This window comes from Pelophylax lessonae, assembly GCF_965119305.1.
Source record: "Pelophylax lessonae genome assembly, chromosome: 1".
Classification (NCBI taxonomy): domain Eukaryota; kingdom Metazoa; phylum Chordata; class Amphibia; order Anura; family Ranidae; genus Pelophylax; species Pelophylax lessonae.
Genome location: NC_138768.1, coordinates 702,428,417 through 702,498,355, shown reverse-complemented (window position 1 = coordinate 702,498,355; position 69,939 = coordinate 702,428,417). Strand labels below are relative to the sequence as shown.

At 42.8% G+C, this 69,939-nt stretch overlaps 1 protein-coding gene across 1 annotated transcript; it reads left to right on the top strand.

Annotated features, from left to right (window-relative positions):
• The first annotated feature begins 10,279 nt into the window (after positions 1 to 10,279).
• On the top strand, positions 10,280 to 46,332 carry FBXO8 (F-box protein 8). Its single transcript, XM_082245433.1, has 5 exons — positions 10,280 to 10,590; positions 28,980 to 29,106; positions 30,248 to 30,366; positions 32,491 to 32,687; positions 45,745 to 46,332. Exons 1-5 carry the CDS (start codon positions 10,289 to 10,291, stop codon positions 45,930 to 45,932), a joined length of 933 nt encoding a protein of 310 aa, XP_082101559.1. The 5' UTR covers positions 10,280 to 10,288; the 3' UTR covers positions 45,933 to 46,332.
• The last annotated feature ends 23,607 nt before the right edge of the window (positions 46,333 to 69,939 follow it).

The following is a 69,939-nucleotide window of genomic DNA, read 5'->3' as shown; positions in this document are numbered from 1 at the left end:
GGGTCTAAAGTCTGTAACTTACACTTGTCATCTGTATGTATATAGAAAGCTGGCCATTGCCTATGCATATGCAGAAGGAAGTACGGTGCTGTCAGTATGTCCATCCAGGAGATGGGAAGGTGAAAGAGTAGAGGCCTACACAAATTGTGTGGAAAGCAATGGTTGTAGCGCTACATTCAAACTAAACATTGATTACAGATGCTACAAAATGCCCGTCCAAAAGAATAAAAATGTTAAAAAAAAAAAAAAAAAAGATATACATTTAATTTTTTATTTCCATTGTTGACCTTTTATATGTATCGTATTGCAAGGGGGTGGGGGTAATTACACAGTCTTAGTGCTGCTTTACATGAAAAGAAAAAGTTAAATTACAAAAAAAGCACAATTATACTGCACAGCATAAAGCGGAGTTCCGGGCACAAAATCGATTATTTTTTTTTTTTGTGCCCGTCCGCTTCTACACCTTCACCTGAAAAGGAATTGGATAGTTAGGTTTTTTTTTTTTATTTACTCACCTTGTAATTAAAAAAAATATATACCGGTAATATTGAAGTATACTTGCTGAATCCAGAAAGGCTCTCACCCTGCCTGTGTTTTTAAAGATTACCATTAATAGTGCAAAATATGTCATTGGGTCATACAGTGCCCAGCATAGATGAGTACACCCTAGTATTTTGTATGACCTCCATGATTTGTAAGGACAGCACCAAGTCTTCTTGGCATGGAATGAACAAATTGGTGACATATTGCAACATCTATCTTTTTCCATTCTTCAAAAACTCTTTTAGAGCCTAAATGCTGGATAGAGAGTGATGCTCAACTTGTCTCTTCAGGATTCCCTATAGGATTCACCTTCCCCCTGTTCTTTTTCAGAAATGCAACAGTGGCCTTATATGTGTGTTTGGGATCATTGTCCTGTTGGAAACGTGCACGGCGATCAAGGGCATGGCGTGATAGTCGTATCTTCTCTTTCAATATAGAGCATTACATTTTGTGAATTCATGATACCATCAATGAAATGCAGTTCCCCAACTCCAGCAGCACTCATGCAGCCCCACAGAAGGACACTGCCACCACCATGTTTCACTGTAGGGACCATGCATTTTTCTTTGTACTCCTTACCTTTGCGACACCATACAGTTTCAAAGCCATCAGTTCAAAAAAAATCTTGCTCTCATCACTTCAAAGTACAGAGTCCCAGTAGTTGTCTTCTTTTTCAGCATGGGCCCTGGCAAAGTCTAGGCTGGCTTTTTTGTGCATGGACTTTAGGAGAGGCTTTCTTCGTGGATAACACCCATGCATGCCATTCCTCTGCAGTGTGCACTGTATTGTGTCACGGGAATCAATCACCTCAATTTGGCTTTTTACTTCTTTAGTGAACTGCTGGGAACTTGCATGGCATTTTTTTAACCCTTCTCATCAGAGGACGCTCCTGTTGCGGTGTGAACTTTCGTGGATGGCCTGGATGTCTCTATGAGATGGTTGCAGTTCCAACTTTGTTAAATTTTTGTATCACTTTTTCTACAGTATTCTGACCAATAAGTAAAGCTTTGCTGATCTTCTTGTTGCCTTCACCTTTCTTGTGTAAAGAAATTGAATTATCTTTCTCTTGCCTTGTGACATTTCTCTTCCATGTGGTGCCATTGCTGACTGCATGAAATGGGAAGGGTTTTTCTTTAATGAATAATTAGACTGGCATGTAGTTGAATTCTTATTAATTAGGATTGTGTTGTCTAAAATTTAGCTTTGCTCCTAAGACTTTTATTGGGATGTACATTTTTGCAACATGGTCTTGAATTTGTTGTTTTTTTAGGAAAAATACTTTTTTGTGTGCGTGCAAATTAACAAATCTTGGTGCAATCAATGGCTCACATTTTGTGGGAGTATTTTGTTGTATAGTGTCCCATAGAAAATGTTGATTCTGAAAAGAAAGAAATGATTATCTGACAATCTGTTGGGGTATACTCATTTATGCTGAGCACTGTCAGTAAACTGCAACTTTTCTACCATGTCTGCTTCATATTTGTAAAACTGGCCATACACTTTACTTGTTTAAAAATTTTCATTTCTCTTTCGTTCATTGACGGGACAGCTTCAGATCTTCGTAACCATTGGGTTACACTGCCCCCTACAGGAGTAGGACACTAGGCAGAACAAAAGTCTCTCTACTCCCATGGGCAATTCCAGGGGGTATACTCCCTCTCTCTGCTATAGGCACCCAGTTTTTTTCTGCCTAGTCAAGAGTAAGGCCCTAGTTCCTTGCTGGGATCTTTGGTCCTGGCAATTTTTTCTTTTTAGATAGAATTTTTTTTTCCTGTGAGATCTACAATTAACTGCTGGACTGGGCGAAGGGCTGGATAATCTAGATCCAGTGGTCACCCCAGTCTGGCCAGCGAGCGCGTGCGCAAACCTCTGCTCTAGGTCGGCCACTGGACGGGGGCTGGCCTGCGAGTTAAACCCCTTGCGAGGTCGCATACGACCGGGTCTTGGCCTGAGTCGCAGTATTCCACCTGGCCGACAGCCCCCCATTTCTATGGAGAGGGGTTCTGTCCAGAGCGGTGACCGCCTGGTTCCTGGTATGGTGAGTAGCTGTTCCCCCCTCTCCCCCTGCAGTGTTTTGGGGGGGACGTGGGCCCCTCCTTGGGATGGCCGGACCCCTGGGGTTCCCTCCTTCTCGTCACGCACCCCATCTTGTCATCTGTCCCCCATCCTACCCCCTTCCCCCTCCAATTATGTTGGGGCTGTTTGGGTGGTCTGGTCCACCTCCTGGGGTGGGGGCAGGGCGATATGCTGGCGATAGGGGCCGGGGGGTGTGCTGCCAGCAACCGGATGATAAAATGTGCGGGGAGGGGTTGTACCTGGTTGGAGCCCCGGTCAGGGTCCCCCGTCCTTCCATGGTCTGTCCTTTTGAGGCCTGGGTTTCCTCCTGGGTCCCTGTAAGCCTTGTGGTGCCACGCGGGGCCGCCATTTTGTTGTAGCATGTGTTTTTATAAACGACAGTGATGTTTGTGTAGTCTGGCGGCCATTTTGCGGTGGTTTGCCATTGAAAATAGCGGTGGCCATGACAGTGGAGCCCTGTGGGTGGCGATTTTGGCGGTGGGAGCCCCTCCTCATCCCCTGGTGCTGACTCCTGGATGATTTTACTTCCTGATCACCGCACGTGGAGTGCAGGTTATCCTGGTGGCTGCAAGTGCCTGTTTTCTGCTGGGTAGTGAGTCTGGTGGGGTTCTCTTTTTTTGATGTGATGTGGGGTCATATTGACCCCAGATCTCTTCATAAGGAGAACCTGTTTTGCTTTAATGTCGTCACAAGAAATGTTTACATTTCTTGTGACAGCAATAAAGTAGAAGAAAAAAAATATATAAAGGGACAGTATAAAAATTACAAAATTGTAATATAAAAATGAAAACCTTCTTTTTAAGCGCCCCCGTCCCCCCATGCTCGTACGTAGCGGCAAACACACACGTTGGTCACACCCACATACGTAAACGGTGTTTGCACCACACTTGTGAGTTATCACCTCAACCTCGTTCTAGCGAGAGCAATATTTCTAGCACTTGACCTCCTCTGTAAACATTTTTAAAATGTCACCTATGGAGATTTTTAGGTACTGTCGTTTTGGTGCCATTCCACAAATGTGCACAAATTTAAAGCATGACGTTGGGTATCTATTTACTTGGGGTAAAATCATCTTTCATATTTTACAAAAAAAAGGGTCAAATATTAAGATGTTGTTTTTTTTTCTTTTTTTCAATTAATTTGTGTATTCTTTCTAACAAAACTGCATTTGAAAAAATGCTACGCAAATACAGTGTGACATAAAAAATTGCAACGACCACCAATTTATTCTCTTGGGCCTCTTCTTAAAAATAAATTGTATAATGTTTGGGGGTTCTAAGTTATTTTCTAGCAAAAAAAATACTGGTTTTTATTTGTAAACTAAAAGTGTCAAAATAGTCCTGGTCCTTTTTAAAGAGGTTGCTGAAAGGCAAAGGCATAATGAGCTAATATGCATCGCATACTAGCTCATTATGAAATACTCGCCTTAAAACGAAGCCCCCGCAGCACCGCCTGCACAACACTTATCCGGCCGACATGTTAACCTGTCTTCCTTCCTGGTTCGTGTCCTCCGGCCATCTGATTGACTGGAGCCACGATTTTGTCACTCCTGCTCATGCGCACAGGGCTCTGAAGGAATGGCATGGGCAGCCGTTCCTTCAGAGCGCATGCGCCAGTGATGTCACTGGCTGCACGCAAAGTAAATATTTCCTAAACTGTGCATGTTTAGGAGATATTTACAGTACCTTTAGGTAAGCCTTATCATAGGCTTTACATATAGGTACAAGTTACAGAGGAAGCTTTACTTCCTCTTTTTAAATGAATAGGTTAAAAAAAAAAGGAGACAAAGGAATGTTGAACACAAAACCTATTCAAATGATTTACTACAGGGATTGGCTTTGGGCCCAGTTGTTATAGACCTAGTTGTAAATTGTAGTGCTTCAAATTAAATATAATTTTTACTCTGAAATTATTTAGAATTATCAAAATTTAGTAGGACATTGATTATATCATAGAAGAATCTTGAGAAATTGACAACCGAGCCAAATTTTACCTTTTTGAATTTTTTAAAAATATAAGGTATTGCATCCTGTATATTATGTGGAATCTATCTGGGTAAAATAAGGTTAAAGAAGGACTTTGATGATTGGAAATACCAGATTAAAAAATTTAAAGTAGTACCTCCACTAAAAGGAAACGCATCTATTGCTAACATAGTAAAGACATTTGGGTTGATTTACTAAAACTGGAAAGTGCAAAATCTGAGGTTTGCCAATCAGCTTCTAACTTCAGCTCGATCAATTAAGCTTTGCCAAAAAAAAAAACCTGTAAGCGGATTGGTTTCTGTAAAGAACTGCACCAGATTTTGCTCTAACCAGTTTTAGCCCCCCGTCACACCGGTGATACTTCTACGACATGCGATATACAAATCATACCCGAAAAAGCATCTAATGTGTTTCAATGGCAGTGTCCTAATAGGTACAATTTCAAGTAGTGCGATTTGAGAAGTAGTTCATGCATTACTTTTTCAGGACTTCAGCACGATTTCACTGCCATAGACTATAATGTAAATCGTGCTGCAAATCGCATCTGTCTCTATATCCGCACTACTGAAGCCTGAAAGAAGTGAAATATTAACCCTTTGCTAGTTCAACTTTTGTTCATAACATCCTTGTTCCTCCCTTTGACATGGACAGCCCCTCTCACTGAAGTAGCACTGAAGTTCTATCGTATTTTTACAAATCTCACAGAAGTAGTGCTAAAGTAGTATTAAATTGTTGAAGTCTGGCTTTAAATCACACCATTATAAATCGTACCCGGTGTGACCGCAGGCTTAGTAAATGAACCCCATTGTATAAATCCCTTGTAACAGCCACATTTAGATTATGGGGGTCTAACACTGGATATTTGTTTGTAAAAGCAAAGAGGAGTTTTGGAGAGTTCAAAGATCATCAACTAAATTCATAAAAGAGGACATTTTTAGTTGTTGTGAATTAGAAAACATTAAAATCTCAAAGCTGGCTTAATCAGTTTAAATTTTTTTTTTTAAACCAGTATAAAGATTTTGCAAAATAACCTTTTATTTCTAGAATGGTACAAATGATGAGGACACATCAATTGCATATGCAAGAACAATAATTTATTCTCCTTAGAGGGTCGGGGGAACTTTTTATTCTTTATTTTAGTCAAATTGGAAACAGTTGACCCAGGGGTATTGGTTTGTTTTCTTCTGCTACAAAACTAGTTGTTGAGAGAGGTTGTTCCAGACCGAATTCACCCTGCTGAGGACCGATTCATATATAGTGGATTCTGATTGGTTGTTATGGATTTTTGCTTTTGAGAATTAGCACCTTTTTATTGAATAAGGCCAAATCCTTCACATTTTATGCCAGGAATACATGTACAGTATTTGTTAAGGTGTATACTATAACAATGTAAATTGGTATCTTTTTTGATGTGCTTTTTGATCTATCATAACTCTTCCACATTATTAAAACCCAACTAAACCTTTAGTTTTAAAAAGGCAAATATTTTTCAAAAGGCGTTCAGTGTCCTACAGTTCGTTTTTTTTCCAAAAGTTTTTTCATTGTCTTTCAGTTACAGTAATTTGCTTTGCAAAGCAATAACATTGTGAGTAAGACCCTTGCTGCCTCTGGGGAGACTTGTAGCTCTGCCATCAGCTCATCTCCTGTCCTCTGCTGATTGAAGTGTTCTGGCTCTACATCATCAAGAGTGGTGTGTTGGACCTTCGTGTGTTGGACCTTTGTAAAGAAATCACTGCTTCCCCACATAGAGTAAAGTTGGCCTGTAAGAATACACTGACCAGTGGCCACTGATGGAAAATTTTCCAGTATATAATCCCTGTTTAATTGATTTCTGTTGAGTAGCCCACAAACTGATCAATGTTCTTCTGGTCCTGCTGAACCTGCAGAATTCCATTAGTGCATGGTTAGATTAAAGAATAAGTACATTCTTACCTAAAAAAAAAAAAAAAAAAAAAAAAAATATTAAATGCACAAATTTTTGCAGAAAAATGTGCATTTATTTTATTTTTTTCCTGCAGGAGCCTGAATAGCATTGCACCCGTGATCAGTGGAGTCAAGCTTTTGCAGACAAGCCCTGCAGCTTTCTGCCTATACCTTCATATGGGCTGTGTGTTGAAAGCTGTAGGGCTTGTGAATTAACTACAAAGAACTACAAGCCTTTAGCTGCGGTGGATGATGGTGTGTGTTGTTCATTCACTTACAGGAAACTGTGAATGAATGATACAGCTTTGAAAGCAAAGTCCCACACGTCCACGCTCTTTTCAAAAAGGGACAGTGGGTGCGGAGAGAATATTACCTGCCCGCTGTCACACTGAGGGGGGGGGGGGGGGGTCAGGGTAACTAGCAGCAGGAGCTGGAACATGTTATATGTTCCAAAATGTGAACTTAACACTCTTACGAGAATGTGGCTATTTTTTCAAGAAAAAACTGTGTAAGACTTTTCACACCTTCTTCTGTTTTGACGCACCTGAAATGAGTTTAGCCAATTTAAATTTAAATTTCAGTTGGGCTTTAATCTAAATAGTCTTCCTCACCTTTTCTGAAAAGTTAATTTCTTGTAGCTTTTAAAAACTAGTACAGCAGAAGCTCCCTGTGTATGTCAAATTACCAGATTTATACAGTGCTTTTGAACTTCATTCACTCTACTTAAAAAAGGGAATACACGTTGCCTGAGTTGACATTTTAAGGCATTTAGGAAACTTTATCCAAGTGGGGTCTTTTAATTTAAGATTACATATGTTATTCCGTAATCCCAATGCACTGTGAAATTCAACATGTCTGTTTTAGATGATGCTTAAGATGGGTGCTCTTCTTCAAAGACTTTTTGTCTTGCACAAAGAATGCTTAGCAAAGTTTTCCTGCAGACGAAATTGGTTGTAGACACCTTAAAAGAGTTGCATAAAGAAACTTATCACCTAACGGTAGTAAAATGTAAAATGTTATGTAAGATGAAGGTCCACACTTACAGTGCAGGAACCAAAATTGTTCAACCTTTTATTAACCTAAAAACCCTCTTCAGCGTTCCATGCCCATGAACCTTAGCTTTCCCCACCCTGTGTGTATTACACACCCGTGAGAGCTGCTGTTGGCTGTTGAAAGTTCTCAGTGGACAGTGGATTAACTGCTGGGTGGAGGGCTTACTTCCAAAGCTGAAATCGTCAAGCCCTTAGTGATGAGTTTGTCCTGGGTTCCTGGGGGTAAAATCCATGAATGGGGAATCGGGGAGGAGGAAATATTATAAGCTCAGTTTTTGAAAGATTTTGAGGAAGTGGTGTGACATTCATACTGTTATGTCTCTTGGTAAATTTGTGATAAGTGAGGAGATTAAAGGGGTGAGCTGAGGAGATGAGAGATGTGTCTGGGTGTCGTTGGCATGGAGGTGATATTGGAAGCCGTGGGAGGTTATATATTTGCCCAGGTAAGAGGTGTGGAGAGAGGATAGGAGGGCCCCAAGGACGAAGCCTTTGGGTACCCCAACAGAAAGAGGAAGAGGAGTGGAGGAGTTGGTGTTGTATGTGATGCTGAAAGTGCACTGGGATAGGTAAGAGGAGAACCAGGAAAGAGCAGAGTCATGGATGCCAAGGGAGCGGAGTTTGAGGAGGGCTGGGTGGTTGACTGTGTCAAAGGCAGTGGAAAGGTCTAAGAGTTGGAGTATGGAGTATTGGCCATTGGTTTTAGCAGTGAATAGGTCATTAGTGAGTGTTTTTAGGGTAGTCTCAGTGTATTGTTGTGGGCGGAAGCCAGATTGTAAGGGATCGAGAAGGTTGATGTCAGTGAGGTGGCAACTCATATGGTTGTGGACAAGGCATTCAAGAAGCTTAGAGACAAACAGGAGCAGGGAAATGGGTCTTAAGTTATTCAAACAGGTGGGATCCAATGAGAGTTTTTTAAGTATGGGTTAACCAGTGCATGTTTTAGCTGGGAGGGAAAGGTGCCAGTGGAGAGGGAGCGGTTGAAGATGTGAGTTGGAGAGTTTAGGATAGAGCAGGAAGGGGGCCGTAGTAATTGTGAGGGGACAGGTGGTGAGGTGGGCCTTGGAAAGGAATTTGACAACTTCCTCGGTGGTAACAGGGTCGAAAGAGGAAACTATTGAGTGTGGTGTTGGACCTGGTATGTTGGTTGGAGCAGAAAGCTGGATAATGGCGATCTCATTATGAATTGTGTCAATCTTGTTCTTGCAATCTCCTGGGCAGTACGTAATTCAGTGGGTGAAGGCAGTGGGGGGGGGGGGGGGGTTAAGTAAGGAAGTAAGGGTACAAAAGTGTTGACAAGGATTGGATGCGAGGGTTTTGATCAGAGTGGTCTTGTAGGTTTGTTTAGCAGCATGGAGACAGAAGTTGTATTTGAGAAGAGCAAATTTAAAGATGGTGAAGTCTTACAGGGATTGAGTTTTACACCACACTGGCTCAAGAGCACTGCTGCATCTTTTGAGACTTTTGGTGTCATCTGTTTGCAAGGTTTAGCAGGGCAGGCCTTGCTCTGAAAGGAGAATGTATATCCAGGGAGGATGACAGTAAGTTGTTGTAGACCAAAGTGGACAGGTCTGGGCAGGACAGGGTGCAATTTTGTCATAAAGGCAATCAGTAGCAGAGGGAAGAAGAGAGAGAGTTGAGGGGGTGGAGGTTTCCACGGGTAACTGTTTGCTGGTTGAAGGCATGGAAGAGTGTGAAACTGAAACTAATAAGGTTGAGATTTTAGAGGGGAAATGGGGTGTTAGAAAAGTTGCAGGGAGTATAGAGGTGGGAAAAAACAAGGTTGAGGATGTTTTTATTGGAGTGAGTGGGGATTTATGTCAATTGTGTTAAAATATGAGGGTTAAGTTGAGTAGTTGAGAAGTGGCTGAGGTGTTTAACATTGACTGGAATGTTAAAGTCACTGAGGTTGATGGCAGGTACTTCAGAGGAGAGAAAGTAGGGTGGCCATGCATAGTCATCACAAAAGCGTGACACTGAGCCAGGAGGCCGGTAAATAACTGCAACCCTCAGACTAACAGGAGAAAAATGACAAAAACAGTGCACTTCAAAAGAGCAGAGGGACAGAGAGGGAGGTGTAGGAAGAACCTTGAAGTTGCTTTGTGGGCAAAGGAGTATTCCAACTCTGCCTCCTTCTCATCTGCTGGATCTGGGTGAGGGGAGTCCAGAGGAGGCCACCATGGGAGAGGACAGCCGGAGAGGCAGAATCAGATTCCTGGAGCCAGGCTTTGGTAATAGTAAGTAGAATAACGGTGTTGAAGAGGAAAAAGTAATTGATAGAGGCAAGTTTTTTGGACTCTGCGGACATTCAAATTCCACAAAAGTTACTGTTTCCCCTGGTTTTATATAAATTCCCCATAAACCTATACGATCAGATTGAGCTGTGCTTTTGCAGTACCTCTGTGTTGGCCCAATTTGTCTGTCTTGCTGCCCATTCTATGCTATGCGGCTTCCCTCTCTGATCTCGGCACAGAATCTCTCTACACTGTTCTAGCCCTAGAATGAAGAGTCATGGATATTTTTTTGTTGATGGTCAGAGGTGTGCTCAATTAGGCAGCAGAGAGCCTTCAATAATCAGAAGTTAGAATCTCTTTCCTGCATAATCAAAGGCCCAGACATTCCCATAAAATAGAACAGAGACCGTGGCAAGGAATTCCTGTGTGATTATTTTGTTTTAATATTGCTTATGTTTTTGTCTACTAGGGTTCACAGATGGGTCAAGGGCTTTGGAGAGTTGCAAGAAACCACCAGTTCCAGCAAGGATATCTAGATCACAGCTACCTATCCACAGATAATGACAACAATATAAGCAATCGAAGACATGCCCAGAGTGGCATAGACCTCTACCATCTGCTGAAAGCTAGAAAAGGAAAGGGCGAACAAGGATTTATTAATCTTGAAATGCTGCCACCAGAGCTAAGCCTTACTATTTTATCCTATCTTAATGCCACTGACCTGTGTTTGGCGTCATGTGTATGGCAAGACCTGGCCAATGACGAATTGCTGTGGCAAGGGTGAGTAAATCTATGCTGATTGAACAGTGGAGTTAAAAACTGTGATGGAATGGGGATGGTAAACTGTAACTTTAAGCAGCTGTAATTGTATATGTTTGATAAATAGTTTTAGGTACATTTTGACTTGAGTCAGGGCACCCGTTGTTTAAAAATGACATTCACATTTTAATGAAAGGGGTAGGGAGGTACCAAGGAAAGCAAAATAAAACTTCCACTATTACCTGTTGATCCTACCAGTGAAGTCCACCTAATATATAGCCATCTTCAATGCTGTGGCAAGAGTGTTTCCCTACTTAAAGTCGAACTCCACCCAAAATGGAAAGTTCCACTTTAAGGACTCGTCCCCCGCTCCTCTTGCACAATTGGCACTTTTGAGGGGGGGGGGGGCAGGTGCCCATTTTTGACAGGTACCCGGTTTTGACAGGTACCTGTACCCACTTCCTTTCCGAGTGACAAGGCGCTCGGGAACAGAAGTTCTCCCCCCCCCCCCCCTCTCCCCCTGCAGTCTTGTGGGACACTGACAGGTCCCAGAAGACTGCATCCACCAATCCAGGATGTGCCGCATGACTCTTGCATACGCAGTGGGCACCCGGCTGTGAAACCACAAGCTGTCACAGCCGGGTGCCCATAGTGAAGATGCCGGCGCAGCCGTGGGAGGACTGAGGATAAAGACGGCTGTGGTGAGCTCACCGCTGGACCATGGGACAGGTGAGTGTCTGTAGTCTTGCACAGGAAATTGTGACTTGAGTGATTTTGAGTAAATCCTTAAAATTGTACAAAATCTTTATTACAAAATTGTAAAAAAAAATATGCATAGCATAGTATTAAAATGGTTATTACAAAAATTCCTAGGTATTTTACAGTATACTCCGATTTCCATTTGAAATCACCAAACAAGAGATTCAAGTGGTAAACACCCAATTTAAATTCAGAGCAAAGTTGCCACTCCTATTAGGACTGTGCCCACTTGCATTACTGTGGGATCAGAATACACTAAATTGTCAAAAGTATTGGGACACCTGCCTTTACACGCACATGAACTTTAATGGCGTCCTAGTCCGTAGGGTTCAATATTGAGTTGGCCCCACACTTTGCAGCTATAGCAGCTGTAACTCTTCTGGGAAGGCTGTACACAAGGTTTAGGAGTGGGTCTATGGGAATGTTTGACCATTCTTCCAGAAGCACATTTTTGAGGTCAGGCACTGATGGACGAGAAGGCTTGGCTCACAGTCTCCACTCAAATTCATCCCAAATGTGTTCTATCCGGTTGGGGTCAGGACTCTGTACAGGCCAGTCAAGTTCCTCCACCCCAAACCTGCTCACCCATGTCTTCATGGACCTTGCTTTGTGCACTGGTCCAAATCATTTGGTGGAGGGGGGATTATGGTGTGGGGTTATTTTTCAGGGGTTGGGCTTGGCCCCTTAGTTCCAGTGAAGGGAAGTCTTAAGGTGTCAGCATACCAAGACATTTTGGACAATTTTTATGCTCTCAACTTTGTTAGAACAGTTTGGGGATGGCCCCTTCCTGTTCCAACATGACTGCGCACCATTGCATAAACAAGGTCAATGAAGACATGGATGAGTGAATTTGGGGTGGAGGAACTTGACTGGCCTGCACAGAGTTCTGACCTCATCCCGATAGAACAACTTTGGGATAAATTAGAGCGGAGACTGCAAGACAGGCCTTCCCCCGCCAACATCAGTGCCTGACCCCCCAAATGCGCTTCTGGAAGAATGGTCAAACTTTCCCATAGACACACTCCTAAACCTTGTGGTTAGCCTTCCTAGAAGAGTTGAAACTGTTCTAGCTGCAAGGCGGGGGGGGGGGGGGGGACTCAATATCGAACCCTATGGACTAAAACTGGGATACCATTAAAGTTCATGTGGGTGTAAAGGCAGGTGTCCCAATACTTTTGTCAATATAGTGTATGTTGCATGAAGTATGGCAACCAGTCACTGTCTTGTCACTCCTGATTCATAAGCCTGTACCTTGTTAATCAGTAGCTAGCCATACCAGGCCCTGCCCACTGCCTTCTAGAATGGCAGCACTGACTGTGCTTTTGAAATCCTCCACTTTGTGTTGCAGTGTCTGGCAGGGGGAGTGTATGAAATACAGATTTAAGAGGATTTGGCTCAGTTAGAGAAGTTAAAGGAGGTTTTTTGTTTTCTTTTTCTAAGCTTTTTTACATGCAGAATCTCACTCGCTAATGACATGTCTAAATGTTTCTAACATTATCCTTTTATTTATGTATCAAAAAAAAGCACAAACAACTTTTATAAACTGCACTTCATTTGTATAAATTCCATTTCTAATTATTTTATTACGTCATTAACCTTGGAGTTATCATCATTTATATATGCAAGTCTGCATTGTGATAAGGCAAACCACAACCTCTGCTCACAATGAATGATTTTGAAAGTTTACATAGGAGTGAAAAGCTAAAAAAGTGAAGGAAAAGGGATTAAAGAAGAACTTCACCCAATATAATAAAAATTACATTACAACAAAGATACCTTTTGTTTAGCAATGGCAGTCAACAAACCAATACTTAGATAAATGCAGGTGTTTTACTTTTTACACACCTTATTTTTCTTTTCCTCTCACTGTGGCAATTTTTACTAAGAAAAAATGAATTAATCTTCCTTTACTTATAGAATTCTGCCTAGAATTCTGGGTCTTTTTCCTGGAGCATGAGACATGAACCTACCAGGATACATCTGTGAGGCCCTGGGTACATCACCCGCGCCTCAAAGAAACTAGAAAATGAAAAAAACGTGATAAGTAAAAGCAAAATGTTTAACAAATGAATGTAAGATTTAATCTTCTGTGCCAAGACCCAGCATCTTCACCTGAAAGGGAAGCTTTTAGGTTCCAGGCCTGAACAGTTGACAGGTAGGCCCTCCAAAAAACACAAACATATTTGCATATTAACACATTTTCTCAAGAATTTGCACAGACAAAGCATAAAAGGATAGGTTTACCTTTTTAGGAAAATATAATAAATGCACATATTTTTGCAGAAATCAAGTGTGCCTTTTATTACTTTTCCCCCTAAGGAGCCTGGAAAGCATTGGATCCGTGATCAGTGGATCAGGAGTGCAATGCTAGACTCCTTCAGACAAGCCCTGTAGCTTTCAGCTCATGCCTCCTACAGGCTGACCATTTTACAAACTGCAGGGCTTGTGAATGAACTACGAGGCTGCTGATCAGCGACCTTGCAATCTATTTAGAACTACAAGCTGTCAGCCTCAATGACTTAAGGTAAAGGGCCGAGATATATCCCGGGTAAATATAGGCCGGTCAGCCTAACATCAGAAGTCTGCAAGATTTTGGAGGGGATGTTAAGAAGACTTTAGTAATGAAAACGGTATTATTAGTAGTAATCAGCATGGATTCATGAAAAATTGTTCTTGCCAAACCATGGATTCATGAAAAATCATTCTTGCCAAACCAATCTATTAACCTATGATGAAGTGAGCTGCCACCTAGATAAAGGTAAGCCTGTGGATGTGGTGTATCTAGACTTTGCAAAGGCCTTTGACACCATTCCCCACAAACGCTTACTGTACAAACTAAGGAAGGTAGGTATGGACCATAAGGTGAGTACCTGGATAGAGAACTGGCTCCAGGGGCGAGTCCAGAGGGTGGTGATTAATGGGGAGTACTCGGATTGGGCGGGTGTGGAAAGTGGGGTCCCCCAAGGTTCTGTCCTGGGACCAATCCTATTTCATTTCTTCATAAATGATCTAGAGGAGGTGATATCTAGTACAATCTCAGTATTTGCGGATGATACTAAACTAAGCATGCCAATATCTTCTATGCAGGATGTGGAAACCTTACAAGCGGACCTGAACAAAATAATGGGGTGGGCAACTATATGGCAGATGAGGTTTAATGTTGAGAAATGTAAAGCAATGCACTTGGGCGTCAGAAACACGAAAGCAAGCTACTCACTAGGGGGGAAACCTCTGGGTGAATCTAAGATGGAAAAGGACGAGGGGGTTCTGGTGGACAACAGGCTTGACAATGGCATGCAATGCCAAGCCGCTGCAAGCAAAGCCAACAGAATACTGGCATGTATAAAAAAGGGGATTCACTCCAGAAATAAAGAAATTATTCTACCACTCTACAAGACTCTGGTCCAGCCACATCTGGAGTATGCTGTCCAGTTCTGGGCACCGGTCCTCAGGAAGGACGTGCTGGAACTGGAGAGAGTCCAGAGAAGGGCAACAAAATAATTAGGGGAATGAAGGGCATCGGCTATGAGGAAAGACTACAAGCGCTGAACTTATTCTATCTGGAGAAGAGACGATTGAGGGGGGATATGATATCCATATACAAATACTGTACTGGCGACCCTAGCATAAGGAACAAACTTTTTACAGAAAGGGAATACAATAAGACATGTGGCCACTCACTAAAACTAGAGGAAAAACGGTTTAACCTTAAAATACGTAAGGGGTTCTTCACTGTGAGAGCAGTAAGGATGTGGAATTCTCTTCCACAAGCAGTGGTATCAGCAGGGAGCATCGATAGTTTCAAAAAACTATTAGATGGGCACCTTAAAGACCACAACATACAGGGGTATACAATGTAACAGCAAACACACACACACATATCATAGGTTGAACTGGATGGACTGATGTCTTTTTTCAACCTCACAAACTATGTAACTATATAAGTTGCAGTTTGTGTTTGGGGACCTACACAGCCGCAAGGCGGGGGAGAAGCGCCACCGCTCATCACAGGGAAGGGGGGAGAGGCTGCAGCTGTTGGAACATGTTACCTGTTCCAAAAGAATTCTTTAGTAAGAACAAGAGAGATTTTGTTATTCTGGAGCATCTTATCAGCTTTACTGCAACCTAGACTCTTGCTGTTTAATATTGGGTGACTAACTATCCAACAAACGTGTATTAATAAAATACAACCAATGTGTCATGAATCCTCAAAAAAAAATATATAAAAAAACATAAATATAATAGATCAAATACCAGGCAATATAATCAAACGTGCATAATTTGAATTATATAGACCCTAATTAATAGGTGATAATAAGTGAGATAAAGTCAGTGAATATTGTGCATATAATATATAACAGTAGGTCCTTATGTGAAAATAAAACCAGCAAGTCCTCAGGTAAAGGTAAAAATAATCTATTAAAAGTCCTTGAAAACAAGTGCATGAAAAAGCTGCAAACTCCACACAAGTGGTCGGTGTCCGAGCAACACTCCTTATTACCCCCCCCCCCGTTTGTGGTACCACTCACCAGATCGATCTCCCTCTTAGAGGGGTAACTCACGTTCTCAGTACGAATAGCTGTTTGAAAATGTCCCCGCAGATGCCTTTATGACTTAATTCCCCCGATGGAAAAGGAACTGGATCCTCCTCGCTCACTCCTGCAAGGCTGCTCCGGTTTCTGCCAGTCTCCCTCCTGAATTACAAACTGTTTCTGATGGCAGCTTCCTGACAGTAATATTGACTGTCTCTTTTCTAGCTATCTCTTTACTTGGGGAAAGCATCCACACACACACAAGTACATACTAAAAAAGTCACATTTAGGCAGTTGTAAAAAACAACGACATCAGTTCGGCATCAGCTATTGGTTCATCTGAGAGATGTAGAAAAGGCATGAAAAACATGCTTGTGACGTGGCTGTAGTTATGTATCTCTTCATTAAAAATGAAAAAAGGTGCGCGAACCAATACAAACGTGTAAAAGCAGCACTGTGAAAAATAAATGAATACACAGTTGTTGCACCATATCATGCTCCATTGGATTTTTGTTTGGTAAGAGGTTAATTCACCTATCACTTCACAAGAGTTCGTTCAGCACGTATTTGTTTGGGAACACCTTTTTTCCAGATGGAATAGACTCCTCTTCAATCAATTTAGTTATTCACGGACAATTTTGTTTGTTTGATTATTTAGTAATTAGCGCACCATTGTAATTTTCAGTTACATATTTTCACATTATGTATCTCTTCATTAACCAAGTTCGAGGTGGGCTCAGACGTGTGGCTGGATTCAAAGCCTTGCACCTGAAAAATGCCAGTTGGGAGGTGCCAGATGGGCAAGTTCGTACTTGGTTAATCAGGCTGCAGGTAGGTGTTTAATGTTTGCATTTAACAGCACTGTATGCAGAGAGTGGGTGGGACACCAAAACCATCAGCTGATTTCCCAGGACAATTTTAGCTACTTTTTTAATCATAGCAGAGGCCACCACCTATAGACAAGCAGGCAGAGCTAACACCACCCGACCTAGTTGTGAGCTATGGTAGTTGGGTCCCCCATACATTTTTAAAGATTTCTTGCATTTAACAGTGTCTTATTACTACTTGTTAGCCCTTCAGGTAAGTCCAGGTAAGCTGTTTGCCATGAAAGGTGAGGACTAAAAGATTACAAATAGGGGATCAAAAAATAAGGCATTAGCCAGATTGATTTCCTATAAAAAAAAAATTGAAATTTTGAATCCTTGATAACATTGTGGGGACCAGGCACTATTGCACAAGGGGATTTTCTCTAGCGCTCATTGACAGACGTAGTCCTCGGTGATACACCACCTTCGGGTTATGTTGCCTCCACAGGAGCAGGACTAGACAGGAAATTAAAAAGCTCTGGCCACACCCTAGGGGCAGTCCCAGAGGGTATATCCTCTCTCTCTCTGCCTCAGCAAATCAGTTATTTTCTGTCTAGTTAGGAGTAAGGACCTAGATACCTTGCTGGGATCTTAGGTCCTGGCAAGAATTTTTTCTTAAAGGATTTTTTAGACAGCTTTTTTTCTCCAGTGTTCCTGTGAGATCTTCAAGCAAGAAAGCTGAACTGGGCGACGGGCTGGATGTTGAGATCCGGTGGTCACCCCAGTTCAGCCTACGAGCGCGTGCAGGCCATAGCTCCGCGCTGGGTCGGCCGCGACAAAGTCCCATTAAAGGACTGTCCACGCGAGTTAAATGTCTCGCTGAAACGCCAAAGACCATGAGTCACGGCGTCCGTATCGGTCGACAGCCCTCCCGCCCCGGTGGAGAGGGGTACTGTCAGGAGTTGGTGCCCGCCTGGTTCCGGTATGGTGAGTAGTATGTTCCCCCTTTTCCCCTGACGGGTCTTGTGGTGAACGCGGGCCCCTCTCTGTATGGTAAGATAGAGTCCCCCTCTATCCTATAACATGACACAGATCCTCCTACTTTGAGTGTGATTTTATGTGCAAAAAGCCAGGAGGCTTGGTTTGGGAGCTAACAATCTAATTGTATACATGTTAAAAAGATGTAATCTGTGGCATTCTGGGAATCTTACGGTGTTAAGAATAAGCTACCTACCAGTCAGAAGCCACGGACATGTAGACTGCCTTCCTAATCAGATCTCCAGCTATTAGCAGGCCTCCCGAATGGCCATGCGGTCCGCCAGGGCCGCTACCGCCAACCACGCCATATCCCCATGCAGAGAGAGTGTTGTGTGCCCTGCAGCACACCGCTATTCAGTACAGGCCGCCGCCATTTTTTTTGCTGGATCGCACGAGCCGCCATTTTGGCGTAGCCTCGTGTCTCCAGCATGGGGGCGGCCATGTTTGAGGTGATCCAAACACCTCGTGGAGCTTGGGGGAGGCGCCGGAAGGCGTGCAGAGGGGCGGAGCCGCCTCCTTTCTTCCTGGGCAGCCAGCCAAAAGACTTCCTGTTTGTCAAGACAGCGCTGTAACCTGTTGCAGTTAAACTCTGAGCATCAAGTGGTGAGCCTGGGGGTCTATCTCTCTCTCTCTCTCTCTCTCTCTCTCTCTCTCGATCGATAGGGATCCCTAGCAGGTAACACTAAGGGGCTTTTGTGGCGCTGGGGGTCTGAAAAAAAAAAAAAAAAAAGTTTTTTATTTTTGAATTATATTATCCAGGAAGTGACTGGAATTATCATGGACCCTGCCACACATATTCCCCCACCTGTTTCCCTCGAGGGGGCCACGGGACCATTTACAGCAATTTTGGAGTCTATGGTGGCTCGGGTGGAGGCGGCCTGTCAGGGACGGGGGTCAAGGAAGCGACCCCCGCCTACCCCTATACTATCTGACACCTCTGACTCTGATTCAGAGATGGTCACTGCAGTTGCAGGTTCCTCTGCAAGGGCTGTTATCCCAGGTAAAGCCCCCTCAGACAGTGAGGAGGACGCTTCTTCTCCTGCTATAATTCAGGAAGAAGCATTGGTGGACGCACTAGTTGTGGCAGTCCAGGAAACCTTAAAACTTGAGGCTTTACCGGCAGAGGCAACTGAAACAGAGATTCCTTTTGGTACTAATAAGCCCATCAAAACGGTGAAGGTTTTTCCTGTACCTAAATGTTTCGGTAATCAGATTAAAGGAGAATGGGAGCATTCTAAACGTACCTTTACGATTTCCAAGCGTATTGCTAGACGCTATCCGTTTGAGGAATCCATCATTAAGAAATGGACGGTACCACCAGTGGTGGATCCACCTATTTCCAGGCTGAATAAAGCCACGGTTATTCCAGTGGAGGACACTTCGTCCTTTAAGGATCCGGTGGATCGAAAGATGGAAGCAGAGTCCCGCACCATCTTCTCTCTGATAGGGTCAGCATTTAGACCAGTAATTGTTATTGGTCTAGTTTCCCAGACACTTACGGAATGGGCGAAAATGGTACGCCAAGATCTTAGGGGAAAAGATATTCCCCAGGAGACATCTGATTTGATGGAACAGATTATACAAGGGCTACAGTTTATCGGTGACGCAGCCTTGGGCACTACTCCCTTATTAGGGCATGCATCTAAGTCAGCGGTGATCCTCAGACGTGTGCTGTGGTTAAAATGCTGGTCAGCTGACCTAGGTTCCAAAAAGACCTTGACAAATCTCCCCTTTCAGGGGAATCGTCTATTTGGGGCCAACCTAGACGAAATCATTAAGGATGCCACTGGGGGCAAGAGCACTTTTTTGCCACAGGCTGCTAAAGCTAAGGGACCTCGCAACAAGCGAGGACCTTTCTTTACCGCCCATAAAGGGCGCCCAGCTGGTACTAGCGGGAAAGGCAAGACTCCTCCAGGAGGGTTCAAGAAGGGCTGGTCGGACAAGCAAAGGACCAACCCAGCCAAACCCGAAGCAAAGGAGTACACAGCCTGAAGGTGCGCCCCCACCCGGTTTCAGGGTGGGGGGACGTTTTCACCGGTATTCAGGACATTAGATCGAGCATCAACCACTACTACCGGTGCGATTCTTCCCTTCCAACATTTAAGTACTACAGGAAGCGGTAGTTACCGTTCCCTGAATAGATCTTTTCCTTTACCTTTTCCTAAGATTAGTCCCGATACCTCACAGGAATCGGATCTGGTTGACCAGATAGGCCAAGTAGCCTCTAGTCGGGTGACTTCGGTCCCTGAGGTTCAACCAGAAAAGATCACCTTTCCTGATAACTATCAGGTATCTGATAAATGTGTGGGAACAGAAAACGACCAGACTTTCTCGGATGGTCGGGGCCAGATACCTCTAGGGACGCCTGGTTCAGATTCTATCAGCGCCAGTGGTCCTAGAAATTCTAGGCTGGCCTCCTCAAGCCGGCCTGGCCGACTTGGACATATTAGTCGTAGACGTTCCGTGGGAACTTCGTCTCAGGGAGTGTCTGTGGTCTCAAGGACCAATTTACCATCATGCTTTACAGTCGCTGGGTTTAATGGCCTGGCCATTGAGACCCAAGTACTGAAGGACAGAGGTTTGTCTACTTCAGTCATTCCTACCCTTATTAAAGCAAGGAAAGAGACTTCCAGCAAAGTCTATTATCACACATGGAAGACTTCTATTGCGTGGTGCGAATCTTTAGGATTTCCTCCACGTACCTATTCGGTGACTCGAATATTGGCCTTTTTGCAACAAGGGGTTGAGCAGAAGCTAGCCTTGAGCACCATCAAGGGTCAAGTTTCAGCATTAGCAATCTTCTTTCAGAAGCCTTTAGCTACCAAATCCTTGGTGCGGAATTTCATCCAGGGGGTGCGGCACCTGGCTCCTCCAGTCCGCGCGCCCTTACCGCCCTGGGATCTTAATTTGGTTTTGTCGGTTTTACAGAAACCTCCCTTTGAAAACATCAGGGAGATTCCCTTGCTTACTTTATCCCAGAAGGTGGCCTTCTTGGTGGCTATTACTTCTGCTCGCAGGGTGTCAGAACTGGCTGCATTATCATGCCAGTCCCCATACCTAGTGATTCATAGGGATAAGGTAGTACTTCATCGTAAGCCATCTTTTCTTCCTAAGGTGGTTTTAGATTTTCATCTGAATGAAGATATTGTACTACCTTCCTTGTGTCCTCAGCCCAAGCATCATCGGGAACATGCGTTGCATTCCTTAGATGTGGTTCGGGCAGTCAGGGTATACCTGAAAGCTACGGAATCTTTCCGTAAGACGGATTCACTTTTTGTGATCACGGATGGCCCCAGAAAGGGTTTGCCTGCATCTGCCGCGACCATTGCCAAATGGATTAGACAAACGGTGGTACAGGCTTATTCTATTAAGGGTCAGAGTCCTCCGTTCCCTGTTAGGGCGCACTCCACTCGAGCGCTCAGTACTTCCTGGGCCTTTCGCCATCAGGCGTCAGTGGTCCAGGTATGTAAGGCGGCCACCTGGTCGTCGGTACATACCTTTACAAAATTCTATAAAATTGATGTGACGGCATCGGCGGATGCCTCATTTGGCCGCAAGGTTTTGCAGGCCGCAATTTGAGGAGACCGGTGGTCTACCTCGAGGGTTTTTTTCTGTTTGAAAAAAAAAAAAAAAAAAAATTTTTCTCTTTTTTGTTGAGTCTCATCATTAAGGATGAGCATTGTAAACTTCTAGTTGGCACCGGTTGGGCCTTCTAGATTGGGATTTGATTTCATTTTCCCACCCCTCAGTTGTGATACTGCTCTGGGACGTCCCGAAGGTGGTGTATCACCGAGGACTACGTCTGTCAATGAGCGCTAGAGAAAAATGGATTTTTGTAAAATCTTACCGTAAAATCCTTTTCTCTTAGCTCATTGACAGACGTAGTCCCCGCCCCTCTGTTTTTTGAGTTGGGTTAAAATCTCTAAAGACTGCTTTTTCACATAACTGATTTGCTGAGGCAGAGAGAGAGAGGATATACCCTCTGGGACTGCCCCTAGGGTGTGGCCAGAGCTTTTTAATTTCCTGTCTAGTCCTGCTCCTGTGGAGGCAACATAACCCGAAGATGGTGTATCACCGAGGACTACGTCTGTCAATGAGCTAAGAGAAAAGGATTTTACGGTAAGATTTTACAAAAATCCATTTTTTATCACCTGATTCAGCACTCTCAAATCCTGCAAAAGTACCTGGTAAGCGTGTTTCCAAGGCTTTTATTTGCAGGATGGACATGTTCTTTTCTCACTGAAATTTTCTCAGAAACCCTTTATATTAGGGGTTTGGTTACCCCTTGTTTTTTTCTAGAGTGGGCATTGTGATGCCTTAGTTGGCTTGAGTTTAAATTTCAAATCACCTTCACATAGGGGGTTCTTTAAAAACTCAGTACTGTCTGGAGCACTAATTGCCATTACAAATAGAGGAAGCCAACTGGGAAAAGCCCATGCATTTCTGTGTGTATGTTTTTGGGGCCCCATTAACTGCATACCCCTGGGTGTTCATATGATGTGACCATTGAATTTGCAGAAGAGATTGCTTACCAACAAATTGCATGGAACTCTTCCACTTAGAACAAAAGCTAGTTGAGTGCTTAAGGGGCCCATTTGTACTGATACTGTTTCTGTATTTGGGAGTAATATTGCCTGGCCATCCAGACCTCCCTCGAAGACTTGTATTGGGAGTCTAGAGGCTGTATCTGCCTGTTGTATAGTTAGCAATGTTCACCAAAGCGGAGAAAGGCAGCTCATTTTCAAAAACAGTGTCCTGTGGGCTGTCCCCTTAATCTGGAACTTTAATAGGGCCAGACAAACTTTGAGGAACAGGGGTCTTTTTTTTTTATAACAACTCTCAAATCACTGAATATCCATGGGACCCCATTAGTTTTTGTTTACTTTGAATCCCTCCCCTTCTATAATAGAGACTCTTACTGAAGCGCTCAGGGATTTGGATTTTTAGAATCATTGGATTAAGCCCTAACGTTTAATGTCGCTAGGTTCAACTGTTTAAATCACGGTCTCTGGCTTTTGGGTACAAAACTGGGTACAGCCTAGATCAGCCTTTTTCAACCAAGGTGCCCTGGCACCCTGGGGCGCGTAGAGGTTTCTTCAGGGGTGCCTTGGCAAAATGACTAAAGATTTATCAAAAATTGTATACAAGCCAGCTGGTGGATCAAACCTACCTTTCAGTTAGACAAAGCCACAGGTTTTCATTATGCACCATTACGACTTTCTAGACACTGGCATCCTAACAACCAATGACATCATCAGTTAATAAGAAGGATGCCTGTTGCCTCCACAGCATCCTTGTTTGACCCTCCTGTACCCCTCTCCCTCAGCACTGGGGTGACATTAGCTAACTGATTGGGAGAAATTGAGGGAGAAGAGAAACATTGGAATAGTAGTCAGTACCAGTGTGCAAAAGTGTATTTGCTTTGGAAGAATAAATCGCCTCTAACGTTGTGTGTTCTACGCGTGGATGTTGCTGCATTATATAAAGCTGTTAAATCGTTTTTTTACATTTTAGAACGGGGTGTCTTGAAACTGTCCATAATTTTAAAGGGTGCTTTAACTGAAAAAAGTTGAGAAACACTGGTCTAGATATACCTCCCTCATTTTGAATGTAATATAGCTGCTGCACTCTATTAAACCCTGTCAAATGTGGGGCTAGAGGCGCACATGTATTCACTTTTCAGCGACACTCCTGCAGGAAGTCCCAGATATCCGAATGAAATTTCTCCTAGGAGTTCATTTCCATACATGCCAATGTTCACACAAGCTAATAGCATATAATTACCTGCTTGCTACCCAGGGCTGCCAAAGTGGAAAAAGCGATTTGTATCTGAAAGCATCAAGTAATTTACAGGGCAAAAATTAGGCTGGGAATACAAGTACAATGTGCAAAATTTAATCGCTGGGTGATCCTGTATGCCACACCCTTCCTCGCATTCCTCAACTGAAAATTTAAAGGAAAATAGTCTGTCATGTAAACGCAGATGTGTCTACGCTTCAGTTTTTACCCACACATGTACCTATAATGGAAAATATGCAGGCTTAGTAATGTAGGCGTTTACATACTTATGCAAATGAGATTGAAATCCCACACGCATAAGCTTTGTGCAATAGAAATTCATTGAACACAAGACTGGAGGCAAACTTTGTTACTTCCTTGAACGAGGTAAAAAATGTGACTAGAAATAATTGTTGGCATAAAATTCTTAAGACTTTTTATTGTTTATTTATAAGCATGTATTATCAGAAGACTAAGGAGAGGTCATCCGTATTGATTGTAGGCTACATGTAGCTGAACTTTTCCCCAGGACTGACCTTTTAAGCCTTGTACATTGCAATGAGGCCAATTTACTAAAAGAGTTGTGTCTCTCCCCTCAAAAGCTGTGTGAATTATTATTTTAATTATGCGATCGTGCAAATAGCAAATTCCTGTTTACTTTGATTACCCAATTATGTGCACATGATTTTTGCATGACTAGATAATTGAAGTGCATAGTTAGACAATTTTTGAGCACGTTTTCAGCTCATTTAGGCCTCTTTCACATGGGCTTCCAGAGGGGTGGTAAAAGCTGTCAACTAAACAGCGGTTTTATCGCTGCCTACCTAAAGGCCAAACACAAGGACAATATTCAAATGTCGCGGCTGTAATGCTTTGCATCGTTGCTGTGGCAAGTTTAATGTGACATGTTGAGTGGAAAAGCAGCACTGCCTGTCAAACTTGGTCATTCAAGTCAATAGGGTTGCACCGAAACCATGAGCCAAACGTTTGGCTCGAAGTTGCGGCACATTAGTCCCATTATAAATTGTCATTTGGTATTTAAAAAAAACGGGCATCCAGGAGGTGGCAGGCTGCCTCCTGACAGCAGCTGCTTAGCTCTGCTCTAAAATACCATGGACAGCTTCTCAAAGCATTGGCTAGTGTGAATCTAGCCTTCGTAAATCAGTCCTTGTGTTGAGTAGCAACATGCTCTATTGTATAGAAACCTTTTGAAGAGAACTTTTATAGGTTTAATAAACATAATTACTTAGAAGTTCAACGTAAAGTGAAGGCTGGCATTGGCATAATTCCCATATATAGCAGACTAAAAACAGGTAAGTATACACCTATTTTTAAGACAGAGTAAGCAGTATAGGTAGCAGGGGGATTTTTAAGCACAGTTGGTGTTAGGCTGTAATTCTACTTTATGTAATCCCCTGCATGATGCCTTATATAGACGACTTCTTTGTTCTTAAATTAGTCCATAGTTGTTCTATTTCTTAAGTCTACCTACAGTGATATGCTTTGCCCCAGAATATATACAGTGGGTATAGAAAATAATCACCCTCCCCCTTTAAAATCACATTCTGTTATTTTGAAGCCTAAGATGAAGACAGACAGTTTTTGTTTTATCCAGCTGTATTCACTCAGTGCAACTTATAACATCCAAGTGAAATATATAACATCAACATGTCAGAAAAGAAATTTGAATTCAAAAGCAGGATTACGGGTTTGGAAAAAGGATCCCCCCTCCTTATGCCAGTATTTTGTTGTTCCACCTTTTGCTTTAATCAGCCTTTTAAGCCTTTAGTCTGTTTAGATCTGTCTCTACTAACTTTGCACATCTAGACTTTGCAATATTTGCCCACTTTTCATTGCAGAACTGCTCAAGTTCAGTTAAACTTGATGGTGACTGTTTGTGGACAGCAATCTTCAAGTCATTCCATAGATTTTTCAATAGGGTTTAAGTCTGGGCTCTGACTAGGCAATGTAAGGACATTCACATTTTTTCTCCTTCAACCACTGGTCATTTTGCTGTGTGCTTTGGGTCATTGTCATGTTGGAAGGTAAACCTTCTTCCCCTTAACAACTTTCTGGCAGAGGGCAGCAAATTTTCCTCAAGAATTTGACGGTATTTTGCCCCATCCATTTTTTCCCTCCATCCTGACAAGTGCTCCAGTCCCTTCTGCAGAGAAACATCCCAATAACAGGATATTACCACCTCCATGCTTTACTGTAGGAATAATGTTATTTGAATGGTGAGCTGTATTGGATTTCAGCCAGACATCGTTTGGTGTTGGGGCCAAATCATAAAATTTTAGTCTCATCTAACCATAAGACCATAACATCTTTTTCCATGTGGCCTCAGAATGTTCAAGGTGTGTTTTGGCAAAGCTCAGTCGTGACTACATGTGGTCTTTCTTTTTTTTTTTTCGAAAATATTTTTTATTGAGATTTTGCATAGAAAAACATACAAACAAGAACAGTAAGTATCTGTTACCCCGAATACAACAAAGTAGCAGTCAAGTTTCACATGGATAATGAAAGCGACAAAGGAAAAAAACTTCATACAACATAGTATTACAATTGCTCTTCACATTTTTATATTTTATAGGTAGGTAACAACAATATCTGTGGTCATGGTCAAATGGCTAGGAACACTCCCCCATGTGAACCTCTCCAATGGGAACATAAGATGGTTCACTTGGAGGAGCTCCAATTGTACAATATCAATGTTGCTGCCCTGCGCAGTCAGAAAAAGGGGTGGGATAGGATCGAAGTTCCATCCATTTACGTTTTAGCATGTGGTCTTTCTTGAGGAGTGGCTTTTTTCTTGCAACCTTCCCATACAAGCCACATTTGTGGAGAATCTGTGATTGTGTTGTCACATGCACACAATGACCACTATTTGTCATTCCTGCAACTGCTTCAGAGTTGATGTGGACCTCTTGGTAGCCTCTCTGACCAGTTTCCTCTTGGCTGTTATATCCAATTTGGAGATACGTCCTGATCCAGGGAGGGCTGTGTTGTACCAAATACCTTTCACTTTCCTATTAATAGACTTCACTGTGCTTCTACTCCTTGATAAAGCATTTTAATTTTTGTGGTATCCATCTCCTGACTTATGCCTGTCCACAACTTTTTCCCGAAGAACTTTTGACAGTGCCTTGCCACCCATAGTTGATTTAATTCAGTTGCACTACCAGGAACTGAAATGCTCCAGAAAAGCTCTTTTCGTCCTGAGCTAATCAAATGATCACAGGTGAAAGTCAAATGGCTTTGTGTGACATTGAGAAGGTGATTTAGCTATACCTGATTGAGTTATTTTTAGGAGGGGAGGTTCTGTTTTTAATTTTTTTGACATAGTGTTATATCTTTCACTTGGATGATATAAGTTGCACTAAGTAAATACAGCAGGATAGAATAAAAATGGGTCTGTCATAATTTCAGGCTGTATATATAGGCGACATGCATGACCACTGTCTTTTAACATTCTAAATGTCTCTCTCGCTATAATTGTGGGGGTACTGATTTAAAGGAAACTGAGATGAGAAGGTTCTCATGAGAGGTCTGTGGTTTGCAGCTATTCCGGATCAGAGCTATGATCATAGGTAAGAACAGTGGGAAACTGTATTCTAAAAATACACAGAAAAGCCCTATATAATATCTGAGAGGTCTACGTCAAAGGTCAATTATGTCAGGCTAAAAAGCACTAATACTGAAGTGCTCACTAGGATTTTATCCCAATGCTCAGATTACCAAAGTGATTGATGTGAAACCTGAATGATTGGATTCAGATGTGGCTTAAATACTACAATATATGCTAGATTTATTCATAAGAATTTAAGAAATGTCTCTGGGAAGAAGGCTACTACATTTTGGGTAGAAGCTGGAAGCATTTATTGAAAGGGACGCAATCATTGGAATTGTTTCATGTTTAAACTTAGTGTTCCCTTTTTTTTTTTTTTGTGACTATATATTTTCATAAATGTTTTTTTTTTTCTTTGATGATACTTCAATTCTGTAGTTTTCTTCAAGTTTCTGTGGTTGTCGTTGCTTCACTATGGGACTGTTATCTTTGATCAGAGGAAAAAATAAAGAGCAGTTACTGTATCGGCTTAATAGGGCTTACTTTAAATTCACCCGGCCACAGTAATCTGATTGAGTAAGATGGACTAATGTGGCTATAGGCTTAAGGCCGATATAACATGCTTTTCTCTGTTGACCCTGCCATATATACTTCCATACTTATTTGGGTGATCTCCCTGATGGAGGCACCATTTGATATCTGTCAGATAGACAAGATGTAAGGGGAATCCCCAATGGGTCACAGGAAAGATTACATAGTTTCCTATTTTCCCTGCTGCTGTACTTAACATTTGATGTTTTTTTTTTTTAGCCTTTTAGTGCATCCAGTACCTATTGTTAAGTTTGTTTTGTGACTATAAGAATGCCTATTGTAGATGTGAACCCAAAACACTGTTGGTTTTAGCATCTTACATTTATTATATCTCATCTGGAACTTCTCCTGTTATGTTAGATCGGATTGTCCACTAAAATACTAATTCTCTCGCTGTTTGCGTTATTAGTGTACATTGTGTTTTTTATTTTGTACTATTTGTTATTGGCAAAAATCTAACTTCATTTCCTTTGCAGTATCTAGGCACATTTTCCATCATCTGATAGACTTTGATCTTTTGGGGTTTGAGAATAATTGCCAGCAATTCTGGAACATTTCCACCTATTTTGAAATTGAATTCACAAGCTTTTGGTTTTAGGTTTTTTTTTTTTTTTGGCTTCGTAAATTTAGTATATTGACAGGGTAGCTTTAAAAAACAAAACCGAACTGAGAACATGTCTTACCATAAAAATAAATGCTGTACTCTAGAAATAAATGAGTCTGGAAGGGTACGTTGAATATCAGCAGTAGGTATAGCAGAAAGAGGAGAGCACCACCAGGTGTTTATAAGTCCAAAATCTTTATTGATCACAGCAAATGTAGCATGAATAGCCCATGCATTTTATCCATCAGTCCCTCTTCACCAGAGCTTATAATGGTGAACTTGTGTATAAAACTGGGTAAAAAGTAGATTTCTTAGAGAATCGATAAAAAGTAGGACAGGTAATGAGGTATCAAGTAGCTGAAAAAAATGCAATGCAAAAATTGGCAAAAAGAGGACTTTAGGGGTTTGTGTACATGGAGTTTATAGGCACCTTCATGCCTAGCGTAAATTTCTTCTTCTGGACGCACAGATTTACATTTTTTTCGAAATGCAGCAAACCAAAATGCACCTAAACACAGGTGAACGTACAGTGGTAATTGTACAATTTAAAATCATTACATACATTTGTGTCTAGAAATTTCCTATCAACTGAAATAATGCAGGTGTGTCCTTGCCAGTGTGAATAAAGCCTTAGGGTTTACATACACTTTAAAGCTAGTAGTGGTGTTGCTAGTTTTTAATGAATAAAGTTAATAAATTATAGAAATGATTTTCACTGTCTTTTTTCTATTTAGATTATGCAAGTCCACTTGGGGACATTGTTCTATATATAATAAAAGGCATCCGCCAGGATTTTCTTACCGAAATCTTTACATGCGACTGGATGAAGGAAGCCTAACCTTTAACGCTAATCCACATGAGGTCAGCTACCCTTTTATAACAACTAGCATTTATAGCTTTTGTTGGTTAGAACATAAGATTGATTGATTTATTTGCTCCATATATATCCCGTGCAACACGTCCTGTCAGAGCTATCCAGCCTAGTGAAATGACCTGGCATTTTGATGCATCAGGACTGTCGTATATAATGCTTAGGGCAGCCTTGGCATTTTCAAACATGCGTGAATTTAGAAACACAACCGAAAAAGAGTGATCTTTCTCTGGGCTTGGGTCAGAACGTTAATTGAACTAGGAGAGAATAAAATCAGGATGGGGCCTCTTACTTAATGTAGATTGCCAAGCGATATAAAAAGTTAGGGGAGCATTTTGAGGATATGACTGACTTTATGCTACCTGTGTTCTGTCTCACAATGATATGGTATTTGGCCACAATTGCAGAGCTTAGAGGCTGCTGCATGTGTGAACAGCCCCGTGAGTCCCTGAACTTTTTACCAGACAGCATATTTTTTTCTTCTTGTTACAAATTTGTTTCAAAAACCCAGTGAGTAAGACAGGACTTCCATGTATCACTAGCATTGGAAGTTTGGAAGTCATTAATCTATACATTGTAATATGAAAGGATTGGCAACTTACCTATTCATTAGAACTCTGGTTCAGCTTATTTGAATGGAGGTTTTCCATTTTTTGGGCAAACGTTTTAGGCAGATGTGGAAAAAATGCTGCAAATTTAAAATTGCTTTCAGAAATACAGTAAAAGTGTTAATAGTTTATTTTTATCAATTCACAACATGGAAAAAATAAATAAAAAGAAGGTTTTGGAGGTGGGGAGGAACGTTAAGCCATCACTTCCAGGACTCCTTGTTCTTTACTCTGAAGAATCTTAATGAAATTGGCTGTATGTTTAGGGTTGTTGTCCTGCTGCAGAATAAACTTGGGGCCAGTCCCACACCTTCCTGATGGTAGGGCATGATGGATAGGTATCTCTATTGATTTAATTTAGGTTTTTCTTCTATTGGCTCACTTTGCAAATTTATAAAAATAAACAATTTAAAATATATTAGCATTCTTAATTTACAGCATTTATTCTTACCTGCCTAAAACTTTTGCACAGTACTGTATATGCCTTCAGACCTATTCTTAGATCTTTTTTGTTGTTTTTCAGGGCATTGAATATTTTTTATCAAGAGGTATCCTAGATGATTCGCCAAAAGAAATAGCAAAATATATATTTTATACCAGAACACTCAACTGGAAGAAACTGAGGGTATATCTTGACGAAAGGTAAAGAACAAAATACCATGATATAGTATATATATTCTGTGGACGAAAACCAAGTTGCAATTTAACATTGTTGGTTCCACTTGAAGATTGCTTTTGCTGTATCATAATAAATAGAGAATTTTTTTTTTTATGTTTTATAATGTTTTCTTTCTAGTATTAAATCCATGATAGGCCAAGTCCACGCACAACTGATATTTCAGTTTTTGGTAGATGCTAGAGAGTTCTTAACATGCTGCTTATATTTTTCAAGGGTGATTAACCACTTTAAAACGCCATTTCTTTGTAAAAATTTCGAAAAATCACATTTCACTGCATTTAAAAAATACTAAACAGTAAAGTTAGCCCATTTTTTTCTATATTGTGAAAGATGATGTCACGCCGAGTAAATAGATACCCAACATGTTATGGTTTAAATTTGCGCCCCCCCCCCCCCCTGTGTGATGGCGACAAACTTCGGTCAATAGAGATCTCAATAGGCGACGCTTTAAATTTTTTTAACGGTTACCAGTTTAGAGTTAGAGTGTAGCTCTTTTTTTTAAATTATTGCCCACGCTCTGGCGAGAGCGGCGATACCTCACATGTGTGGTTTGAACAGCTATTTCATTCGTGGCTCGACTTCCGTATACGTTTTTTTTGTACGCGAGCTAACGGTGACGGGGGCGGCTAAAAATTATTTTTTTTTTCTTCCTATTTATTTTATTTTATTTTTTAACTTTATTACAGTTTTAAAAAAAAAAAAATCTGATCACTTTTATTGCTGTCACAAGCAATGTAAACATCCCTTGTGACACCAATATGCAGTGACAGGTACTCTTTATGGAGGGATCGAGGGTCTAAAAGACCCTAGACCCCTCCACTACACTTCCATGTATGCAAAACGCCAAAAACGGCGTTTTTGCATACAGCCGTTTTTTAAATTTGCTGCCTTTTGCAGCACAGTAACCCAGAAGTGACGTCTTGGACGCCGCCTCCGGGTTACGTCATCGGAGACCCGATCGAAGCCGTTTCCGGCATTAATCGGGACTCCATCCAGCCGGCGGACGTGCCGGCTGGGTGCTCGGGGTTCCCGGTGGGACGGGAGCCCCGAGCAAAGTCACGAAAGGCAGCGGGAGTGGGGCGACGTCCCCTCCCGCTCACCCGGGTAATGATCAAGCGGCTCCCGAGCCGCATTGGTCATTACCGACGGAAAGCCGACCATTGGCTCTAAACTACGGTACCGGGATGGTGTCTGTAGTTAGAGGCATCATCCCGGTATACTACCGCAAAGTTTGCCGACGTAGTCCTACGTCACTTTGCGGTAAGTGGTTAAGATACCTTTGAATCACAGAAGACAGAAATATCTTAAGGGATAGGCGATTTTGTGCACTGACCACGTATATGTTTTAGTGATCAACCAATATCGTTTTTTTATTGCCGATACTGATATTTTGGTCATCGCATATCGGTATCGGCAGGAATTTTCAGACATTTATAAAAACATTTTTTTTTCTTTTTTTTTTTTTTTACAGGTACTGTTGTGGAGGGATCTGGGGGTTTAAAAGACCCCCAAACCCCTCCTCTGCACTTAAAAGCATTCAAAATGCCAAGTTTGGCTGTGAATGCTGTCATTTTTTTTTCAATTTGGCGATGAGTACGTATGTCATGGCATCACTTCCGGGTTTTTACATGGAGACCCGATCAGAGCCGAATGCGGCATTGATCGGATCTTCTCTTTGGCGGCCGTGCAGGTAGGATGCCCGGGTCTCCCGGTAGGCCTGTAGACCTAGGCGAGCTGCGGGAGGGTGGGGACGTCCCCTCCCGCTCCTTGTAATGACAGCCGAGCGGCTTCTCAGCCGCATCCGTTGTCATTACAAGACAGCCGAACGTCGGCTATGGACGCCGATACCGGGGTGATGGCTCTAGCTGCAGGCATCACTCCGGTACATGCACTTTCCCGAAATATCGGTAATGTCGGTAACCTCAGGGGCCAATTCCGATATATCGGGGAAAGTGCAGATCGTCCCTCGATATATCGGCTTTGCAGATAATTGGTCGATCCCTAATATGTTTGCTTGTATTAAACTGTGACTTGTACATTTTTGTTATGCCTTTTTTTAATTTGTTTGTTTATTTACTTTTCTATAGGCGGGATGTATTGGATGATTTAGTGACTCTGCACAACTTCAGCAATCAGTTTCTACCAAATGCACTGAGAGACTTTTTTCGACATATACATGCTCCAGAGGAACGTGGGGAATACCTAGAAACACTTATCACTAAGTTTTCTCACCGATTTTGTGCTTGCAATCCTACTCTAGCACGAGACCTTGGCCTTAGCCCTGGTAAGGAATAATGATCCATAAGTGTTAAAAAAGGTTTTCAGATTACATTGAGAGGGTATCTACAATACACTAGGTGTACTTACAATGGTCAGCTTATATTCATTTATGTAAAAACCCTTATCCCAAAAGGTAATGAATCTATTGCTGTAAAGTTTTTACCTGGGATTCCGCTATGACTTTTAGTCAAGTTAATTTGCTAGTGCAAATAAAGCTGGCCATATTCTTGTAGATTTTTGGATATGTGCGAAAATTCTCAGTATATTCGAAGACTTAAAGAATGTGTCGTTCAAAAGTACTTCAAAATTTAATTTTCTTTTTACATGGAGTGAATGGGCCCAACTGAAAACCACACTCGCTGTTGGTAATTTGTTAGTTTTGAGAAAAATTTTCCATCCTGCTCCTTCAAAAGTTCTCATTACTGCAATTGAAAATGAATGTCAGTTTAACCCCCACTAATTAGAAAATTGAACAAATGTTTTTGTGCAAAAAATAAGTGAAATACCAATAGTAAGCCCAGCTAAACACCTACCCCCTTCCCAGATTGACAGTGCTGTTGGCCAAAAGTCTCCATTGTTCATCCAGTGGAGTGGAAGACAAAAAGTGTGCTACTGGTGAATCACCAGATTAAAATAAAGGGGAAAAAAAGACCTAAAACATTGAAAACGAATGCAGCCACCACATGTAGGAATTGGTAAGATGCAAACAAAACCTCCCTATGCGACTACTACAATTGTTTCCAAATCACAATGTATAAAAAAAAAAACTATATAACATACTATAGGTATAATCAGAAGGTACACTAAGCCATTGAAGGAAAAGACTGCAGTAAAATAAAATACATAGCTTTTATTTTTTCAGAAAAGCATAAAAAGCTTAAAAGCGTTTACGATCCAGATATATCCCAGAAAAAGTTCAGGTGTTATTATTGAATTCTATGCCAAATATTTCATTTATGGGGCATAAACATACAACATAATTTACAAAGTACCAATGATCTCTTAAGCTTAACATTCTACCATGTGCAGTCCTATCCATGTCATTTTTTTCCACAAGTTTTTGGAAAATGTGGAAAGAAAACCAAAACGCATTTTTTTTTTTTTTTTTTTTTTTTACACAAAGTTGTCCATTTATTAGACATTTTGAACACATAGCATGTACATAGCAAAAATGACACCCCAAAATACATTCTGCCACTCCTCCCGAGTATGGCGATACCACATATGTGACACTTTTTCACAGCCTGGCCACATACAGAGGCCCAACATGCAGGGAGCACCGTCATTTCCTGACTTCCCATTACAATTTTGTGAGACACCGTAGGGCACTGATAAGCATTGTAGTGGCACTGATGAGCATGGATGTGGCCCGGATGAGCACTGACGTGGCATGGATGTGACACTGATGAGCACTGACGTGGAATGGATGTGGCACTGATGAGCACTGATGTGGCACTGATGAGCACTGACTTGGCATGGATGTGGCATTGATGAGCACTGAGGTGGCATGGGTGGGCACGGATGTGACACAGATGAGGCATGGATGGAGCACGGCTGAGGCACTGATGGGGCACTAATTGGGCACAGTTGAGGCAGAGGAGGCGTGCAGCTGCAGTTTCTCTCCTCTCCTCGCACGCTGTACTGATTGCTGTGTACAGCGTCCGAGGAGAGGAGAGAAATGAACCGGACATGCGCCGATTTGTTGTGACATGATCGCTCCGTCATTGGACGGAGCGATCACGTGGTAAAGGACCGCTCTCATTGGCCCTTTACCACGATCCGTGATGCATCGGGTCCCCGGGACCCGGCGAGCACGGACACTCCCGTGTGCGCGCCCCAGGGGGCGCGCGGGAGCTAGACAACCACTTTGCGGCCGTATTTCTACAACGGCCGGTCGGAAAGTGGTTAAATGGAGTGAATTTGGAAACAGGCCACATAAAACCTGACCCTAATGTTCGCTCTTTCCTACCATATCCAAAAGTAGAGTGAAGTTTCAATATGCTTGTACTTTTCACCCTTCCTACCCAGGTAAAACCTAAATTCCTACATCTTACCCATCAATTAAGCAACTTAGGTAAGCTATGTGCTTTTAAAAAAAAAAATCCCATTTGCTCACCCAGGATGTGTGGTGTGCACTTAAGTAAATTCTGGATTGGAACAGTTTTCCCTTTTTCTTTCTAATTCTATTATGCTATAAAGCAAACCTAACGTAGAGTACTTTTAAAGGAAATGTATAGTGGTGTTCTACATATTTAGGACAATATATACAATTTAAAATGATATTCATTTTTCTCTACTGAGAAAAATCTAACATCTAGAAAATAATTCATTTCTATTATCCATCTGAGCCAGCAGGTCGAACAAAGAGCTAGTTGTATAGAAAAAAAAACTATTTAAAAAATGTGTTAAAAGTTATTTTAAAACTAGCCCCAACTCAATATCCATTTGCCGACCACGCACTGTAGCTTTACTGCTACAGTGCAGGCTGGCTGAGCAGCATCAGGTGTATATAATGCATGATTCTGCTCTTCTGGGTAGGGGGTGCACCAGGTGTGCTGTGATTGATAACAGCACAAGCCCATCACCGGCTGACGGATGACTGCAAACACCTGCTGATCAGCGAGGAGGAAGACAGGACCGAGCTCTGTCTGTGTAAACAATACAGAGCTCTGTTCTTTTAGCAGGGATGTGCTGGTTTTTATTTCCTTGCAAAGCAACACTGGTTAGGCACACATTTAACCATTTGATCGCCCTAGATGTTTAACCCTTTCCCAGCCAGTGTCAGTACAGTGACAGTGCATATTTTTAGCAATAATTACTGTATTCGTGTCAATGGTTCCCATAAAGTGTCGGTGTCAAACTGCCCGCAATAAGTCGCTAATCGCTGCCATAACTACATTGCTCAAAAATATTAAAGGAACACTTTTCATTCAGAGTATAACATCAAGTCAATTAAACTCCTGGGATATTGATCTGGTCAGTTAAGTAGCAGAGGAGGTTATTAACCCGTTCCGACTGCTTTGATGTTAATGAAATGAACAGGTGCACTAGATGGGCAACAATGAGATGACCCCCAAAACAGGAATGGTTTTACAGGTGGAGGCCAATTACATTTTTTTTCCCTACACTTTTTTTACTGTTTTTCATTAGTTTTGCATTTGGCTTGGGTCAGTGTCACTACTGATAGCATGAGGCAATACCTGGACCATATAGAGGTTGCACAGGCAGTCCAACCTCTCCAGGATGGTACATCAATACGTGCCATTGCTAGATGGTTTGCTGTGTCTCCCAAGAGCATGAAGGAGATTCCAGGAGACACGCAGTTACTCTAGGAGAGCTGGACAGGGCAGTAGAAGGTCCGTAACCCGTCAGCAGGACTAGTATCTGCTCCTTTGTGCAAGGAAGAACAGGATGAGCACTGCCAGAGCCCTACAAAATGACCTCCCAACAGGCCACTGGTGTAAATGTCTCTGACCAAACAATCAGAAACAGGCTTCATGATGGTGGCCTAAGGGCCCAACGTCCTCTAGTTGGCCCTGTGCTCACTGCTCAGCACGGTGGAGCTCGATTGTCAATTGCCCTTGAACACCAGATTTGGCAGGTCCGCTACTGGCACCCTGTGCTTTTTACAGATGAGAGCAGGTTCACCCTGAGAACGTGTTACAGATGTGAAAGGGTCTGAAAAAAGCAGTGGAGAACATTATGCTGCCTTTTAACATCGTATAGCATGATTGGTTTGGTGGTGGGTCAGTGATGGTCTGGGGAGGCATATCTATGGAGGGATGCACAGACCTCTACAGGCTAGACAATGGCATCCTAACTGCCATTAAGTATCAGGATTGAATCCTTGGACCCATTGTCAGTCTACACTGGTGCAGTGGGTCCTGGGCTCCTCCTGGTGCATTACAATGCCCGGCCTCATGTGGCAAAGTATTTAGCCAGTTCCTGGAGAATGAAGGAATTTATACCATTGAATGGCCCCCATGCTCACCTGACCTAAATCAAATAGAACACCTCTGAGACATTATGTTTCGGTCCATCCGACACTGCCAGGTTGCCCTCAGTCTGTTTAGGAGCTTAGTGATGCCCTGGTCCAGATCTAGGAGGAAATACCCCAAAACACCATCCCTCGTCTCATTAGGAGCATGCCCCAACGTTGTCCGGCATGCAAACAAACACGTGGGGGCAATACTATCTATCGAGTACCATTTTGAATTGCTGCAACGAAACTTCAGCAAAATTGAATAGCCTGGTGCATAATTTTTTCACTTTGATTTTTGAGGTGTCTTTGAATTCAGCCCTCTGTAGGTTGATCATTTTCATTTCCATCAAACGATGTGGCATCCTTTTGTTCCTTACACATTACTCAGTCCATATCAGTATAGATATCCAGCATGAGATTTTTCCCAATTGAGATCCGATGTGATTTCAAAGTGTTCCTTTAATTTTTTTTGAGCAGTGTAGTATAAAAAAAATAAATAGAAAATTCCAGTATACAGTATATACCATAGTTTGTAGACATTATAACTTTTGTGCAAACCAATCAATTTATGCTTATTGGGTATTTTTTTTTTTTTTTTTACCAGAAATATGTAGCAGAATACACATTGGCCAAAATTAGATTTTTTATTTTTTTTTATTGGATTAGTTACATCTTTTTAAAATTTCGGTCCTCTTGTTTAACCGCTTACCGACCGCCGCATGACTATTTACTGCGGCGGTCAGCCCCTCACAGGCAAAGCGACGTAGGACTACATCGCTAGCCTGTGAGGCTCTAGGGAGCAAGCAAGCGCCGCCGGAGGCGGAGCCCCCCGCACATGTGCCCGGCAGACCCGATGTCTGCCGGGCATTTGCGATCGTCCGTTACACCGGAAGAAAGGCAGGCGGCTAATGTAAACAAAGCCGCCTGTCATTCTTTCCTGTGTAAGAATGGAGATCACACGGTTCTACTATGTAGAACCGTTGATCTCTGTTCTTACACTAGTAGCCACAGCCAATCACAGTTAGAAACACGCCCCTAGGGACACACTTAACCCCTCCCTCTCCAATAAAGTTAACTCCTTCACTGCCAGTGTCATTTTTACAGTAACAGTGCATATGTATAGCACTGATTACTGCAGTAATGTCACTGGTAACCCCAAAAGTGTCAAAAATGTCAGTCAAGGGTCCGATCTGTCCGCCGCAATGTCGCAGTTCCGCAAAAACGCAGATCGCCACCATTACTCGTTTAAAAAAAAAAAAAAAAAAAAAAAAAATTACAAAAATCTTTCCCTTAGTAAACGCAGTAACTTTTGCGCAAACCAATCAAAATACGCTTTTTGAGAATTTTTTTTTTTTTTTTTTTTTAACCAAACATAGGTAGCTTAAAACAAATTGGCCTAAAATGTTAAAAAATTTTGATTTTTACATTTTTTTGGGGGGAATTTCATATTAAAAAAAATGTGAAAAATGTTATTTTTGCAAAATTGATGCTCTTTTTTTTGTTTATAGCGCATGATCAAAAAATTCCACTGGTGATCAAATACCACCAAAAGAAAGCCCAGAGGTGATCAAATGCCACAAAAAGAAAGCTCTATTTGTGGGGAAAAAATAATATACATTTGTGTACACCGTTGCAGAACCATGCAATTGTCTGTTAAAATAAAGCAGTGCTGTATAGCAAAAAATGGCCTAATCATGAAGGGGGGTAAATCAAGTGGTTATATTGTCCCTGTAACACTTGTGCAATATTTCACTAATTTTATGGGTAGAATGTACACACACTTATCTTCCCTGTCTGCAGTGCAGCTAATCAGTACTCAAATAATTTTCGAGACTAAAGCTGCATTTATTAGTGTTACCTGTGCATAGTGTTTGCTTACTGAATATGTTTTAGTAGCTTTTGTGCATTTGTTTTAGACCAGTAATGGAGGCAAATAGAAACCTAGCTGGATGAGAATAAAAGTGAAAACACATGGTGTAGGCAAAAGGTCAAATTTAAAAATATTAGTTGTAAAATAGTGTAATATACAGACAAGCACATACCACAGATCGTCTTCTGTCACTTTGCCAGATTTGGCAACCATTTATTCATCTACTTTAAGCTATCCTTTAGCCGTTATGTGAATGTGAGTATCATAAGTCCTAAGAATTTTGATTTTATAAGCCACAAAGTTCCTGGTACTGCCAGACTGTATGTATACCAGAAATTATTGCCTTCTGTTATCCTACAAGAGTTACAGCAGCTCTCTTTTTTATGTTGCTCTTTGTTTGTGTGTTTTTGCATCCATTTGTCTTTGTGTCCTCTTTTTTTGTTATTTGTGGAATTTTTTTTCAGTCTGTTTGTTGCTTAGGTAGCCCATAAAAAGAAACATATTAAATTATGATTTTATTTAGGGGCATCAAAGTGGGGATGATGGGAAGATCTCATTCTCATTGTATAGTTCTAAAATATTTTAAATAAAAATATATATTATTAATTATAGGCATTGGTGTCCCAGAACAATAGTCATAATATTTATTATTTCTCCCACACGAGCCATAAGGGCCTACTTTAAGTTGGGCACCCAATTTAAACCCAAATGTGGATTACCCAGGTTCCAGATGAAATAAGTATACTGTGGTTCCGGTTGAGGAATCCCCAGCTTTTACAGACCCCGTGGATAGAAGGGTGGAGTCCGGCCATCTACACGTGTTGGCAGGTTCCATACTAAAACCCATCTTTGTGAATGTTCTGGTATCAGACGGTCACTGAATGGGTGAAGTTACTTAAGGGGAACTTAGAATCTGAACAGAGTCCCCCGGCACTGATTGAGCTCCTGGACCAGATGGCTCAAGCCCTTATGTTCATGTGTGATGCGGCCCCCCTAGTGGCCAGGTTGTCTGTAGTGGGGATTGCTATTAGACTCATGGTGTGGTTAAAAAGCAGGCCTTGACTGATCTTCCCTTTACGGGAGAGAGGTTGTTTGGATCTTCTCTGGATGAACTGATCAAAGGGTTTATGGGGGGGAAAGAGTACTCTTTTCCCTCAATCCTCTAAGGGCAAGGCGCCACTACATAGACGGGGGCCTTCCTTCACTGCTCATAGGCGGCTTGTTCATACCTCCGGTTTGCAAGAAAAAGAAAAGTCATTCAGGTCTTCTGGGGGGGTCCCAAAGAAGCCATGGTCAGGTAAATTAAAGACTGGCCAGTCCGGTTCTGCAGACAAATCCTCATCTGCATGAAGGGGTGCCCTCACCCGCTTCTGGAGTGGGGGGACGTCTTCGCTTCTTTCTGGAATCATGGACTTCCCTGATTTCAGGACAAATGGGTTCACAAACTGATACCATCAGGGTACAAGATCAAATTCCGGTCTCGACAGTCGGACAGGTTCTTCCCGCCCAATCTGCACCTCTCTCTAGACCGGTTAAGGGATCTACGAGAGGCGGTGCAAGATCTACTGGCACAAAGGGTGATTGTGCTTGTTCGCTCTCAGGAACGCTTTTAAGGGTTTTATTCAAACCTGTTTACAGTGCCCAGAAAAGAGGGGAAGGTGCTTCCAATACCGGATCTCAAGGCTCTGAACCGCTTTGTGCAGGTACAGAAATTTCAGATGGAATCCATTCACATGGTAGTGGCGTCCCTAAGCCAGGGAGACTTCTTGGCCTCCATAGATATCAAAGACGCATATCTACACATCCCTATCTATGCTGGGCATCAGCTGTTTCTTCGCTTTGCTGTAGCAGAGGAGCATTATCAATTTGTGGCATTATCCTTTAATCTCGCCTCTGCTCCCAGGGTTTTTACCAAGGTACTGGCCCCGGTGTTGGCAGGGGATTGTGGTGATGGGGTATCTGGATGATCTTCTATTGAGAGCGGAATCTCATTCAGCCCTGTTGGGCAATCTGTCGATCACTGTTAGAACCCTGCAAGAGTTCGGGTGGAATATCAATTTCAAGAAATCCACCCTGATACCTTCATTGAGACTGGATTATCTGGGCCTGACTCTGGATTTAGCCTTGGCAAGGGTCTTTGTTCCCCTGGACAAGCTGCAGAAGTTGCAGGGAGCGATTCAGTCTCTGTTGGCGAACAATCTGTACTCTCTATGGATTTGCATGCAGGCCTTAGGTCTGATGGTATCAACCTTTCGAGGCGGTTCCATTTTCTCAGTTTCACACAAAGGGAGATTCTTGTCAAATGGAACAAGGATTTGAAGTCCTTGTACAATTTGATTTGTTTGAGCCACAACACAGTCTGCTCTGTTGTGGTGGCTTCAGTCGCCAGCACTAAGGCAGGGCAAGTCCTTTTTGCCATTGTTTTGGACGGTGGTGACCATGGACTCCAGCCTGTCGGGCTGGGGTGTGGTGCTGGGAAAGCTCTGTGCCCAGGGAACCTGGACAGTGGAAGGATCAAAACTACCGATCAATGTTTTGGAGCTCAGAGCAATAAAGCTTTGTCATTTTGCCAATGGTCGACTCGTCTGTGAGATTGTCCGGTTCGGATTCAATCAGACAACACCACAGCTGTGGCTTACATCAATCATCAGGGGGGCACCAAGAGTGTCTTGGCAGCCAGGGATGTGGCCGAGATTCTGGCTTGGGCGGAAAAGTTTTCTTCCAGCCCTCTCTACTGTACACATTCCAGGTGTGGAGAACTGGCAAGCGTCAGGTGTTGGATCAAGGGGAATGGTCCCTGCACACGAATGGGTTTCATCGCCTGTGTGTCTGTTGGGGGACACCCGAGGTCGATCTGTTTGTGTCTCGTCTCAACAGGAAGGTTCAGTTCTCGGGATCCTCTGGCCGATGCCACAGACTCACTGGTGGCTCCTTGGGGTCAGTATCGGCTGAGTTATGCCTTCCATTTGCTGAAACTCCTGCCGCAGCTTCTACGCAGGATAGGGGTGGAATGGATTCCGTTCAATCAGGTGGCCTCAGACTGGCCTCTCTGGTCTTGGTACGCAGACCTGGTAAGGTTGGTCGCCAATGCTCCTTGGAGACTTCCTCTCAGGGAGGATCTGCTGTCTCAAGGGCCGATCTTCCATCCTGCTTTACAGTCGCTGGCTTTAACGGCATGGTTGTTGAAAGCCAGGTGTTGAGAGATAGAGGTCTTTCTGACTGTGATTCCTACACTATTGAAGGCCAGGAAGTCGACATTCAGGAAGATCTATCATCGTACGTGGAAATCGTACATTTCTTGGTGTGAATCACAGGAGGTGCACCCTCGCTTGTTCTCAGTAGTTGGGGTCTTGGCCTTTCTACAAAAAGGGGTTGAACAGCGATTGGCTTTGGGCACTATCAAAGGCCAAGTGTCGGCTTTAGCCATTTATTTCCAATGCCCGCTAGCTATGCATGCCTTGATTCTCGCTTTCATTCAGGGAGTGCGCCATATCGCTCCCCCAAAACAATCTCTGCTACCTCTGTGGGATCTGAATTTGGTATTCTCTGTTCTTCAGAAGCCTCCTTTTGAGAACATTAGGGTGATTTCTCTGCTTTCTTTGTCTCAGAAGGTTGCCTTTTTGGTGGCTATCACTTCTGCCTGCAGAGTGTCTGAATTGGCGGCATTGTCCTGCCGCTCACCTTATTTGGTGGTCCACAAAGATAAGGTGGTACTCCGACCCAATCAGTCTTTTCTTCCTAGGGTGGTTTCTGATTTTCATTTGAATGAAGACATTGTGCTGCCTTCACTCTGTCCCAAGCCCAAGCATCCCAGGGAAATTGCCTTGCATTCTTTGGATGGGGTTCAGGCGATCAGGGTCTACCTGGCGGCTACTGAGTCTTTCAGAAAATCAGATGCTCTTTTTGTCATTACCGAGGGACCTCGTAAAGGATTGGCTGCGTCTGCTGCGACCATATCCATATGGATATGGATCAGGCAGATGGTTGTTCAGGCTTATTCATTGAAGGTCAGGTTCCTGTTTTCCCCATTGTTTGTGGATGCTATAACTTTTGTGCAAACCAATTAGTATACGCTTATTGGAATTTTTTACCAAAAAATATAGCAAAATACATATTGGCATATATGCATACATTTTATTTAGGTACAGCTTTGTATGACCTCCAAAGTAACGCAGTGCCGTATCACAAAAAAAAATGGCCTGGTCATGAAGGGGGGTTAATCTTCCGAAGCTGTAGTGGTTAAGGTAAATATAAAATACATAAATACAATTATAATAAAATAATAATAAAATATAAAAGTAAATAAAAAAAATGACCCCATTGTCCTGCAAACACACGCGCAGGGTGTACAGGGGTCTCTAGACCACAATTGCACAAACATCAGGTATAATACAAACATCAGAGTGAAGCAAAATATATCTGTAATTAATGTTTAAATCTAAACTGAAAGTGTAAAGGCTTTCCTTTGGTGATAAAAGAAGAAATAGATCTATGCGCTACCTCTAGAAAAAGAAGGGGGGAAATAAGGAGGAAGCTGATAATAAAAATGGAGCACCCGGACCCTGCAGCCAATTCCTTAGTGTCACCACATAGTGAGGAAATAAAGAAGAATCAGTGCAAGATATCACTACTGGATGAACCACAATGTAGGAGTAAACCTAATCAGAAAATAATTGCTTAACAGATTTCTTCTAGATCAGAGATAAATGGGCAATGCAGAAATTCAAGTGCTTAATAAACAGGTAAAATAATTTGTGCTTATGTAAACAATTCGTAATGAACTAAGAAAAAAATGTTTTTGAAAGTCAAAAGTGATGTGAAAATTACAAGTGGGTGCCCTCTGAAGAGTGAACCCCTATACTGCAAATTACACAATAAGTGTGTGAGATAATGGAACACAAACAGTACGTAGAACTGATAGATAAAGTGAAAGGAACGTAGAATAAACGCCCTCCGATGGGTGAACCCCTATAACCAATAAGGTAGGAGGGATTGAAATGTGCCGGTGAAAATGACAAATGAATAGCAATAAAGGTGCAAGTGAAATGGCAATCTGTTGACAAATGAATAGCAATAAAGGTGCAAGTGAAATAGCAATCTGTTGATAATCAACAAAAAACAATATAAAAAAATTTTGTCCAATGAAGAAGGTATCGCTAACTGGGCAAGCAAAGTGATGGAATAGTGCAAAAAAAAATTTTTTTTCTGTACCCAAAAAACAGGGGAGTGATAGTAAAAAACTTAAAAATGTTCATAAAAAGTTCATTAGGTGTAGTGAAGTGGAGTGCTTCAGGTGACAACCCAGTGCAGAAAACCTTCGTGAGCTAGGGAATCCACATAAGTGTGTAATGGCCGCTCACCTCCATTAACACTCAAACGAGCGTTTTCAGGTGTATATGGTCAACCTGCAGACCTTCCAGCTCAAATTTCCGATCGATCACACTCCTCCAATATGCGTATACTGGATATGCTGGATAGATGTGGTGGTATATTTCTCTAATAGCCTTCGGTATACAGGGATAACTGTAGGCTTCCTGGGATACTCATTTCTCTGAACAAAGGATAAAGGGGACCCTCATAGTGTAGTATATTAAAACAGCTCTTTAATGAATCAAGTAAAATCGCACTTACACTTAGGATGTGAATTCTCAGCATAAAATGTTGCAAAGGATCCCGCTTTTGCGGTCCGTTCCTCTACTTCCGGTCTCGGCCGTGGACCGGAAGTGACGTCACCACGGCTTTTTCCGACGCGTTGCGTCACAAAATCATGTGACTTTTTCAAGGGACCCTTGAAATTTCTGCATTGCCCATTTATCTCTGATCTAGAAGAAATCTGTTAAGCAATTATTTTCTGATTAGGTTTACTCCTACAATTCTTTATTTCCTTTGGTGATGTTTAGGTACCAGAGTTTTTCACGACATCTTTGGTGCATGCAGTTGTAAGACTTGAAATGTTTGGCATCTAATTACTTGATACAACCTCTTCTTTCTATTTTATTTTTGATATTTTATATTTTTGGTTTGCACTAAAATTCATTTTATGGTTTTCTTTTTCTCCTGTTGCACATATATTATGCAACATAAAAGCCATCTGCTCTCAACATAAAAGCCATCTGCTCTCAGAAAATGTATGTTCTGGGGGCTTTATTTAATAGTCAAAAATGCAGATTGTATTTGTGCAAAAAATGAAAACAAAAATACTCTTGTGGGGTGGGCTGGTTAATGAGTTGATATGGCTACCCCAAGTACACTATTGGGGTACTATTTACACTAGTAAATATAAAATTATTTATAGGAAAAGCTAATCTCTTGAAAAGTCTTTTAAACAACCCCGTCACCAAAGGGTCACTTACTAAAAAAAAAAAAACAGACCAAGAAAATGCACTGTGCTTGTCTTTCCGGGGGGGCTGTGTCTTGAAACCACTGCTTCACTGCTCTCTAGCCGCTGAAAATATTACATACCTCGGATGTGGGAATGCCTTGTTCTCTCGCCAAACACAATGGCTTCTCCCATCGATGGGAACCATTGTGTATTATGGATGGAGAAGATATTTTACCCATCTGACCAGTCAAAATAACCTGCATTAGCCAAGGAGCAGTAAAATGGCAGTGTTTTAAGAGACAATCTGCTGGAAAGGTAAGTAAAGTACCTTTTTTTTTTTTTCCCAGGGCTAATCTTTTTTATAAGTGACCCTGTGGTGAGGAGGGTGAGAGTTTTGAAGGATAAATTAGCTAACAGCTGAAGCAAGACCTCTCCCTGGGAAGAATTGTCTGGGAAAGCAGATGAACATGTAAATGTGAATCATTTACTGGTTCATTATGATTTTCACAGCAGAGGTGGCTAATTAATTTTCATGTGGTTTCTGATCATGTGGTTATTTGCCTTATAGCAGCTATGGAGCCATTTTTTTAATTACTTTCAAATTCTGCATTCGATTTTTTATTTTATTTTTTAAATATCTTAATTTAATTCTAAATTAAACATTGTATATTGTATGTATATGAAGCCGATTGCTTAAGCATATACAAATATACTAATTGAGTCAGCACTTGGGGAGCATACAGCATAACATTTCTGCATTTAAAGAGAGTATGTGTTTTGTTAGTCAGAGGCTTCCCAAGCATGACCTTGTTATATTTTTCTTTTTGCCAATTTTGTATTAATGTCAGCCTGTTTATGTTATTTTTTTTTCTCTGTGTTTTGTTTAGATGCAGTGTATGTCCTGTGCTATTCTTTGATTCTGCTTTCCATCGACCTCGCCAGTCCTCATGTGAAGAACAAAATGTCAAAGAGAGAATTTATCAGAAACACACGGCGTGCTGCTCAGAATATTAGTGAAGAATTTGTAGGGCATCTTTATGACAACATTTACCTTGTTGGCCATGTTGCTGTCTAGATGCAAGATCTATAGAGTCTAAAACCGAAGTATAGTCCTAGGACTGCTCCCCAGTGCTGCAACTGAGATGGCAAATATTGGGGTTATGTTAGTGCTGGTCATTCTAACCTCTGGCTGCAATCTAATTATGTGTTCTCTTCTTTCTTAGCAATGAATATGATTGCAGAATTATTTTTTTATTAATAGTTTTGCTTATCATGTCCTGCACATACCAGTGCCATTAGACTGACTTAGCCACTTATGACTGTTAAACTGACATTACAATGTAGGCCTTCTTCAGGGTGTTGGATCTAAAAACACTAGATTTTGTTTTTGAAAGCATTTACCAATGCATTGTTTTTCTTTTTTAATATCTTGTAATTTGTACATAAACTAAAGAGATTTATAATCCTAATATAAAATATTAAATATGTAAGTATTTTAATTTAAGTTTTCTTGTTTCTCACTTCTTGACTTGGTCATTTTTTCCCATCTTCTAATACAAAATAATTTTGTCAAAAAACAGGGTTTGACATACTGTATGTGAGCAAGGTTTCCTGAGTTCATAAAACAAAAATCGAATGTAAAATATTCAGTAAATTAGGGGTCTGTTTATAGATGATACTGTTATCCACTCTTCTTTGGACACAGCAATGTTAGTCCACATTAATTTTTTTTTGTCCCATTCATAAAATGCAGTTCCCAGTGTGGAGCTTAACACAGCAGAGATAACTTTCTGATTATTGCAGAGGCAAGTCACATGACGGAGTTCCTCTTCCATTTTTTTTTTTTCATCCATATGTAAAGTGTTTAATTTGCTTCAGAGTCCCATAGCAAGTGGAGTGCAATGCTTAGGTATTTTTAATTTGTATAGACTTCATTATTGATATGTTCAACCAAAATCTGTCTGCACAACTGTATTATGTCTGCAACCATATACATATATTTTAATAGTAAGTGGAAATTAGCCAATCATACTGTATATTGACTTTTAAGACTGATTGTAAAAATCTCAGACCTTGCAACTCAAACAGGTAGGCTGTTGTGGTTATTAAATCAAGACAAGGCTCCCAAACCTTTAACCCCAAAATTTAGAGAACACAAAGGTCAATATATCAAGAAATACAGTTGAGTATTGCACTGTATTTTGAGTATTGCACTGTTTTGCAAGTATTTTTTCTGTCTTAGGCGATAGAGAGTAAATCAGATGAAAGTGATGTTACCAGAATTAAGTGACGGGCAAAATATATTCATCCCAAAGCCGGTTACATGGACCCACATAACACAAGTTAGCACAAGCACATCTCGAAAATCATGCAATATGTATACTCAAGGGATATCATCCCATTCAAAAACCCATCCACAATAATACCCATGTCATATACCCCTATTCCACAGAGTCAAATGACTTCTCAATCTCTACTGCCACTTAATTTCCATACCCAGATTATTATGTTGAGTGTGAAGGGGTGTGATAGATATTCATATCTGCTGCTTTGTTAGGTATGAAACCCACCTTAACCCTTGTAAGTATCTTGAAGTCCATATTAAAAAATGAATGGGCGTGTATACGGAGCACAGAAAGGGATCCTTCTCTGTCTTGTGGAGTAAAGTCACATAGGCTTTAAACATCAAGGAAGGGAGTATGTCACCAGATTTACATTTGGAGCGTAAGAAAAGCTGCCAATTTTAAACTGCTAGCCTTTAAGGTCTGGGAACCATAGAGATTGACCTGTATAGCACCCTGTGGCTAACTACACATGCTGCACTATGTGCCAAAGTTGGCTCCCAAAGCAGAAGAATCCAGTGTCCACAGAGGCTTCAATAAAAAATAACTGAATGGATTAAAATGAATTCTTCTCCAGAAGAGATCAGGTCTATTTCCTATGGCCACTTGCATAAAACCATCTCACGGAGGGCCACCCTAGCAAGTTTTTTTTTTTTTTTTGCCAGTCTCCAATCACTTGAATGTAACCTGCATATGACTCAGTCTGTGAATACAGATCCAGTGTCCTGTACTGTACAATTGAGCATTTGTGAGGTAAGAGACTGATGTCTGCTGAGAAGACCTGGTAGGCTGGCATGCAGTCAGTTTCCCAATTCATTTCAAAGGTAGGTGTTCAGTAAGGTTGAGGTCAGGGCTCAACCTCACATTGAAACAACTTATTTACTGGCCTGATTTTATGTCTGGCAACTGAATAATTTGAAAGGGGTGTCTATATACTTTTGGCCATATAGTATAGAAGTTGCTCTAATAAGAGAACAAAGATGAGACGATTTTAAGCAAGCCCGATGCAAGCACCCTCTACTGCAAATACCTGAAAATTGTCTGACTGGTAACTACACAGATGTGGGTATAACTAGAATTATTTGGACAAAAAATGTAATTGGGAGGGGATATCTGGATTGCAAAGTAATATAGTTTGGAGGAAATATTTGTGGTGATGCCCTAACAAGAAGTATGAGAAATAACTTGAAATATTTACAGTGCCTTGAAAAAGAATTCATACCCCTTAAAATTTTCCACATTTTGTTTTGTTACAACCAAAAATGTAAATGTATTTTATTGGGATTTTACGTGATAGACCAACACAAGGTGGCACATAATTGGGAAGTAGAAGGAAAATTATACATGGTTTTAAAAGGTTTGTACAAATATCTGAAAAGTGCGGTGTGCATTTCTATTCTGCTCCCCTGAGTCAATACTTTGTAGAACCACCTTTCACTGCAATTACAGCTGCAGTGTTTTTGTCCATTCTTCTTTGCCTAATAGCTCAAGCTCTGACAGATCGGATGGAGAGCGTCTGTGAACAGCAAATTTCAAGTCTTGCCACAGATTCTCAATTGGATTTAGGTCTGGACTTCGACTGGGCCATTCTAACACATGAATATGCTTTGATCTAAATCATTCCACTGTAGCCAGAGAATTGCCTCACTCAGCAATGATGGATCACAGGCACAAGGGAATTGGGAAAGAGGACCTGCAGGAAAGTCAAACCACTGCTCAGGCTGATAGCTGTTGCCTTGACCCAAAGATTCAGATTGGATATTCGGTAGTTTTTGCCCCTCATTCAGCGGGAGCCAGGCATCATATGTAGACATGGTATTTCTATGGCTTCTATATCTTCTTGGTATAGAGCGTGTGAATCAACCAATGCATTATATGATGTAGTGAATTCGCCCATTTTGTCTTCGACAGTACTGACCCGTCCTCCCAAGTCTGCAATTTCCCCCTGGCATCGAGCCATAGCTGTGATAATGTTAGCCTGGAGGGAAGCATGCAAAGTGTTAAGCATACTCTTGATGGTTGTATCCGACACTGGTTGCCCTGTAGTGTGGAATGAGGCAAAAACGTCCGGACAGGGAGACTGAGAGGGCTGTGTGTGCTGGTCAGAACTAACCTCCATGCTTGTAGCCTGTGCCAGGAGCTTGGGATCCATCCTCGGTCGGGATTCAACAGGGCTCTGTGATGGAGTAGGAGGTGAAGATGCTCCAGAGTTGTATGTGGGAGTTCCAGGGCCTGCTTGCAGAGCGCACAGCGGTGAAAGAGCGTGCGTCCCCTCCCCCCGAAGGTCCGGAGTGCTGGCCGCAAGAGGATGCCTTGCTGATCCCTGCAACATGTCCCCGCCGCCATTTTGGCGGAGCCCGGCGGGCACCGCCGGGAAGAAATCCTGCATTTTTTTAAGGGATGCCGTGTTGTTCCGCCGCTGGGGCATAGCACGGGCGAGGGGTTCAGACGTTCGGTCCGTGGTGGAGAGCCGGTCAGAGGGCGCTGTAATGGGCAGAAGAAGGCTGTCGAGCCGGGACCTCACAGGAGCTCTCAAATCAAGCGGCCATCAGCTTCGGCGGTCGCCACGCCCCCCTTCTATGGCTTCTATATGACCGCTTCCTGCTGCCAATGGCTCCTAAGCAATGTATCCCTAGCAACCACTGCTATCAGTGGCACATAGATTACATGGCAGAGGATTCCTGGATATGTAAGCAAAGGGCAAGGATAGCAGTGATGTACAGTAACTGCCCAAATATTGACTCTGGCCATATTTGGGCAATGACATTGACCTAATATAGGAATGGCTATATTTTCTCAATAATGTCACTATTATCCCCGCCTTTCCCTTTTATAGCTAATGGCAGCTCTGGGAGCTGATATTTTTTTTTTTTTTTTTTTTTCCATTGAAAATTTTTTTTATTGATTTTTTATACAAACAAACATAGTCATAACCAAAGTCATTGCATAGTCTATCATGGTATACACAGTAGAGTGATATTGTGATATTGGCATACAACAGAATAACATACAGCCGAATAACATCATCACCGAATAACATTGTAACATGGTCAAAGGCAGTGTATGTAAATACATTTAGATACTCAGAGATATGTGAAATCTCAATTGCTCTCTCGGTACCCTGTCCATATTCTCTTGCTCCCTGTTTAAATTTATGATATAAACAATATAGGTCTTGTACTAAGCGTCATTTGCGATTCTAAAATCGAGGAAGGCTATTGAATAGGGAGGGTAGATAGGGAAGGCCAATGTGATGAGGATACGTACAGTAGTGTGGTGGAGGTGGATGGAAAGGGAGGCTAAGAGGGCTGAGGAAGGGGTGAGAGGAAGGGGGAAGTGGGCAAGAAGGAGCGGGGGGGAGAGGGGGGGAGGGGGTTGACTGGAGGGAGGAGGAAAAGGGAGGAGGAATGGGAAGGGAGGGTAGAGGGGGAAGAGTGGTAGGTGCCAAGGGGGCGAGAAGAAGCGAGGAGTCACCAGGTAAGGAGGAGGGAGTAGAGGAAGGGAAAGGAAGAAGGGGGAGGACAAGAGGGAGAGGAAGCGTAGGAAGAGAGTAGGAGGGGGAGTGGGAGGGAGATGGGAAGGGAGCGGGGAGGGAGGTGGGGGTGAGGGGTAGGAAGGGAGAGGGGGGGGGAGACGACAAGAAGCGATAGGGGGGGAAGATAGAAGGATACGAGTAGCGGAAGTGAGAGGGAGAGAGGGTGGAAATGGGGTAGTAGGGGGAGAGGAAGAGAGTTAGGCAAACATCATACAAGAAGAGGGGGGGGTACCAGGAGAGCTTGAGTACAACAACCTGGAGGCTTCCAGGCAAACATACCTAGGGCCTCTGCCATATGACATGACTACTTGATAGAGTCCTATATTTGAAGGTAGTGTATGCCTTGCAATGACAATAAACACCAAAAATAATAATAAAAATAACAAAAACAACAGTAGGTCAGCAGAGCACCAATGAGTTCTAGCAATCATATAAACATGTAATCAGTGTTTGTCCGATACCCAAGAGGTCCATCTGGACCAATTTTTGTCAAACCTGACACCTCGTCCCGACTTGTAGGCAAGCAGCTTTTCATAGGCAAAGTTAGTTTTTACCAACGCGATAGCTTCTGAGGCGTTAGGAGCCGCCGTTGATTTCCATTGTCTAGTTATGAGGGTGCGGGCCGCCAGCAGTATGTGAGTGACCACATTGCAGCAATCTAGAGGAAAGGCCTCAGTCCCTATGTTTAATATAGCCAACGCTGGAGAGGGGCGGGTCAGCACCCCAGTAATACTGGAGATTATGGAGAACAATTTGTTCCAGAAGCTCCTCAGGTGTCCACAGGACTAAAACACATGGGTGATATGGGCCACCTCACCACATCCTCTCCAGCATAGAGGCGAGTAATCCGTCATAAATTTAGACAATCTATACGGTGTAAGATACCATCTCAAATTTATCTTTTGCGACAGTTCCCAATGGTTAGTGCACTACGAGGATTGTCGTACGGACCGAAAAGCTGCCTGCCACTGCTTGTCAGTGAACGTGGTATCCAGGTCCTTCTCCCATTTCAGAAAGGGGACTGTTTTACTATATTCCTCTTTGCGTTGAAGGGAGTTGTAGAAGAGGGATGTTCCTTTGACCGAGCGTAAGCCGCCCATTAGGAACTTCGAACCCTGTGTCGGTTCGTATATGTGAGGCGTAACTAAGGAACGAAGGAAGTGAGCTATGCGGAGGTACAAGTAGTGTTCGGTGGATGGAAGCGAATATTCTTCCTGCAGGCTGGAAAATGATTTCAAACTATCTCCCGACAAGATGTGGTCTAGGGTGGCTATACCTCTACTAGTCCAGTGTCGAAGAGAGGTGTGGGGGATAGCAAGTTCCAACACCCCCATCGGAACCGGTACCCTTGTCATCAGGGAGGGTTGGAGCGCGTTCGCCCTGAACTCGCGCCAGGCCAAAAGAGAAGCCTGGACCAAGACAGGGAGCACTTTCAGTGTTCTGGGGCTCCACACATCCGCCAAAAGCATCATCCGCAGGGGGAGGGGAGAGCAGATCTCAGCCTCCATGTTGCTCCATACCGTTGGGAACGTTGGGTCCACCCAGTGCCTCAATGAGGCCAAATGGGTAGCCACAAGGTAGTCCTTGATGTCAATCATGCCCATTCCCCCTGCAGACCAACACTTGATCAGGAATGAATGAGCGCTCCTAGGTCTCTTGCCTCTCCATACTAAGCACTTGAGTGCCGCCTGTAGTGACGCCAACATTTTTCGGGGTATCGGGATCACCAGAGTCCGAAACATATATAAAATCTGGGGTAAAAGTAGCATCTTGAACGAGGCAAGGCGGCCCGACCAAGTGAGTTCAGAAGTGGAGATTCTACGACATTCCTGCTCAATTTTTGTAATGAGGGGCGGGAAATTTGCCTCAGCCAGCAGTTCCACCTTGGGTGTCAGGTGAATTCCCAGATACGGGATGCTGTTTTGCTTCCATGTATAAGGGTATAAGCTCTTCAATTTTTGGCACAGATTTTGGGGTAGGCTAAGCGGCAAGATTAGAGATTTCGCAAAGTTGGCCTTGTAGTAAGAGACTAAGCTAAACTGCTGCAGCAGGGAATGCATGGCAGCCAGGGACCTCTCAGGGTCTGACATGAGGACAATGACATCGTCCGCGAATAAACTTATAACGTGATCTAGAGGAGGTGGTGATACCCCTAATGTTCGCGGAGGACCTCACAGCCTCTGCCAGAGGCTCAATGAGCAGATTAAAAATAGAGGGTAACAATGGGCAGCCCTGCCTCGTCCCGTTCGTAATTGGAAAGGCCCTAGAGAGCATATTGGAGTTATAGACCTTCGCCGAGGGGTTGGAGTACAGCGCCAGTATAGCCTGTAGTATGGAGCCCTGAAATCCAAATTTCTGCAACACTCTAGACATATATATCCAGTGGACCCGGTCAAAGGCCTTCTCCGCGTCCAATGAGAGCAGCCGACCGGGCCCAGCCCTGTCCACAAGCCCGATGACCCTCCTGGTCGCATCTGAGGCCTGGCGGCCTTTGATAAAGCCCGATTGGTCCGAATTGATAAGATCCGGTAGGATGGGGTGAAGTCTAAGGGCTAAAACCTTTGCGTACAATTTCACGTCTGTGTTCAATAGCGATATTGGCCTAAAATTGGGAGGAGATGTAGGGTCCTTACAGGCTTGGGCAATGTTACAACATACGCTTGAAGTAGTTCAGTAGGCATAGAGGCAGAGGACACAGCTGCCGCGTACAGCTTGGCTAGGTGTGGACTGAGGGTCGACATAAACTTTTTATAGTATAGATTGGGGAGGCCATCCGGTCCCGGAGACTTCCCCGTCGGCAGTGTACGGATTGCCCGTTCCACCTCCTCAGCCGAAATCGGGGCGTTCAAGTCCCGTAGCTGAGAAGTGGAGAGAAGCGGTAGGTTGAGAGAGTCTAAAAAGGAAGAAATGATTGCCTCCATTGGTTGTGGGGTATCTGGATCATGTTTTAAATTGTATAAAGTTTAGTAATAATTGGCAAAGGAGTCAGCAATTTCTTGGGGGTTCGTGATTTTAGTATTATTGGTGGGATTTATGAGATATGTTATTTTACTTTTGAGTCGTTTAGCTTTTAACTTGTTAGCTAGCAACTTCCCAGCCTTGTTACCGGCCGAGTAGTGTGACAATTTGAGAGCTCGGAAATATTTGTCCTGCTGGTCCACCAGGAGATCCCACAAGGCGGACCTATGGTCCTTTAATTGTTGGGCTAGACGCGGGGATGGGGAAGATTTGTTGAGGGGTTCTAAGCGGGCGATCTCAGCCAGGAGCCCGTCCAGGCGCCGCGTCCTCTGCCTCTTAAGTTGCGCACACAGTTTTATAAGAACACCCCTCATAAAAGCCTTGTGGGCACACCACACTATCGTGGGATCAGAAACCGACCCCGCGTTATGCTCGAAGTACTCCTCAAGGTGCCGCTTAATGTGGGAGGCATGTTGAGGAGAGTCCAACACCTGACTGTTTGCCCGCCACAAATAAGTAGGGCTTGGAGAACGATGTTCCTGAAGCGTAACCGTCACCGGGGCATGGTCCGACCAAGTGATGTTGTGAATGGTCGAGTTCTGGACAGATTGCAACAAGTGTTTGTCAACCAATACCATGTCTATGCGGGAATATACATTATGCCTTTGAGAGTGATAAGAGTAGTCACGTTCGCCTGGGTGAAGGCATCTCCAAGCGTCGAACAAGTCCACCTCATGAAGGAGGGATTGTAAAGCAGGGGGTGGGCGTCTAGGGTTGGATGAAGTGTCCAGGGTGGGGGTCAGCCGTTAAATTAAAATCCCCACAGACCACCACAGATCCATATCTATGCTTGTCCAACATACGAAACATTTTCCTCCAGAAACACAATTGGCGGGTGTTAGGGGCATATGCATTGAGCACCGTGTAGGGGGCATTATTCATTTCGCATTGCAGGAGTATGTAGTGCCCATTTGGATCTACTAAAAGATTGCGCAGGGCAAAGGCAACAGAGTCTCTAATTGCAATGAGGACACGTTTGCGTTTCTGCGGGGCTGATGACGTAAAAATGTGCGGGAAGTTTCTGTGGGACAAAGTTGGTGGTCGGGAACTCTGAAAATGGGTCTCCTGGGTGCACAAGACATCGCTCTTGAGCTGCAGAGCTTCCTTCCACATGGAGGACCGCTTGGCCGGGTGGTTTAGGCCACGAACATTAAAAGATGTGATAGTAATAGTCATGGTGAAAGTATAAGGAGATGAATCGCGTTACCTGGATCCCGGCTGCACCTGAGGATTGGCAGAGGTGACTCCCATAGACGTATCCATGGCCCGGGGAAACTTCGATCCGGGGGATCCGGAGGCTGTCTGCTGAACTCCAAAGCTGGCTCGATGATGCTGCTGATCCACATCGGGAAAAAAATAAAGAAGAAAAGTAGTGGAACAAAGGAATAAACTTGGTTAACGTTCGGCAAAGTTAAAAAAAGGAGATGAAACTCGTAAGCAGGTATACTGCACATGTTGTAAGGGGGTAAAGGCAGTCACAGTGGTCAGACTCAGGGAGGGGAACTATTGCTTAAAGCCGGAGACGGCTGTCCCTTGGATGATTTCTTCCCCTTCTTTTTGTGAGATACAGTGTGCCACTCCTCAGGTAGTGGGGAAATACGGCCAGAGGGCGCCAGTGGGGTGGAGCTTTGATCAGGCAAAATACCCCAGGTCTGTAGAAGCCGCAAACCATCCTGCAGAGAAGTGATGACATGTGCCTTGTTGTTATAAGTGATGGTGAGCTTTACAGGGAATCCCCACTTGTAGACAATGGAATGGTTTCTCAGGACTTTTGTGAGTGGGTGGAGAACTCTTCTCTTCTGTAACGTGTGCTGAGATAGGTCTGCAAACACCTGGATTTTAGAGTAAGGGTCAGAGACCGGGGTCTTTTTGCGGAATGCGGTCATGAGGTTATCTTTGACATGGTAAAAGTGCACTCTCATGATAACCTCACGTGGCACGTCATCTGGCAAATATGAGGGCTTAGGGAGCCGATGAATCCTGTCGATGACAAGCTCAGACAGCGGGGTATCTGGGAGTACTGACAAAATAAGGTCGCGGGCGTATTTGTCCAGGTCCCCAGTGTGTACTGATTCTGGGACCCCCCTAAGCTTCACATTGTTCCGCCTAGAGCGGTCTTCCATGTCTGCAATTTTGGATTTCAGTTGCTCTATCTCATCCTCATGTCCATAGTGGGAGTCAATAAGCTCATTATGAGATGCAGCGAACTCCCCCATCTTGCTCTCCACTTTGTCCATGCGGCCTCCCAGGGCCTGCACCTCCACCTTAAAGGAGCGGACACACTCCATGAAATCTGCATGCATGGAGGCTCGCAGGGACATCATCATGTCCTTAAGCCTGGGCTCCGAGACCGGGCGCTCACATGTGGGGAATGTGTCAATATTAGGGGACAGCTCCCTAGTGGAGTCCATGGAGGAGTGCCCTCCACAGCTTATCTCCGCCGCATGTGCTTCCTCCGAAAGCCGAGGTTTACTCTTTACCGGACTCCTGGATAGCGGGGTGGAGGCCGCAGGGGACCTAGGCTGGCCCGCCTTCTGTGCCGAGGGCTGAGGAGAGCTTTGTGATGCCGGGGATGAGCCGCTGGAAGAGGCCGGAGACCCGCCGCCGCCATCTTGGCTGCGCTGCCTTTCCTGGGTCATGAAAAAATGTTGAAGTTGGCGCGGCTGGCCTGCATCCTTCTTCTTCCTGGCCATCACGAAGGTGGGTTAGTCTCCTCCGCTTGTTGTGGCAGCGAAATGGGAGCTGAAGGGATGATTGGGACGCCGATGGATGCCGATTGTCTCCCTGGTCTGGCGGAGCTGTAGGTTCAGACGTCCATGCAGCTACGCGGCGACCACGCCCCCCCCCCCCCACCCTGGGAGCTGATATTTAATTGTCAGCTTCTTTTTTTAGGAGAAAAAGGGAACACACACTCCTCCAAAGGTCCCGGAAATATTTTGGGGACCTTTTTGGAGAGGTCTAAGTGACATTTTTTTTTTTTTTTTTAAATAGGAGACAGAATTGAAACGTCATTTTTTCAGCAGTTTTAAACCATTTTTCCTTTGTGCACTGATACATGTTCTCCATGGCAGTGCCTGTCTCCATACTTTTTATTGTTTTACAGCTATTTGCCTGTTAACACAGAAAGTGTGTATTTTTTTGCATTTATTTTTTTATCAGATTTCAAGATTTACAGCAATAAGTAAGTTGAAAGTGAGAAAAAAAAACACAAACTAATGTCTCACCCAATATTTATGTAATACAATGTCATTGCTAGTAGGAATAAACATACAGTCAAACCCATGGGTAAACATACAGAGATTGAACATCATATAGGCATAATTGACTCAAAATATTGCCAAAACTGGGTCTAAGTTGTTGTACCAGTGAACCATATGAACATGACATTACCCATCCGCTAACGGTATTCATATGTTGTCCTGCAAAATTATATCTTAGGAGCAGTAAATAATATAATACTATAAAAACAAGCAGTTGCCTTGTCAAGAGAAAAGGGTGGCGAGCAAGAAAAAAAGAGCTGCCCATTATGGGGTTGAGCACAGCAAAAGGAGTCCCAGGATAGCAGTGTGATACAAAAATTAGTTACAGTAAGAGAAAGAAAGCAGACCATATAAAAGACTAAAAAAAAAAAAAAAAATTAAAATAAGCACTAGGCGGGAGAAGAATAGGTTACCAGCGTTTGGTCCTCAGAGGATTACTAAACCAGCCTTGTCTCATTAGCCTATTCAAGGGTGTGGTAGTTATCTTGTGAGTTACAGAAATCAACCAGTCAATATTCTATCAAATTCCTCTGTACATGAGTACTCAATCCAATAAAGCCCTCTTGAATCTTCCTTGTGTACCTTTCAGGGAACTAGTCAGGCCCTTTTTTTCTCTAATGTCCTCTACCCTGTGGAACCAATGCCACAGGGAAGGTGGATCCATAGATTTGTAACATAGTCGCAAATGAACATCCACGTGACAATAACTAAATATCTTGCAACCAAGACAGAGAACCTCATTCTGGTGTAATAGAAGAAAGGAGGGTGTAAACGGTATTGGTCTATCTGTAAACTTATGTGTTTATAGCATGCGTATGGAGTCATAAACGTGTTGGTATTGAACATGACCAGAATTTATGTAACATGTCACCCTTGTCAAAGAGGGATATTTGGTCTGGTAACATCAGTCACACACCTCCATCCCGATATATGCGAAGCAAAAATAGGAAAAATGGCCCGTGGGACTTTATATGAGGTGTGTCACTATGGCTGAAAATAAGAGTTTTAACCAAATCAGGTATATGAAACTTTTATTGCTGTAAAATGGGAGTGCATACAGTGCACGACAGTATGTCATATATTACATCGTGATGGTACAATGAATCACAGTCTCATCAAAATAGCCATAAGTACATGTATCATAGTAAATAAATACATAGCATCTTGAGCTGACGTGTTTCGCGAGATACACTCGCTTCTTCAGAGTAAATGCATAAGGAATAGGTCTAGAAAGAAAGAGACATGCTTGTATTGAAGAAACGGCAAACAAGAAAACAATAAGGTAAAAAGCGTATAATATATATGAAATATATACTGTAAATATGAGGAACTCAATAAAGAGTGCCAAATACTCACAGGCCAATGTATCTGGGATCACAGTGGGCTGGTTGGGGCGGAGGCGGGGAACGTCTGACCCGGGAGCTGAAGGGTCCAAATGGGCCAGGCCAACACGAGGGCCCATGGTAGATAAGAGACCAATGAAAGTGATGAGGAGAGACTGTGTCTTTCAATTCTATCATTGACTGCAAATAAATAATGTCGTACATAATAAATATTACTAGATATAGTAATATAATAAATAATATCGTACATAATATATATTGCTGGATATAATATTCACATATCGGTAATGGCGTATAAGTTACATATCGGAATAATAGATGTTGAAAGTAATAGTAAGGATAAAAGATGGGAAATTTGATATAACAAGAAAGTTAATGTAAGATGCATGAGAATAGGGTGTCAGACATGTGTTAGTCAGCAAATAAATGGGGTATGTTAGGTGAGCGTGCTATAAAGAGTGGGATATACTTCCCACTCTGTCATGGGACGATAGACTGTTGAATAGTGTGATGTGAAAAAGATCATAATACCAGAGGTGATCAGTAAATGAAATAGTCCATAAATAATGTGAAGATATTGTTGTGGGAATGGAACAAAGGTTAGTGACGTAAATGTGCAGATAGCTGGGAGGTGCTATTGGACAAATGATGGAGACATGAAATAAGTGAGGGGGAATGTGTGAGAAATGAAAAAGCACCTCTGATGAGAAATAAACAGCGGGCAAAAGGACGTGATGTGAAAAGTGCTTACCGTGTTGGTGGATAGCTGATAGCAAGGAAAAAATGTGAGAGCGTGAAAAGAAAAACAGAGAAGTGTCCCAGAGGTAATCTATCCATGGGTGTCTCAGGCAGGTCGACTCCATAGGATCCTAGCGTCATGTGGCGGGCGGAATGAAAGGTCTAACAGGGGCTTGCGCCGACCGTGACCAGAAGCGGGGAGAGGGACGCAGACTGCAATCTCACCCCCGCCGTCCGCAGATGTACTGGCACGCAACGGCGTGGTGACGCCGGAAGAGGCGTCAGAGTCCCACGCTGGAGGTGCGGCATGGCGCCGATGTATAGGTGGCCCCACCTGACGAAAACAAACGGCGGGGTCAGCAAGGGAGAAAACCGCCTCCCTCTTCATACATCGCAGCTCCCGGGACAGACAACAACCCCCCCCCATCCCCCCCCCCCCGGGGGACCACATAGCAGCGCACAGTGGAAACCAGAAGGAATACAGGGAGTGCAGAATTATTAGGCAAATGAGTATTTTTTGAGGATTAATTTTATTATTGAACAACAACCATGTTCTCAATGAACCCAAAAAACTCATTAATATCAAAGCTGACTATTTTTGGAAGTAGTTTTTAGTTTGTTTTTAGTTTTAGCTATTTTAGGGGGATATCTGTGTGCAGGTGACTATTACTGTGCATAATTATTAGGCAACTTAACAAAAATCAAATATACAGTATACCCATTTCAATTATTTATTTTTACCAGTGAAACCAATATAACATCTCAACATTCACAAATATACATTTCTGACATTCAAAAACAAAACAAAAACAAATCAGTGACCAATATAGCCACCTTTCTTTGCAAGGACACTCAAAAGCCTGCCATCCATGGATTCTGTCAGTGTTTTGATCTGTTCACCATCAACATTGCGTGCAGCAGCAACCACAGCCTCCCAGACACTGTTCAGAGAGGTGTACTGTTTTCCCTCCTTGTAAATCTCACATTTGATGATGGACCACAGGTTCTCAATGAGGTTCAGATCAGGTGAACAAGGAGGCCATGTCATTAGCTTTTCTTCTTTTATTCCCTTTCTTGCCAGCCACGCTGTGGAGTACTTGGACGCGTGTGATGGAGCATTGTCCTGCATGAAAATCATGTTTTTCTTGAAGGATGCAGACTTCTTCCTGTACCACTGCTTGAAGAAGGTGTCTTCCAGAAACTGGTAGTAGGACTGGGAGTTGAACTTGACTCCATCCTCAACCCGAAAAGGCCCCACAAGCTCATCTTTGATGATACCAGCCCAAACCAGTACTCCACCTCCACCTTGCTGGCGTCTGAGTCGGACTGGAGCTCTCTGCCCTTTACCAATCCAGCCACGGGCCCATCCATCTGGCCCATCAAGACTCACTCTCATTTCATCAGTCCATAAAACCTTTGAAAAATCAGTCTTGAGATATTTCTTGGCCCAGTCTTGACGTTTCAGCTTGTGTGTCTTGTTCAGTGGTGGTCGTCTTTCAGCCTTTCTTACCTTGGCCATGTCTCTGAGTATTGCACACCTTGTGCTTTTGGGCACTCCAGTGATGTTGCAGCTCTGAAATATGGCCAAACTGGTGGCAAGTGGCATCTTGGCAGCTGCACGCTTGACTTTTCTCAGTTCATGGGCTGTTATTTTGCGCCTTGGTTTTTCCACACGCTTCTTGCGACCCTGTTGACTATTTTGAATGAAATGCTTGATTGTTCGATGATCACGCTTCAGAAGCTTTGCAATTTTAAGAGTGCTGCATCCCTCTGCAAGATATCTCACTATTTTTGACTTTTCTGAGCCTGTCAAGTCCTTTTTTTGACCCATTTTGCCCAAGGAAAGGAAGTTGCCTAATAATTATGCACACCTGATATAGGGTGTTGATGTCATTAGACCACACCCCTTCTCATTACAGAGATGCACATCACCTAATATGCTTAATTGGTAGGCTTTCGAGCCTATACAGCTTGGAGTAAGACAACATGCATAAAGAGGATGATGTGGTCAAAATACTCATTTGCCTAATAATTCTGCACTCCCTGTATAGTGTCCAGTGTGAGAATATCACACTGGGCAAATGTAAAAAAATATATATATAATACGGATTGTAAATAAAAAATGAATAATAAATAATAATGAATGAAAAATAAAAAGAAATAATGAAATAGGAAAAAGTACAAATAAATAAATGAAATGAAGATAAAGAATGGGAAAAAAGAAGGAAATAGAAAAATGCATAATGAAATAAATTAATGCAAAAAATAAATAAAACAGTTATAATAATAATTAGATGTGTTGGGAATTGATTGGTATAAAATAATCAGCCGCGATGGAACCAGACCATAGAAGGGCACTAGTGGGTGTCTTCCACCCGGATTCAATACAAAGAGGGATATTTGGTCTGGTAACATCAGTCACACACCTCCATCCCGATATATGCGAAGCAAAAATAGGAAAAATGGCCTGTGGGACTTTATATGAGGTGTGTCACTATGGCTGAAAATAAGAGTTTTAACCAAATAAGGTATACGAAGGTATATGAAACTTTTATTGCGGTAAAATGGGAGTGCATACAGTGCACGACAGTATGTCATATATTACATCGTAATGGTACAATGAATCACAGTCTCATCAAAATAGCCATAAGTACATGTATCATAGTAAATAAATACATAGCATCTTGAACTGACACGTTTCGCGAGATACACTCGCTTCTTCAGAGTAAATGCATAAGGAATAGGTCTAGAAAGAAAGAGACATGCTTGTATTGTCAGGGAACTAGTCAGGCCCTTTTTTTCTCTAATGTTCTCTACCCTGTGGAACCAATGCCAAAGGGAAGGTGGATTCATAGATTTGTAACATAGTCGCAAATGAACATCAACGTGACAATAACTAAATATCTTGCAACCAAGACAGAGAACCTCGTTCTGGTGTAATAGAAGAAAGGAGGGTGTAAACGATATTGGTCTATCTGTAAACTTATGTGTTTATAGCATGCGTATGGAGTCGTAAACGTGTTGGTATTGAACATGACCAGAATTTATGTAACATGTCACCCTTGTCAGCTCTGCACCTCCAACACATCTCAGACACAGAAGGGCATTCACGGTGTAAGATCATTGTGGTACTGTAGCACCAGGTTATGATTTTATGGACGGATTCTTGATCTTTATAACTGATGAATGATTTATAGTACAGAGGTAAAAGTGCGCTCTGCATGTGTTCAGTGCAGTTGGAATGTCTTGTAAAGTCATACCCCCTTCAGATTTACTTCTGTGGAGGGGATAGTGTTTCATGTATGCTGATTTGGAATCCCAGATAAATTTATTCTAAGTCAATTGAATATTTTTAGGATAGGTAAGCGGGATATCTATGGGTAGCGGTTGGAACAAACATAATGGCCTGGGCTGCAAACTCTGTTTAATCCCATTACATCTACCCGTTCACAAGAATGTGCACTTGGACCATCTGCCTATATCCTTCATAAAGGAAATTGTGACTATAGCTTAGGAGTAGCACTAGCCCACTGAATCTTGAGATAACGAGTAGGAGAAGATGCTCACTTGAAAGCAAAGTTGATCTTGAGTCCCTGTAATATGGACCCGGACAGGTTTAAGCTAAGCACATTTTTGGTAATCTATTACGTAGCGTCTAAGTTTGGACTTTAAATTGGGCGCAATGACATCCGGTTAACTGATAAAAGCAGATTGCATAGGTGGAGACCTTATGGCATTGTTGTTCAATCACGACACCATTAATATTCTGAGAAAAAAATGAGGATCGTGGTAAGTAAATAATGTAGTGTGAATGATGATGTATAAATATAAATGATGCATATCAATCATGAAGAATCCTAATCAATATACATAAGCAGTGCTATGACCATAATAAAACTCTGTCCAAAATAAATATCTCTAAAATCACATATAAATATATATAATAGAGAAATAAAGTCCAATAGTGGAAAGTCAGTCGCAAACAGAGTTCTTGAGGGGTCCCAGTGAGGGATATATCTCCAGTGTGGAACAAAAAGCTGACACTGTGTCCCTTCACCTCACCACGTGTAAATCTCCCCAAAGGAAACACGCTTACCAGATCCCACTGCAATAAAAGCCTGTAAAGATATTTCAATCTTGTCTGGACCTTCCAGATGCCAGAGCTCTGAGAGCCCTGCTCACGGCTGTGATAATCTCATGTACGCAGTGCATGGGAGGGAGTAAAAGAAAGGCACATAGAGAAGTACCGCCAGATACAAAATTCACTTCTTTATTAAATTCTCCCCCCCTCACCCATTACACTCACATCAAAATAGATCCAAAACAGCATAGAATAAAGTGGTATCGGCACCACGGGCACTGCCGGCCGCTTACTGGTCCTCTGTCCGCTTGTCTCTCTACGGAGAAGTCCTCTGACGAAACGCGTTAGAGCGGTGACTTGCGCGGTCACCCAGGCAACGGGACGCTGTGCGGCAGCTTCGGCAAGGTCCGGGAACTTCCGGAACGCTGACGAGCGGACGGAGGACCGGTAAGCGTCCGGCAGTGCCCGTGGTGCCGATACCACTTTATTCTATGCTGTTTTGGATCATCTGGGATTGATAAGTAAATAGATACCTAACATGTCATGCTTTAAAATTGTGTCTGCCATGGAATGGCGGCAAGCTATGATGCTTAAAATTTTCCATAGGCCACGCTTTAAACGCCTTTACAGGTTACCAGTTTAGAGGTGTACAGGAGGTCTGGTGCTAAAATGTATTTCTCTCGCTCTGACCTTTGCGACAATACCTCACATGTGTGGTGCGATCACTGTTTACATATGTGTGCAGGAGTAACGTATGTGTTTGCATTTGCAGTGGGACAGGAGCACTTTAAATTATTATTTTTTTTATTTATCTTATACAAAAAAAATATTTTTTTTTTTGTACTAACTTTATTATTACAAGGGATGAGCAACGTCCCTTGTAACAGCATAGGCCATGACAGGTCCTCTTTATGGAGTCTGGCCTCCCATGCAGCCGATCAGACACAGATCGGTCTGATCTGCTGCTTTCCTGGCTGCTGATGGCCAGGTAAACAAAGGGGCGGAACCGGAAGTGGCAAACTATTTGTCGCTCCTGGTTTCCAGGGTTACAGAGAGAGGGGAACGATGTCAGTTCCTCTCTCTCTGTACAAGGCAGCAATTGCCGCCAGCTGCATTGCTCCCGGCCTCTACCATGGGAACGAAGTCCCCTTTTAAAATTTGTTGACGTATTTATTCGGAAAGAAACGAACCACACATGTCTACAATGAAGATCAATACATGACCATGATGAAAAGTGCTCTCTGCGCATTAAATTGATGAGAGCGGTGCCCCAGGACCAATGTTTAACATAAAGTGGCTTACTGTCTGACAGCAGAAAACAGCAGAGCATATGTGCATGAGAAACTCTCCCAGACATCATCCCCGCTTGAATCACCCACATGAAACACCATCCCTCTTCGCAGGGTAGCCAGTTAAAACATGAAACAGGAGAGCTCCATATTGCAGTAGGGTCTTATATTAAAAAGTGTAAAAATCAAGCGGCCTGAGAACACAATGGTGTCACAAGATTGGCTCTGCCCAAAACATTTCCCCCAAAAGAGCATCTTCAGGGATAGAGATTGGTGCAGGTTTTATACAAATCTCTTAGTATATTCAATAAATGTCTTGTAACTTACCTTTCAACTTGTATCTTACTGGACATTGGGCGCTCCTTTTTACCCACCTTTTCAAGTCTACATGTAGAATGACCCTAAGGCCTAACCCTAAGGAAGCACCCCAAGCCCTAAAAAGGCTCACCAATTGGGTGCAAACCACTGGAAGGGATTTCTTTCTACTTGCCCACATTATCATCTACTCATGATCAGTGACTGATCAAGTCAGTCCAGTGCGGTCTCTAACCCTAAAAAGCTATTCTTTACTGTGGACACCATAAACTTTGAGGACTGACTCAACCCTAAGAGGAGTTTCACCCCTCCTAAGATTTTTACTGAAATTTTTCTTATGGGATATGATTTTAGGAAGAGATAGGTTATTCCTGTAATACAACCTGTCATTTTAGTTCTCAACAAACACCTTAAAGTTCCTATTGAGAATGTTCCCTTTTTTAAAGATTCTGTTGATAGACATTTTGAAAACTCCTTTGCCCTTGCAGGGTCAGCCCTGCAGCCAACAGCTGCTGCCAGGTCTATTCGTCAGACTATTGCTAACTGGACAAGACACATGAATAGAGACCCTGCTCTTTTACAGCTAATGCCCTCATCATTGTTGTTTCGTATTGCTCTAGGAAGGGTAATTTAACATTACTCGAAAAGTCCCTTATTTCTGTGAATGTGCACACGATGTTGTGGCTGAAAGCCTGGTCTGGTAAACCTACATGTTAAAAGCATCTTTTGCGCATGCCTTTTTGAGATAAAGGCCTATTTGGGGAATCCCTTGATACATTTATTAAGGGAGCCACTGGGTAACAGGTATTTCTGCCCCTCAAAAATGTCTAAGTTTGCTACTACTACTACAGCTACTACTTCTTTTCAGCAGAACAGTTCTTTTTGATCTCCCCAGGCATCTACTTCCAAACCAAGGCTTTGAACCTCCCTTAATTGCAAGCCCTGGACTTCCAAGTCAACCAAGCCTTTCAAGAAGCCCTCCTCGCACGGTAGGTGCTCCTACTGTTTTGAGTGGAGACACATCTATTGGCATTTGTGCCAGTATGGGTCCAAGGTGTCCCAGACCTTTGGGTCTGGCCAAAAGAAGACAGATTTAATGACCACCTTGCACCCATTTTAGGTACAAGGAGTGGTTGTACTAGTTCTGAAAGAATGGTTTCAAGGTTTATATTCAACCCTATTCACACTCCCAAATGGCGGCATTCACCCAATACTGGGGTTAAAAATCCTATGCAGATTGTCCACCGCAATTCTGGATGTAATCAACATGACTTTTTTCAAGCTGATGTAACTATGTAAGATCTGTCCTTGCGTCTCTTAACCAAGGGGAGTTCCTGGCATCAGTAGACATACAGAGTACCTAAATGCATATCCTATCTTCCCTCACATCAATGCTTTCTGCGGTTTGCTATAGAAGGCCAACACTTTATTTTGCAATATTATCATTTAGGCTCTCCTCTGCACCCCAAGTGTTCATAAAAGAACTTTCCCCGCATCTGGCCATATGGTATATTTTTGGCTGTTTAATGGTTTATTCTTTGCAATGGTAGATGGTTAAAAAAAAAAACAGTAATATAGGGTAAATTCTGCTGGTTGTTCTCCTCTTTCTTAATTACACTGGTCACACAGCGCCAGATTTTGTTTAGGATTTAAAGTGTGAAATAGGAAAAAAACAAACACACATTCTCATCTAAGTGGATGCAGCAACGGTGGATGCTGCATCTGTTCCCTGCTGCCTCTAAGAACTGAGTGATCAAAGACTGATGATGGCTCAGTTCTCAGTCTTCAGTGAGCAGAGAGCTGGTGACTGTCAGTCACTGGATCTCTGCTCTGTCCCTCCAGCACTCACTGGAGCACCGAGCTGTGGAGGGGACAGGAGCAGCTGACTCAGGCACTAAGCAGCGTGCTGAAAGGCAGAGCTAGCTGTCATTCAGCCATCTGGATAGATGACAACATTAACCTTTTTGCGACCACGCTATAGCCAAATGATGGCTACAGCGTGGCCACACTTTGCCTGGGGGGCAGTCATATGATGTCCTCCTGTGCTCACGCTGCCTGTGGTGTGCATCGGCAGTGATCTGCGATTGCTGCGTCCTTCAGACACAGCTGATCACAGATCGAGGTAAAAAGCCAATCACAGTGTCTCTTTGTTAAAAACAGGGGGTGTGGGAATACCAGCGCTATGGAGTGTGCTGTGCCAATAAAAGAGAAAATTTTGGTTTGAGTTGCCGCCAACCTACCTCTGAGGTAGTGTGTGAATACAAAGTGCAAGTGTTGTTGGTATTTACCACCTTGCGCAAAAAAATTATATACTGTACCTGTGCTGTGCAAATAGTGACAAATAAATAGTATAAAATAAGAGATCATAACGGATCAAAAAAGTGCACTGTGCACTTGTGTCATACTCATGTGGACCTGCAGGGGGTACCACAATACAAAGTGCTATGTGCTGAGACAATGCTATTAGTTATTCCAATTAAGTTTACAAAGAATTGTGCCAGTGAATTTTGTGGGAGATAAGTGCTCTCAGGATATATATCGTGCTGGGTATATCTGGTGCTGTTACCTGTGGCCCCCCACTAGGGAAAAGCACTTACCGCACAGGTTTAGGATTACACGTCAATCCAGAGTCCCATTTTTAAATCCACATTGGCACTGTAATTACAAAATAGCTTCCATTGTGTAGTATTGTTAGAGGTACAAGATATAAAGCATATTCACTCACAGTTGAGGAAGTTCACCGTCAGCATGCAGGGTCCGGCAAAGCCTGAGCGCTTCCGCCACCGGAAGTGACGTATGACGCAATAAGCCACGCTCTACGCATTTCGTCACTACAACGTCATCTGGAGCGTGCCATCTAGCGCTACTCCCGGTGCTTTTATAGGCTGTTAGATCGCCATGTTAGTCCACCCACAAGGGGCCAGCCAATCGGCCATATTTGTACACCTTGCGATGTTCTCTCCTGTGGTGGGTGCAGCCTAAATAAAGGTCATCATTTGAACTTCCTATATCTTATTTTATACTATTTATTTGTCACTATTTGCACAGCACAGGTATATATTTTTTTTGCGCAAGGTGGTAGCGCCGACAAACCAACAACACTTGCACTTTTTATTCACAGTGTCTCTTTACCACTTGATCAGCTGTTCCCAACCACAGCTGATTACAGATGTAAATGAGATTTGCCGGTTATCGGCAATCCTCCCCTCACACTGAGAGGACGTGAAGAGAGGAGAGCCACAAACTGGCGAATCTGCACAGGGGACATGTGCACTGACAACCAGGGCACTGATCATCAGTGTCCTGATGATCAGTGCAGCCCCAACAGTGCCCACCAGTGCTGCCAATCGGTGCCCATCAGCGATGCCTGTCAGTGCCAATCAGTGCTGCATATCAGTGGTGCAGCCTCATCAGTGCCTCATCAGTGCAGTATATCAGTGCAGCCCTATCAGCGCACATCAGTGAAGGAGAAAAAATACTTCTTTACAAAATTGTATAACTGAAACTAAAAAAAATGTTCTATCTTTTTTTCATTTGTTTAGCAAAAAAGGAAAAGAAAAAATCCAGTGGTGATTAAATACCACCCAAAAAAAGCTCTATCTGTCTCAAAAACATTATAGAAATTTAGTTTGGGTACAGTGTTGCATGACCCAATTGTCATTCAAAGTACGGCAGAGTCTGGACCTGCTGAATATGGTTGTTAGGAGTGCAAAACGAAGTGCACTCCTGTAATCCCTAGGAGAAGTAGGACCAAGAGAGCTTTGGCTTTACTTCTCATTTGAAATATAACTGCACATTTGCCCTGTCCCCTGTCCAATGAGATATCAATTACTAGATCAACCAGCTGTTTGTCAAAAATCTTCCTGGCTGAGCCCAGTCCTTTGCTCTGAAATCGTATTAATTTCTATGGAGTATAAGCTTCTGCTCAGAAGTCTAAAGGAGCAGGGGTAAGAGGGTGCTCTTAACCACTTGCCGACCGTATACTGTATATATACGTAGGCAGAGTGGCTCTCCCAGGCAAAACCACATATCGGTATGTCATTTGCCTGGGAGGAGCTAGGGGGCGAGCGTCAGGGTGGAAGCCAGTGCGAGTGTCAGGCGGCTCCGATTGCTGCCTGGCACTGGCGATCTCTCCCCGCTGAGAGAGAAGGACGTCGTTCTCCCTGCAGTGATCACAGAGCTCATGTGATCCTGCTATGTAGGATCGCATGTCTCTGTAATCATTTTTTACAAGCCCAACCCCCCCCCCCCCCACAGTTAGAATCACTCCCCTAGGCTTACATTTAACCCCTTGATCACCAACAGTGTTAACCCCTTCCCTGCCAGTGTCATCAGTGATTTTTAGCGGGACTGCGACATTGCTGCGGACAGACGGACACCTAACTGACATTTTTGACACTTTTGGGGGGACCAGTGACATTACTACAGTAATCAGTGCAAAAAATATGCACTGTTACTGTAATAATGACACTGGCAGGGAAAGGGTTAACACCAGGGGCGATCAAAGTGTTAAATGTGTCCCTAGGGGGTGCTTTCTAACTGTGTAGGAGATGGGCTTGCTGAATGAACACAGAGACCTGTGTTCCTAAATAGGAGGAACACAGGATCCCTGTGTTCATTACTGACAGAACAGCGGTCTGCCGTGTTTACAACGGCAGATCGCCGTTCTGTATCCACAGGGAGCGATCGCGGGTGCCCGGAGGACATTGCTGCCACCGGACCCGCTGATTGGCTCCCCCTGTGGCCAATTACCCGCACTATGGTCCCGGGAAGCAACATACAGGTACGTCGTTTCGCGGGACAGAGCCAACCTGTCGCAGTAAAACTACGACGGCTGGTCGGCAAGCGGTTAAAATAGAAATCTATCTATCATATAAAAATCTTTTTTTATACCTTCGATAAAATGTGCTTTTTTTAACATTTTTTCATTTAACTGTAAATTAATTTCTCTAATAAATTTTTACTTTGGGTTTTATCCAGATGCGAGATGATGATATGCCAAAACTATGAGAAATGCCATAGTGCTGGAAATATGAGCATGGGCACCTGACATCATCATACACTATAGGAAGGAGATACCCCACCCAAAAAGCTGAAATAACTTAAGGGAGTTGTATCCTGTACAGTCATGCTTGCCAGTCTGTATTCCAGGTCAGAATAC

What these genes read in the sequence shown, in the direction of transcription:
- FBXO8 (XM_082245433.1), top strand. Translation starts at nt 10,289, where the DNA reads ATGGGTCAAGGGCTTTGGAGAGTTGCAAGAAACCACCAGTTCCAGCAA. An exon ending in TTAACGCTAATCCACATGAG is followed by an intron (nt 29,107 to 30,247) that starts GTCAGCTACCCT and finishes GTTGTTTTTCAG; the next exon opens with GGCATTGAATATTTTTTATC. An exon ending in AGGGTATATCTTGACGAAAG is followed by an intron (nt 30,367 to 32,490) that starts GTAAAGAACAAA and finishes ACTTTTCTATAG; the next exon opens with GCGGGATGTATTGGATGATT.